Source organism: Rhagoletis pomonella, unplaced genomic scaffold (assembly GCF_013731165.1).
Source record: "Rhagoletis pomonella isolate Grant_MI unplaced genomic scaffold, Rhpom_1.0 Rhpom_scaffold_00003, whole genome shotgun sequence".
Taxonomy (NCBI): Eukaryota; Metazoa; Arthropoda; class Insecta; order Diptera; family Tephritidae; genus Rhagoletis; species Rhagoletis pomonella.
The window spans coordinates 66,500,236-66,571,229 of record NW_023458557.1 but is presented as its reverse complement, the minus strand read 5'-3'; the positions used below and the strand labels follow the sequence as shown (position 1 = coordinate 66,571,229).

At 38.8% G+C, this 70,994-nt stretch overlaps 6 protein-coding genes and 1 long non-coding RNA gene across 11 annotated transcripts in view; 3 read left to right on the top strand and 4 right to left on the bottom strand.

The window, feature by feature from the left end:
* The window catches only part of LOC118735374 (pre-mRNA-splicing factor ATP-dependent RNA helicase DHX16), a 3,536-nt gene extending 229 nt beyond the window's left edge, over positions 1-3,307 (bottom strand). The window contains exons 1-8 of one of the 3 annotated variants that reach the window (XM_036465091.1): positions 3,217-3,307; positions 2,779-3,155; positions 2,458-2,594; positions 2,064-2,380; positions 1,784-2,000; positions 1,452-1,720; positions 606-1,369; positions 1-551 (exon numbers count right to left, since the gene is read on the bottom strand). The exon at positions 1-551 is cut by the window's left edge and continues 229 nt beyond it. In XM_036465091.1, coding sequence (XP_036320984.1) covers positions 1-551; positions 606-1,369; positions 1,452-1,720; positions 1,784-2,000; positions 2,064-2,380; positions 2,458-2,594; positions 2,779-3,119 — 2,596 coding nt within the window. In that variant the 5' untranslated portion in view covers positions 3,120-3,155; positions 3,217-3,307. The other 2 variants (XM_036465092.1, XM_036465090.1) reach the window with 2 other exon arrangements.
* Positions 3,308-19,735: 16,428 nt separating this feature from the next.
* LOC118735378 (asparagine--tRNA ligase, cytoplasmic) lies at positions 19,736-23,027 on the top strand. Its single transcript, XM_036465098.1, has 7 exons — positions 19,736-20,029; positions 20,101-20,136; positions 20,247-20,385; positions 20,441-21,015; positions 21,067-21,359; positions 21,875-22,253; positions 22,321-23,027. Exons 3-7 carry the CDS (start codon positions 20,352-20,354, stop codon positions 22,714-22,716), a joined length of 1,677 nt encoding a protein of 558 aa, XP_036320991.1. The 5' UTR covers positions 19,736-20,029; positions 20,101-20,136; positions 20,247-20,351; the 3' UTR covers positions 22,717-23,027.
* Positions 22,816-24,901, bottom strand: LOC118735382 (general transcription factor 3C polypeptide 5). Its single transcript, XM_036465102.1, is given in 9 exon segments — positions 22,816-22,915; positions 23,006-23,218; positions 23,292-23,423; positions 23,480-23,707; positions 23,769-24,027; positions 24,087-24,198; positions 24,258-24,414; positions 24,416-24,460; positions 24,599-24,901. Coding segments are annotated over 9 exon segments (1,347 nt in total). The 5' UTR covers positions 24,722-24,901; the 3' UTR covers positions 22,816-22,837.
* A 14,350-nt stretch (positions 24,902-39,251) lies between these two features.
* LOC118735377 lies at positions 39,252-41,924 on the top strand. Its single transcript, XM_036465097.1, has 2 exons — positions 39,252-41,621; positions 41,674-41,924. Exon 1 carries the CDS (start codon positions 39,495-39,497, stop codon positions 41,310-41,312), a length of 1,818 nt encoding a protein of 605 aa, XP_036320990.1. The 5' UTR covers positions 39,252-39,494; the 3' UTR covers positions 41,313-41,621; positions 41,674-41,924.
* Positions 41,925-51,803: 9,879 nt separating this feature from the next.
* Positions 51,804-52,446, top strand: LOC118735372 (probable DNA-directed RNA polymerases I and III subunit RPAC2). Its single transcript, XM_036465088.1, has 2 exons — positions 51,804-51,927; positions 51,983-52,446. Exons 1-2 carry the CDS (start codon positions 51,910-51,912, stop codon positions 52,289-52,291), a joined length of 327 nt encoding a protein of 108 aa, XP_036320981.1. The 5' UTR covers positions 51,804-51,909; the 3' UTR covers positions 52,292-52,446.
* Positions 52,241-53,103, bottom strand: LOC118735371 (dynactin subunit 6). 2 transcript variants are annotated; one of them, XM_036465086.1, is made up of 3 exons: positions 52,977-53,103; positions 52,476-52,923; positions 52,241-52,419 (listed from the first exon to the last, which is right to left on the bottom strand). In XM_036465086.1, exons 1-3 carry the CDS (start codon positions 53,069-53,071, stop codon positions 52,318-52,320), a joined length of 645 nt encoding a protein of 214 aa, XP_036320979.1. In that variant the 5' UTR covers positions 53,072-53,103; the 3' UTR covers positions 52,241-52,317. The 2 variants fall into 2 exon arrangements, with proteins under 2 accessions (XP_036320979.1, XP_036320980.1); XM_036465087.1 differs by having other exon boundaries at positions 52,476-52,903; positions 52,977-53,099.
* A 15,518-nt stretch (positions 53,104-68,621) lies between these two features.
* LOC118736635 lies at positions 68,622-69,377 on the bottom strand. Of its 2 annotated transcripts, none has more exons than XR_004992748.1 (2): positions 69,005-69,377; positions 68,622-68,951 (listed from the first exon to the last, which is right to left on the bottom strand). It is a non-coding gene; the product is annotated as an uncharacterized LOC118736635 (long non-coding RNA). The 2 variants fall into 2 exon arrangements; XR_004992749.1 differs by having other exon boundaries at positions 69,018-69,377.
* Positions 69,378-70,994: the final 1,617 nt, after the last annotated feature.

Sequence of the window (70,994 nt, the reverse complement as noted above, 5' to 3'; positions counted from 1 at the left end):
AGTAATGCGGCGCCACTTCCAACAGCCACTTACTATCGATTTCGATCACCTGACGCATATACTCTTTCGTTGTAAACACTAATTCATGGTACAGCACCCATCTTGGCAGTTCTTCAAAAAGCGACGAATTTGGATGAATCATTACAGTTTGATTGTGTTTTACGGTTTTATAATTGCCATTTTTAGACAATTTTGCAACATGATAGAAGTATCCAGCTGTTATGGCTTTTCTTACATTTACTGTCTCAGGCAAGCAGGAAACTATATCGATTTCAACACGTTGCATCAAACCCACCAATTGTTCACGAACATCGCGAGCTCGTTTCATGGAGCGATACTGAATGAAATTCTCGTAACACCATTGTGTGCTATAATCGGTATCAACCCATTGATTGTAGACCTGCAGCAGACTTAGATGATCACCATGCATGTGGTCGAAATTCTTTCGAGCAGTATCTGCATGAATAATTTTGTCTTTTGGTCGGTAGAAAATCGCGCTGTTTACAGATAACATTGCAGCTATGGACACCAATTCTTCCGAGCACTTATACCTAAAAATACAGTATTTTAAAAATATTTGTAAAGCCTTTACGTTTACTAATTACTTCTCGCTCGCCAATAGCATTTTCCCCATCATGGGATCCACTGGAAACTCTGCCATTCGTCTACCCAATTTCGTCAGTTCGCCATGATGATTTAAAGCACCCAGTGCGTAGAGCTGTTCCAAGGCTAAAACCAGCGTTTCATGTGGAGGAGGGTCTAAGAAGTCAAAGTGTATCAGATCATTTATACCGAGTGCCTTTAGCATTAGCACCGCATTTCCAAGATTTATGCGCTGAATTTCAGGCACAGTGTTATCTTCCAATTCATGCTTATAAGCCCAAGCTGTATAAAGACGAAAGCATTTGCCAGGAGCGGTGCGCCCAGCACGTCCAGCTCGCTGATTCGCCGACGCTTTAGAAATTGGTACGACCATCAATGATTCCATGCCAGTGCGGGAATTAAAATTATTTTGCTTTGCAAATCCCGGATCGATCACATAGATAATGTTGTCAATTGTTAGTGAAGTTTCCGCTATATTAGTTGCCAATACTACTTTCCTGGCATTTGGCGGCGTTGGTTCAAAAATTTTCGCCTGCATGTCACTGGGTAGATTTGCGTATACAGGTATTATAACTAGTTCACGTATCTTTGAGCCAAGCCGTTTTACGCGATCTTGCAAAACTTCTTGACAGGTTTCTATCTCATCTTGACCTGTTAGAAAGACTAATACATCTCCAAGAGGTTGTGTGGCATGTATTTGTAAAACCGAAACGCAACACGCATCGATATAATCTGCTTCAGGAGCTTTCGTATAGAATATGTTGACCTTTAAAATAATTTGTAGTACAAAAAATATTGTTTATATGGATACAGAAACTAATCTGCAATTAGGATTTTTTATTACTTACCGGATATCTACGGCCAGGTATGCGAAATATCGGCGCATCGTCGAAAAACTTTGAAAACTTTTCAGCATCTAATGTTGCACTGGATATAAGAAGTTTTAGTTCTGGTCGAAAACGCGCTATGTCTTTTACTAAACCAAACAATATGTCTGTATGCAAAGTACGCTCATGAGCTTCGTCAATGATCATAACGCTATAGGATGCAAGATCAGGTTCCGAAAGAAACTCTCTGTGTAATGTACCATCAGTCATGTACTTTAGTACTGTACGTTCTGAAAGGATAATTATAAGCTTTAGCAAGCAAGCCACAAATCAGCAGTGTTATAAATTTATACCTGAAGAACAATCTTCGAAACGAATACTGTATCCAACTTCATTTCCGAGCTTTACGCCCATTTCTTCAGCGACACGTGCAGCTACGGACATAGCAGCAACACGTCTAGGCTGAGTGCACCCAATTTTCTTTTTATCTTTTGTAAAGCCAGCTTCCACCAAGTATTGAGGGATTTGCGTTGTTTTCCCAGACCCAGTTTCTCCCTCAATTATTAAAATCTAAATATAAAAAGTAAATTAAAACGATTGCTTTTCTTAAGTTTGATAAAAATTATTTTATACCTGATGCTTTCTCACAGCCTCTATTAAGTCCTCTTTAAAAGGGTATACAGGAAGAGATTTTTGCGTTTCTTCTATTGTCATTCGTTTCCGTTCAGCTTCAGATATATCATCTTTCTTTGAAGAACTATCTTTAGAACCGTCCATAGTAAGCGCTTGTATGAACTCAATTTGATCTTCCAGCAAGAGTTCATACTCTTCTTTTATTTTTGCATCCTTGGACCCAAATTGAAATCTCGCGGATGCTAGCTGCTCAACTTCCCATTTTTTTTGCTCTGAGTGTGGCTGTTTTTCCAATTCATCCACTTCGACATATTCCTCTTAAAATATTATGTACAGATTTAGTGAAAATCAGTAGTTTTAAGTAATAAAAAACACAAAATCTGTTGATATTTACCTTTTTCACCCTTTTTTAAGTTTTGCGGAATATGGTACCTCTGAATTCGCTCCAGCTCCCGCGCCTTTTCATGCTCTTTCGCAATTTGTAGCAATTGTTTTTTGTACTCCCGTTCCTCTCTTTCCCGAGTGGTTAAACTAAATCGATATGTTTAATTATATGTGGGTGTTTATGTACATCTGCATGGTTATCTAGTTATGTGATTACATTTTTTATTCAGTACACTACAGAATCACATTTTTTTTAACCAGATAACCAGACAAGTGTGAGTATCCGTTATGTAAATAAGAATATTGATTCAAATTCACTTTGAATACTTACATTTTCTCATCGAATAAGTATTCATCATCCACAATATCTGCCTCTAGTTCAGCTACTTTATCCTCCTTCCGTTTCTCAAGATACTTTCGACGAGACTGCACTCGAAGCTGTGGTAGAATTTTGTCCCGATCTTCATGTTCGAGCTTTAACCGCTTGGTTGCCTCCTCAATGGCTTTTCGGCTAGCGCTGGATTCAAGTACCTTGCGCACGTTTCCTTCATCCCGCTGCTTCAGGCGCTTTGCAAATTCATCACGTTCTTTTAGATCCTTTAATCTGTCCTCCTCTTCGCTGTCCAATTCCTCAGAGCTGGAGCTTGCTGCCCTTTTATTATTCTTCGACATGACTGATTTTTATGAATTTATATTGCTTATCAGAGGCTAGAAGTATTATCAAGAAAAAAAAAACTAAATTGAATTTGGTAAAACCTTGACGACCTACCGTTTGTTTACCACAATTAATGTAAATATTGGAAGTAGGTATGCAGAAAAAATATCGAAAACATGGATTTTTGCCAAGAACGATAGAATACAGTTCATTAAGCTGAAATTAGTCAAGAACGTAAACCTACCGGTACGTAAAACCGAGTCAGCTGACACGATCTGTCTAACCAAAGCGCCATGTAAATGAAAACTCAACACCGCAGAATTTTTCTCTAGTTGTAGCCCGTAGCGCAGAAATCTGCGGAATTTAGATTTTTCCGTGTCAGCTGATTTCTCCTTCTTTAGATGGTTGCCACTTCGTCAGTTTTACAGATGGTAAAAAGGTTATAAGTTCCTATTCAAAATTTTTTTTTAATATTTATTATTATTATTTATTTATTTAATCAAATGGATTAAATCCTTACTGACTATAAAACAAGAGAGCTTATATACTACCTAAAATAATTAAGTAGGACAAAACGAACTGTTCCAAATGAGAGAGACGGGTCATATTCAGAGAGCTCATTTAGCTCAGAAAGGGTTCTGAACAAAGGCGAGAATTTTACATAGTTAGATTTAGGAAATCCCAGGTAGAATAAAGAAACACGACGCAAATTATGAGACGGGACGTTTAATGCTAACTTATCCAAAAGATTAGGACAATCGACTGTGCCCTCCAATATTTTGGCCACAAAAGAGGCTGCTAGGAAAGAACGCCTAGTATTTAACGAACTTAAGTTAATAAGTTGACAACGGGAAGTATACGGAGGTATAGGCTCAGAAAATTTTAGAGAACGCAAGGCAAATTTAATAAAAACTTTTTGAATCTTCTCAATCCGGTTTATATAGACAGCCTGATAGGGACGCCAAATGAAAGACGCATACTCAAGCCTAGATCTCACTAACGTGACATAAAGAAGCTTCAGAGTATAGGGATCCTTAAACAACTGACCATTACGACGTACGAATGCTAGCATTGCATAAGCTTTGGAAACTACGTAGTTAATATGGGTTGCGAAGGTTAATTTTGAGTCGAAGTAAATCCCTAAGTCTTTAACCTCTGCGACATAACTAAGTTCATGGCCCCCAATATTGTAATTAGTTTGAACGGTAAGAAGCTTTCTGGTGAAAGTGGAGTAGGAACATTTACTAACATTTAAAGATAAGGAATTAAGAGAGCACCAAGAATGCAGGTTATTAAGCTCAGCTTGCAGCAAAAGAGAGTCTTGTGAGGTTCTGATTACTGAGTAAACCTTTAGATCGTCAGCATATAATAAATACTTAGAAGACTGGAAGCATGATCCAATATCATTTATGAATAAGACAAATAAAAGAGGGCCCAAGATACTGCCTTGGGGAACACCCGACGTAGCTACAAAGGGAGTGGAGAGTATGTTATCAAAAGCAACTGTACAACACCTATCGGACAGATAGGAATTAATCCATTCCAGAAAAGTTGAGTGAAAACCCAATCGCGATAACTTGTTAATTAAGACTTTATGCGAAACTCTATCGAACGCCTTCGAAAAGTCTGTGTACACAGCGTCCACTTGTAGACCTGACTGCATCGCAGCGACACAGTCCTCCATGAATGTAGCAAGGTTGGAGACAGTTGACCTCCCACTAACAAACCCGTGCTGGTAAGGGCAAATTAAACTTTTCACTGCGAAGTTGAGCTTCTGTTTGACAACTGATTCCAAAACTTTTGGGACAGTGCCCAGTTTGGAAATAGGCCTATAATTCGAAACGTCGTTTTTGTTCCCACTTTTGTAGATTGGTGTAATGAAAGCTTTTTTCCAGTCGTCAATAAAGTAGCCAGACGAAAGAGATTTATTGAACAATATTGTTAATGGCTGAACAAGCGATGGGCACCGTTTGAGCATAGCACCTGAGAGGCCATCAGAATCCAATTTAAAAGAGTGCTTTATGGAGCAGATGGCTACTTCTACATCACTTTCGGAAATATGCAGTGCGCCTAAGTTAAGGGCAGAATCTGAAAGAGGGTACCGTTCAGAAGCAACATTAGAATCCGAGACATAATTGGAGGAGAAAAATTCTGCGAATAGATTGGCTACGTCAGCAGGTGTGTTGGCCTCCTTGTCATTCAAAAAGACTGAGGACGGCACACTCGACTTAGCGTTCTTAGATTTTACAAACCTCCAAAATGCTTTAGGGTTGTTTTTAATGTCTGCTTCACTTTTACTAATGAACTTATTATAGAGAATCTTGTCCAAGGCATTAAAGCTCCTAAGGCAGTACTGATAACTGACGAACACAGATTGGGACCTAGTTGCCCTAAATCTTTTAAAAAGCCTATTTTTACGATTTTTGAGTCGTTTTAGATCCTTATTGTACCATGGTAACTTATACAACTTCCTCGTAATTAAAGGCACTATTTCTACACACGCCTCATATATACTACTTTTAAAAACATTGTATGCAGCGTTAGCATTTGAAATTTACTATTGAATAAGGATTTTGTTGAAAACTAAGTAGTTTATATTTAGCTAAAATCTATTATAGCACGAAAAATTATAGTTGAAAGGGTAAGTTTATAAAAAGGCATTGATGAGTGGCAACAGTGGTGTAAGCAACACTGAGGGCTCCAGTAATCGACAAAATTCTGCGTATACAGACTGCGTTTAAGTATACGTTCTGCGTTCTCGACTAATTTCAGCTTTACACCATGGATTTTTGCTATAGTTGCGTTCCAGATGCTTCACGATATTCACGCTCAGTGTTGCCGCGCCGTCCCAAGAAAATGTATCACCGACCAAGCCAAAAATGTATCCAAATGTATCCATTTTTCTTTTTTACGTATCCATCTCATAATTTGTAAGAAAACCAAACATTTTCAAGAAAAATTTAACCCATCCTAAGGACCTGGAAAACGTGTATATATATTTTTATTTTTCATAAAATCAAACACTTGTTATTTCAATTTATCAATAATATTTTGTATGCATAAGTATTTTGTAAAGTAAGTGTAATAAATAGTAATTAATATGTTACATTTGTACCTGTACACTCTAAGAATTGTGTGTAAAACTGCTAGTGAGAAGTATCTATTTTTCAACAGGAATCTGTATAAATATACATACGTATAAGATGTTCAGAATTTGATTTTGAACTTGAGATCTTTAAAATATACACATGAAATGTTTAAAGTTGCCAAAAAATTTTAAACTAAAAATACATTTCCTACAAATAATAAACATTAGGGGCTTACATTTACTCTATTTTAAACATTTTATGTGTTGTTTTGCTCTCTGAGACAAATTTGGTATGTTAAAGTAAACAGGCAGTGTTTAATTTTATTACGCGGTGTGCCAATTTGCACACATTAAAAGAGGAAAATAGTTACCTCTCTTAGGTCCGGTTTTTCAGTGCCAGTTTAAACTTAGATTAAGTAAACTGAGTTTAAATTGAACAGCTGACTGGCATTTGATTGGCTGATCTTAGTTTAAACCAGCCAGATCGGGCGTTTAAACTTAGTGTAAACCACGGCCGTGCACTGAAAAACTGGCTCTTAATACCAGAGTGTATTTAAAGTATTTTCAGTAAAATTCATAAAAATTTCCCTAAATAAATCAAATTTTGTTTTTTAAACAGTGTATTTAAACTACATTGAGATCTTCTTTCTTTTTAAATTAACAAATGAAAATATGTGATATGAAAGAGATATATTTACTTTATATATGTATATATTAAGATCTTGCTTAAAGCAAGATCTCTTCATATGTTCATTGCTTCGTTCACAAAAAATAAAATGCTCTAATTTCACGCTTAACTAGCGATTTTTAAAACATTTAAAAAACGTCATTAATGAAAATCGAGTTTTTAATGAAAAAAAGTATAGAAAATATAAAATTTTAGCCTATTTAAAAAAGTATCCACATTTATACTGATCGGAAAAAATAAGTATCCCGCAAAAATTCGTCTAAAAATGTATCCAATTGGATCTATTTAGATCCAAACGGCATCCCTGTTCACGATTTGTAGGAACAGCTGTTTTCTCCATTAATAAACCTTATGGGAGGTGGTCACCTGGAACGACTTCCGGTAAAAACCTGCAAATCGTGAAGCATCTGGAACGCAACTTATTCGATCCATCGAACAAAACCGATGTTTTGGACCTTCCGATATATATCGATGTATTTTTTCGATACATCGACTTTTGTGTGCAATGTACACTGAACGTTTACAATTTTTTTGGGGTACTCTTTATGAATTTGTACAACGATTTTGGGTTGCTGTGCCCAAATGCGCAAATCGAATCCAAAACCTTTTACACACACTTGTAGACAACAGTTCACGCTTTATTACAAAAATAAAATTTACTATATCTGTGCACTAATTTATTAATAATGTCGGTTGGAAATATGGTATTTCTTGCAAGGTTCCGAAGTGAGCTGTCAAAAAAAAAATGTCCACGAATTATCTCTGCAAAAGGTGTTCAGCCCCTCTGGGAAATGTTTAGTTATTGGCTATCGTTTTTGGGGTGGGAGGCGGAGGGGGAGTAGCGTGGCCCCCCAAACCCCCCTCATTCGAAAGGGGACAGTCGCCACTTTATGTTGTAACAAGTCGAATAAAGTTTAAAGTGAAGGGGAATATAAAAATGCATTGGTGAAGTGGCTGCTTTAAGGAAAATAGAAGTGATAAATATACGCTAATTTCCGAATTTTACAAAAAGCATATTTCAAACCCAATTTGTAAATAAATTAGTTACCAAAAATTACAACAGTGGATGTTAAAATAATGGGTAGACCCTTGGCTACAAGTGTGTGCAATTTTTTTTTGGATCGGGTCACCCCTTTGGACGCAATAGCCCGAATAGAAAGGAGAATTGTACTTAGTTATTATCCCTAAGCGCGGCCGAAGGCCGCCTACGCAGAAAGGTATTCTCTGCAAAAGGTGTTTAGCCCCCCTTCTTTGGCAACACAGAAAGGAGGATTCTACTGCCTGAGGGTAGTCTAAGGTGAGTCTAAGTGCGGCCGAAGGCCGCCCATGAACCAATTAGAACAGATCTGACTGGTTGAGAAGCGACCATTTGTAATAGCAATTGAGAAAAAAATGTGTGACGTTCGTAATTTTGAGGTTTGCTATTTTTGTTTTGCTTCTTTCTTTATGTTTATTTCAGTGATTTTTGGGCGATTTTCAATAAATTTTTAGTGCAAATGAAATTAAAATATTCTTTGTTTACTTTTCAGAGAAAATAACGTGGCGCCGAAATTACAAACGTCAACCAGAAAAAAACTTTTTTCTTTTGCTTCATCTTGTCAGATCTTGTGTAGTTGGATCATGAAGGCCGCCTACGCAGAAAGGTGCTCTCTGCAAAAGGTGTTCAGCCCAGTGTTGCCGCGAACCATTTTTAGCGGTAGCCAAATTCCGTTAAAAAAAGAGCTAAAAAGAGCTAAAAAAAAGTCGTTGTGGCCAAAAATGGTAGCTAAATTTTTTACTTACATATACATATATAAGTATACACGCAAACATTTTCAATAGGCAATGGTATAGAAAAACAATGAAGTCTGGGAAAAAGCTAATATTTTATCCAACCAAAAACCTTTTTGTATAAAAGGGGAAATATACGACACCAACTTGCTGGCTCCATCAAGTGATTGTACCATCAGGCTCGAAACATATAACTTATGAGCGTGCTGGTACAATATTTATTTCTTTACAAATGAGGTCGAGAAAAGATCGAAATGATTAGAGCCGAAATTTCATAATTTTTCTACCATTTTGTTAAACATTGTTTTTTTTTAAATTCACAACTGCAATATCGTGAACTTAATCTTCCACAAACACGGCTTTGACCCATATAGGGCAAGAAATTTCCGCCAAAATACTTTTTACTTAGAAAATTTAGCTAATTTCATCACTCACGACACCAGCATCATAAAATTTTCAAATAGTTTTTGAAATCGCACCAGCAGCTGGTACAATCACACCACAAGAACATACACATACTAAGGGCCGTAAAGTTATCTAATTTAAACTATAGTAGTATAAAAACGTAAGGAACATACAATACATATATGTATATATATCAGTCTTTCTTAGTTTAAAAATTCATCTTTTACATAGATGAACAAACAATTTTAGATCAAACTTAGCATAACTATACAAGTTTTTCATGCCAAATATGAATAAATTCTAAAATGTGCTAAAAAGAGCGCTAGGGGCAATTTTAAATTTATGTAGCCAAAAAAAGTGTGTGGTAGCTAAATCTCGCCACCAAAGGTCTATAACGGCAACACTGGTTCAGCCCCTCTTCTTGGACAACAGAGAAAGGAGTAGTGAGGGCTATAATCGTTTTGGAAAAAAATCAAATTTCCGCTGTTTTCAAACAGCTCCCAAGGGGTCTTTAGGGGGTGCAGGGGGATGAGGGGTTACTTTTCATAAAGCGGCGTCCATCCTCTTTCGTTTAGGGGTGGTTTGACGAGCCACGCCCCCTCCCCTCCGCCCCTACTCCTAAATCATTTTACCAATAGCTAAAGATTTCACTTTTTTTGTATGCCTCCAAACTCTTTGCTATAGTAAATTTTCTAAATGTGGAAATTTCACTATTTATGCACCTTTAGAATATACATTCTATTAATATTATGCAAAAGGTATGAGTTATTTGGGTAATTCTCTAGTATAGGGCAACAACCCCTAAAAAAGGTACGGAAGAGTCGGGACGGGTACCAAACGACGCGTTTCGGTCCCACTATTAACAATCTGGAGGGAGAGGGCTAATATTATCAACCATTTAAAAGTTATAAACAAAAAACTTTTGTTAAATTTCGTTGTTTTCTATGAGCAATTACTACGTCAAAAATGCACTAAATCACCAGTTTCCACTTTTAAAACACTATTAAAACGTCTCCGGTTGTTGTTTTATGCAAAAAAAAATCATTTATTCACTTTTATTATAACCTCAAATCGCTGGTGTTGCCACTTTATTTCACATTTCGTTTGTGCTATTACACCCAGCTTACACTATACACTTCTTCTTTTTTTACTTTCACCTAAATAAAATATTCTAACCAAAATATAATAGCAAATTTCGCTATACCATGGCAGCGCTACTTTTATGGTTTACAGTTATTTATCGAAGTATTGATTTTTATGGAAAAAGCGCCGCAGATGAAAATTTTTAATAAAAAAATCGCGCGATTTTTAATTAATTAATTTTCGTTATTTATCGAAGTATTGATTGTTATGTAAAATTTTCCTTATTTATCGAAGTATTGATTTTTATGGAAAAAGCGCCGCAGGAAAGAAGATACCGAAAGCATTGAACACTGCACACACCATGTAAGGAAAAGTGAATTATTACGAAATACTAATACAGTGGCAGCACATTGATTTTTTTGGAATCTCGCGTTTCAGTACGCAAAGATTGTCAACTTCTTTTTAGTAACAAGATAATCTATCTTAGGTTGATAAAACTATGCGTTTGTTTAATAATTAAGTTAGATTATATATTTTAAGTGTTTAAAAAGTGAGAACATGTGATTAAGAGAATTTTTGTCGGGGTAATTGCCCATACAAAACAACGAAATTTAACAAAAGTTTTTTGTTCATAACTTTTAAATGGTTAATAATATTAGCCCTCCCCATCGGATTGTTAATAGGGGGATCGAAACGCGTCGTTTGGTACCCCTCCCGACTTTTCCGGACCTTTTTTTAGGGGTTGTTACCCTATACTAGAGAATTACCGTTATTTGCACAAATAAATTGCTAATTTATTAGTAGGAACGTTTAGTGCCAAACAACCTTCTACAAAATGATATTAATTGATATGATATTGACACTGTAAAACCCTTTGGAAATTTGGGCAGATTTTAAACAGCAATTTCCACAACGGTTTCACATAGCTTATAAACATAGTAAGGGTACTCATTTAAAAGTGCCGAACTCTCGCAAACTGGGCAAACTGTGCAATTTAAAACCCTCGCAAATGAAATGTCAAAATTTGTATGGAAAGCTATTTGCACGAACAGGGCAAGTTAGCGCGGAAATTTTTGTCGCGCAAATTTGCGCAGTGTGATGTGCAACCCTCAATCAACTATTTTGTTTACTTTCATTTTGATTTGTGCTCAACGCTTTTTCGTAAGACTTGAAAATTTTCTTAAATTCGAGTTTCAATTGTTCAACTTTTTAACTTAAGCATTGTCAAATAATTAAATGTCTGAAATTGCACAGAATATAAAATTGTCCTCATGAAACACACTGCGCAAAGTTGCCCAATTGCCCAAATATGAAACTTGCGCGAATAGATGAGTACCCTTAGTGAAGTAATATAAAGTGATGTACGCTTATTTCAAAGAAAATTTGAATTTGTCATTTTCGTTTTTTCAATTCTGGCATTGACCTTGGGTCTTGTTGCGCACCTCTGCCCGATTTCGGCTTAGGTCTTATCCGGAGGGACTGAAAACATCAGTACCGCAACTTTTTGTGTGCTTTTGCACAAGCGGCAAGCATTTCTTGACATGTTTTTTTTTTTATTTTTTTCTCAAATCAAAAAAACTTCACAAGTTCTCACCCAAAAGGGTTGACATAAAAGTCAAATGAAAGAAAAAATTATGATAATAAATTACCAAATAAGTGTACCGAAATAGAATCTCATTGCTAGCTGGCACACTTTATATTATTTTACTATGCTTATGGTCGCCACTTCAGTACCTTCCGAAATTATTTTTCTAAAGCTTCTCAAAAGACAAAAATTGGGATTTGCAGGTATTTAAATCAATGAATACAGGTAAAAATTTTAGAATGGTAACCCCTGAGTACGGGATTGAGGAAAATAGGGGGAAAGAAGGGGTGGTAATGGTTGTCTATGTAAAGTTTAAAAGCGCGGAACCTTATAGTTTTTAAGTAATTTGTTGTTAAAGTTTGTATATTTAACAAACTTATATGGCACTATTTCACAATATTTAATGCACTTTCCACTAAATAAACACGTTATTTACACTCAATATATGTGCAGTTAGAGTGTGCGCGACCAAACAAATAAATACTTTTAGTACATTACAGCTTTTTTATGAAAAATTCATTGTTGTTTAATTATTATGAGAGTACATGCAGAATATTTGCAAATGACAGCAGGACTGTGTTGCCACATCTTAAACCAAGCGTGGAAAGTAAGACCAAAAGAAAATACGATTAAAAGGAAAATACGATAAGGTTATTTTGTTCAGATTAAAATAAATAGCAAATTCCCTAAAAACTATAAGGTTGCGCGCTTTGAAACTTCATACAGGGAACTATTAGACCCCCCTCTACCTCCCATATCATGCTTCAATAATACAAGGTTAGATAATTATTTACAGCCGCGGTTTGACACTCCCTTACAAAAGGCTGCATTTACGATGGACAGATAAAGGGCAAGAAGGCAATCCCTTGTTGCCAAGAACGATAGAATACAAGATTGCGCATTCCCGCAGAATGACATTTATGGCAACGGGTAAACAAAGAATAAGGGGAAGAACAATGAGTTGACAGTTGTGAATTTGCAGTGAGAAAACGTGGTTTCTTCTCGATTCACCAATTTCTCAAGCCATCTTTGAATATAGCAAATTAAGCACTACGTTAAAAAAAAATATACATCCACTCTTGAAATGTGTTCAAAAGAATAGGTCTTATTAATTAACTATTTAGAATTTTTGTGTTTGTATTGCAGGTGCCGAAAAAGTGATAATATCTTGTCGCAGCGCATGCTTTCCTGCAGAAAGTGGTCGATGCTTGCTTACCTCCGATTTTAGTTTGTAATTTGTGGTATTTCAACGTTTTCAACTTAACATGTCTCGTTTAAAAGTGGTCCGTAAAGTGCTTCATGCATATTACGCTGGTGTCTAAATTTTATGGCTTCTCCTGCCGGCAGAACTCGACCCACTTTCTGGCCAAGGCGTCGTCGCGGGGAAACAAAAAAAAAACTGCATTTGGGGGCTTTACCCCTACAGTTGCTGCAATTCAACACACGACACGACATTTTTATAAAGTTTTTATTACAAATAAAACGTTTTTTACTTCAAAACGCACGAATTACTTCGATTTTTCACTTGAAAGTACACAATACGTTTGCACTTGTTTCTAAACAAAAAGTTTGTTTACGTATTGCCATAAATGTCAAAGTCGGCAAAACCAAAGTAGCGGTTTCGAGGATGCGCCACCTTCAGTTCATTTCACCATGCCTTGTTGCGAAAATGGTAGTAGAAAACTACGCAAAGTAGGCAACTAGTAGTGAAATTCCTTGTTTAAATTCTAATGTATTTGCAGGAAATCTGGCATTTTAAACGAAATATTGAACGATATATTAACAACACCTTTTGCAGAGAACACCTTTCTGCGTAGGCGGCCTTCGGCCGCACTTAGGGATTGTAACCTTCACTACGTAGAATTCTCCTTTCTGTGTTGCCAAAGAAGGGGGCTGCACACCTTTTGCAGAGAACACCTTTATGCGTAGGCGGCCTTCGGCCGCACTTAGGGATTATAACCCTCACTACGTACGATTCTCCTTTCTGTGTTGCCGAAAAAAGGGGGCGGAACACCTTTTGCAGAGAACACCTTTCTGCATAGGCGGCCTGCGGCCGCACTTAGGGATTATAACCCTCACTACGTAGAATTCTCCTTTCTGTGTTGCCGAGAAAAGGGGGCGGAACACATTTTGCAGAGTACACCTTTCTGCGTAGGCGGCCTGCAGCCGCACTTAGGGATTATAACCCTCACTACGTACAATTCTTTCTACTGTATTGTTTTGTACGGTATGACAACACATCTTATGTGTCAGTTTGCAACCATGTTATTGTATCATTGTTGTGTCGCCAAATGAACAAAACTATTTTGCGCGAATTTAAGAAAACTGTTTATTTTCCGCAATTAAAGATTAAACATTACAATAAAGCGTTTAAAATAAGGTACAATATATTTGTCGCGCGGCGATGCTGAACTTCTTTTATATGTGTTTGTCTTGTTTCTTGATTGTGTTCTTGGTACGTCTGCTTGACTTGGCGATCCGTTCAGCATTCACCCGAAATTCATCTGTTCGTAGATATATGGCACAAAACAATGTTGCCACCCGATATGTCGCTAAGTTTATTTAGGAACAGGGTGACTAACACCCCGCCCCCCGTGAATCTCCTGGGATTCACCCTCAATCATAAGCCTGGCAAGGCGGGATGCTGGTCTGCGGAAGAGCCCACTAGGCGTCTTTACCTCTGCAACGCGTACTTGACCGTCTTTGGCTGTAAATACTCGCGTAATACGTCCTCGTTGCCATTGCCTGCGGGGTAACGTTGGTTCGCACAACATAACCAAATCATCAACTTGCAGAGGAGGAACCTCTTCCTGCCACTTTGTACGGCACAACAGTTGTGGTAAGTATTCTGTCGTCCAACGCTTCCACAGGCGATCTTTCAGATTCTGGGAAATCCTCCACTGTTTGCGCAAGCATATCTTCTCGTCGACAGGATGGGGCGTCTGCGTTGAGTTGACACAACCTATCAAAAAATGGTTCGGCGTTATTGGTTCGTCTTCCTCGCTTGAGACTGGCACATCGGTTAAAGGGCGTGAGTTGATGATATTCTCTGCTTCAATGAGAACGCTTTGTAGCGTGTCTACCTTTGGCGCAACTTCTCGGAGTGTTCTGTTTAAAAACGTTTTAATGATTCTTATTAGCCGTTCCCAGCAGCCGCCTGCACTAGGATTCGCAGGGCAATTGAAAATCCACTCTATTTTGTATTTCATGGCCTCAGTTTGTATACGATCTGTATCTAGCAGATGTTCAGCAGCTTGTAGCTCCTTTTGTGTGCCGATAAAATTGGTGCCATTATCGCTACGTATTCTCACTGGTGTGCCCCGGCGATTAATAAAGTTTCGCAGGCACAAGATGAACGCGTCAGTTGATAAGTTCCCGGCTAGCTCGATGTGGGCGGCTCGGACGGTCAGGCAGGTGAAAATTACACCCCACCTCTTTTCACGACGTCTACCGATGGAGACGTTGAGTGGGCCGAATAGATCGACGCCAGTATAAGAGAATGGGCGTACAAATGGAGTGACGCGGTCACTAGGTAGTTGACCCATCAATGGCGGATACGGTTTGGCTTTGTCGATCGTACAAGCAAGGCATTTTCTTTGTATGTCTCTGAGAAGTGGCTTCAAATGCGGGATCCAATATTTTTGTCTCACAGCATTGATAGTTATTGCGAAATTTTGGTGATGATTCTTCTCGTGGAAATGGCGTACGATTAGAGCTGTAACAACGTGTCTTCGTGGCAGCAAAATTGGGCGTCGTGCTGCCAGAGGCAAATATTCTGCTTCGTCGATGCGACCGCTTAACCGCAATATACCACTTTGGTCCAGGTACGGTGAGAGCTTATACAATGCACTCTGTTTCGCCAGTTTACGCGAAGCTGCCAAATCCGCAATTTCATCCGCGAAGCATTCTCCTTGCACCAATCTACATATTGTCACGTCTGCCATCTCAAGATCTGCTATCGTAAGATGCGGGGGTCGACGTACTCCCGCCGTAAATCGTTGCGATCGAAACCGACTGGTCGCTCGGATCACCCAAGCTATAGTTCGTTGTAACTTCGAATACGAGCTGAATCTGGTAAACTCAATAAATGGTTCTCTCGGCTGAGCATGTAGTAAGCGATCGGACTTGACCTCTTCTGGCAAGACGGATGGTGGCTTTATTGTCATGGCGGGCCACTGCTGTTCGTCGTGTTTTAAAAACTCCGGACCCTTTATCCATCGGCTGTTGTTGTCAAACTTTGAAGGGCTAGATGGGCGCGTCGCGGCATCTGCGGAATTTTGCGAAGTAGGTACCCATCGCCACTGTTCTGGAGATGTTGCACTGAGAATTTCGGCGATTCGGTGACCCACAAATGCCTTGTATTTCCTTTGTGATGAGTATACCCATTGCAGGACGGTTTGCGAGTCGCTCCAGAAAATTACTCTCCCAAATTTGAACTCGTGGCAGTCGCGAATGAGTTTGTATAGCCGAGTGCCTAACACCGCTGCCTGTAGCTCAAGCCTCGGGACTGACATCAGTTTAATGGGTGCAGTGCGCGTTTTGCCCATGACGAAGCTAACATTAGCCGTACCTCTGTAAATTACGCGAACATACCCAACAGCTGCGAATGCAATCTGGCTTGCATCAACAAAAATATGTATCTCAGCGATACCCTCGGAGATGTGCGACGAGTAACATCGTGGCATTTTAAATCGTTTGACGTTAAAAAACTCTTGCCACCAAGGAAGCCATTTGTTGCTAAGTTCCACCGACAATACCTCGTCCCATCCGATTTCACGCCTCCACGTATCTTGAATTAAAAGTTTAGTAAATATGAGAAAATCTGCCAACATACCGAAAGGGTCAAACACGGCCATAGTGATTTTTAACAGCTCCCGCTTCGTTGGCGCTCGCGACCCGTTGAGTACCTCTTCCGGAACACGATGGAATTTCGTGTGAAACTCGAAGGTGTCTTCGTTTGTGTTCCAATATAAGCCGAGTACCTTATCTGCTATCGAATTGCGTTCCATGCTGACTGCTGCACGAATAGATGGTGATAATTTGTTCATTTCTTCTTCTACTTCCGAGCAATTAGAAATAAAATTGCGTAGTTCGAACCCTGCTTCCAGATTGATTTCCATAATTTCGCGACTGGTCTTGATGGCTTGTTCTGTATTGTCAAAGCTGACCACTAGGTCGTCGACATAGTGCTTGTTTACTATGATTGCTGCAGCATCAGGAAAGCGATCTTGAAACTCCTTGGCATTTTTGTTTTTAATGTATTCGGCAATGCAAGGCGAACACACCGCCCCAAAAATCAATGACGTCATTACGTACTTCTCGATGGGTTTGCTAGTATCTGCATTCCGCCACAAATAACGCTGTGCATGTTGATCGATTTGTCGTATTTTAATTTGAGAAAACATTTCGCGTATGTCAGCTGCGACACCGACTTTTCCTTGTCGAAATTGCAGAAGTATTCGTACCAATGGTTGGGCTTGCTCTGGCCCTTTCAAAAGCGCTGTATTGAGTGATACATCATTTACTTGGGCGGCCGCGTCAAAAACAACTCGCAACTTTTCAGGTTTGTGTGGATTGTGGACTGCAAAGTGCGGTAAATACCACACATGCTCGTATGGCGCGTTGACTTCGGTGTCACTCAGTTTTCTGGCATATCCATTGTTTACGTACTTGTCCATTTCCCGCTTCCCGTCGGGCCCGTAAATATTGACGGGCAACATTTTAAATAATTGCTGGTTCGTGCTGTGTGCTAAACAATTTAAAAGTGGTTGAGCGGGGACGTTCGATGGACTGACCTGGCATAGTGCTTGCGATGCTGGCACCTCGCTATGGAGTAACTGACTGTGATAGCGTTGGCAACCATTTACGCTGCATCGTCTCTTCGAGTGGCATTTAAGTGTGCAATGGCCCTTACGCAAACATGAGAAGCATAGTTGCTTCGCTTTTACTAACTCCCACCGTTCTTGAACCCCCTAACGTCTTGAATGCTTCACACTGCGAAATGGCGTGATTTCTGCTGCATTTGTAACATTTCAGCGGCTCTTTTGCGCGGTCTATGTGCATTATGCGACGAGGGTTCGCTGACAGAGCATTGCTTCTGGTTGACTGTGCACTTGTTGTCGGCAATAAACATACTATTCGGGCCAGCTCACTAAGCCACGTCGAAAAATGTTCTACCGTTGGGTATGGCTTAATGGTTGCTGCGTATTTCGCCCAATCAAACTGTTTTTGGTGCGGTAATTTTGATACCATTTGCTCTAGCAATGTGGTATTAGCCAAATGCTGCTGACAATTGGCTGACTTTAAAAAGGCGACTACGTTACGAACTCGAGTTGAAAACTGAATAACTAGGTCGAGCTTGTGCTCCACGATAACTGGAAACTGTTGCACTTTGGCTAATTGAGCTTTCACCAGTACATCTGGCCTGCCAAACCTAAACTCTAATTCATTTATTACGTTGGGCACGTCATTGGGAAATATTAGTAAAGATGCAACGGCTTCCCTTGCCGGACCAACCAAACATTTCTGTAGCCTAATTAAATTCTGTCGATGACTATATTTATAAATTTCAGTCGTATCCTTAAAATTAGCGACAAACAGTGGCCACTCCTCGGGATCCCCAGTGAAGTTTGGCAGGTCATACAGCTTCGCATGTCAGTCACTTACTGACGCGGCAATTTGGTCACTTTCTATAATTTGGCTTGACTCACCTTGCGCTGTCTGCAATACTGCATTATGTTCTTGTAAGCCTTCTGCCGGCTGGATTTCTTCTCGAAGTCGAGCAATTTCTTTCTGACTTTCTGCTGTACTCCGACGAAGCTCCTCCACTGAAGCCTTTAACGCGTTCAACGCCGCCACCATCCCGTTGGCTTGAGCTGCATTCCCTGGCATCTCGTCCTCCATGGCACCTTCAATTTCAGTCCTTGGTCTTTTTCTCAAGTTATAGCGGTTTGGCTCAGACATATAATTTACCGCAACCGAGAAAATATATTCCAATAACGGCGGTCCGCTATTCGTGCCAATACTCGTGTGTATGTGTATCAAGCAGTACGTACCAAAATCAAGAAAACTGTTGTGTCGCCAAATGAACAAAACTATTTTGCGCGAATTTAAGAAAACTGTTTATTTTCCGCAATTAAAGATTAAACATTACAATAAAGCGTTTAAAATAAGGTACAATATATTTGTCGCGCGGCGATGCTGAACTTCTTTTGTATGTGTTTGTCTTGTTTCTTGATTGTGTTCTTAGTACGTCTGCTTGACTTGGCGATCCGTTCAGCATTCACCCGAAATTCATCTGTTCGTAGATATATGGCCCAAAACAATGTTGCCACCCGATATGTCGCTAAGTTTATTTAGGAACAGGGTGACTAACAATCATGATTGTAAATATGGGTGCAATGTTATGTAATTACAAGTTAATAAACGTTGGATTAAAGTGATTTTTATGCAAGATAAAATAAAATAAAGGTGTGTAAACTATTAGGTAGTGTTATGTGCATTTATATATATGAAAGTATGTGACAAATGCACTCTTTGATAAGGAAATCAAGTGGAACGTCTTAAGAAATTTTAACAACAAAGAACTTATAAACAATTATATTGTTTATATTTTTTAGTTATACATGTTTTAGAGGATACCTCCCTTAACATCCTGGCCAAGTTTCAATAGATAATTCCACCTGGTTTTCTTAAAACGCAAGGTGCGGCTGACTACTAAACCCCACACTTTTTACTAGTTATAGAATAATATTAATAAAATATTTTCTATAAAAATTAAAATTGTTGATGATAACTTCAATTTTAGCTCCATCTTCGATATTTGTAGTACACCAAAATAATAATAAATAGCGAAGAACAAGAACTAGAGCTGCCAAACGAATTACTAATGAGTGGTAACAGGGTAATTCACGAATTACTTAGAGAGCGAATTACGAATTGTGGAAACATCGTATAAAGCAAGGTGTATTAAACGAGGTGGTGTTGGGGCGACAGCTGAGTTTTACGCATTGTGGAAGAATTGCGCATTGTACGCAATGGTTTTGCGCCGTGGAAGCCATTACCTCAAAATGATGTGTTTGTTGTAACTCATACCAATGACAGTATGGATATCAGCGTATAATATGCTAGTGTAATTTTGTACTTATATACGGCCAACACCACCTTGTTAAATACGCCTTGGTATAAAGCCCACCCTCTTCGATTATTCGATAACGATATTTTCCTGCAGATATTTAAGAGAATCCAGATAAATTATTTTTGAGAATATGCTTAAAAAAATTGGCTTCTTGCAAAATTAATCATAAAAGTAATTGATTAAAAAACGAAAAACTATTTTCGTAGCACATGTTAATCATACTTTACCTTATTTTTTTTTAGCAAATAACAAAAATTTGCTCCAGCTTTTGCTGAAAGGTAAATAAAAGTCTGTACATTTTTAGCGCATAATTTCAAAAATGCGATATTTTGAGTTGTGACTCTTTTGAAGACGGTGTGCGATATATAAACTTGCGTATTTTCTGCAGGGGAGAATTAAGTGGTAGCACTCTAGCGAAACGTGGCCAACCATCTACATTCACGATTATAGTGCAGCTGATGCAATTAACCTGCGGACGACTATAATTTTCGCAATGGCTTCCGAAAATTCTGCAATTCCCTTCACTGGTAAGCAAAAATAAAGACTATTTTGATTCTAATTCCACTCCTTTCTGGACAATAGGCCCAATATTTACTTCTGAAAAGCGGGGCAGTGACGAAAATGGCAATGGCACGGAAGAAAACCCTTACAAAACAATTTTGCAAGCTATGCGTCATGCAAAGGCTGAGCCCTTTCCCGCAATATATGTAGATAGTAAGGACCCGAAAGCTGAAATCCAGTATGAGGTTGCTGCAAAATCGCAACTGAAGAAAGTACTCAAAATTTTTACACGCGAGAGCTATAAAAGTGCAGAAAAGCAGCAACGGGAGGCTGACGATGCCGGAAAGCGGGAGCAAAACATAGAGGAGGCTCGTAAGATTCGAATTGTTGAGGATGAAAACTTACCTAAAGCGCGTAAAATTAAAATTTGTCACGGCGGGGAATATCGCGGTGAACGCATTAAGGTTTACGGTTGGGTTCATCGCTTACGTCGTCAAGGCAAAGGCTTAATTTTTATAACATTACGAGATGGTACGGGATTTCTGCAGTGCGTACTTACTGATCGTTTATGCCAAACGTATGAAGCGCTTGTTTTAACTACAGAGAGTTCTGTTCTTTTATTTGGAGTACTGAAACCAGTGCCCGCTGGCAAATCTGTAAGCAATGAGATATTTTGTTATTAAATTACTAATGTTTTAAAAGTTTAGGCTCCAGGTGGTCATGAGTTACATGTAGATTATTGGGAATTAATTGGCTTGGCACCAGCTGGTGGCGCTGAAAGTATTCTCAATGAGGAGGCACATCCAGATGTGCAACTCGACAATCGCCACATCATGATTCGTGGCGAAAACACATCAAAAGTTTTGAAAATGAGATCAGTAGTAATGCAAGCTTTCCGTGGGCACTTCTTTGATCAAGGCTACAATGAAGTGACCCCGCCAACTTTAGTACAGACACAAGTTGAGGGAGGGTCAACGCTTTTTAAGTTACAATATTTCAGGTGGGATTTACCCAAGTCAATTAATATTAATAGTAAATAATAAAAAAATCAATGCATGACACATTTTCAGTGTCGTGGCATATATGTACATACATATGCGCACGGTTTAGTGGAGATTTAGAAATTAGATTTGAATAAACACTACATACCTACATACAGTTCAGTTTTGAAGTTAATCTACGCTCCCTAAAAATATCCGCCCAACCCGTGTGCATGTGCATATGTACCATGATTGAATATCTGATAATATCAAAAGACTATGCGTCATCGCAAACTAGAAATTTCCGTTTTATACGATACACAAGACGCTTTAAAATTTGTCTCTCTTTTATACAAAAATTTATATTGTAATTTACCTTGACTTAAGACTTTTTATAATAGCAAAAGACTTTATGCGTCATCGCACACTAGAAATTTCCGTTTTATATGATACAAAAGTCGCTTTATAATGTTTCTCTCTTTTTTTACATTTACTTAAGACTTATTTGTTCCAAATCTTCTTTTCATGAATGCAGCGAGGAGGCGTATCTAACTCAAAGTTCCCAGCTATATTTAGAGACTTGTATTCCAGCTCTTGGAGATGTATTCTGCGTTGCACAAAGTTATCGTGCAGAGCAAAGCCGAACAAGACGCCATTTAGCCGAGTACACGCACATTGAAGCCGAATGTCCTTTCATTACATTTGATGACTTATTGAATCGCTTGGAGGATTTAGTATGCGATGTTGTGGATCGTGTTTTAAAGTCCCCATGGGCACACATCGTCCATGAGCTCAACCCTGATTTTAAGCCACCAAAAAAACCTTTCCGGCGAATGAATTATGGTGATGCTATTAAATGGTTAAAGGAAAACAACGTTACTAAAGACGATGGTACATTCTATGAGTTTGGCGAGGTATTTAAAATTGGTAGCTTTATTATTGCCAATAAATATAAACAAAATTGTGCTTTTATTTAAACAGGACATACCGGAAGCTCCAGAGCGAAAAATGACTGATACAATCAATGAACCAATAATGCTATGCCGTTTTCCAGTTGATATTAAATCATTCTATATGTCAAAATGTGAGGAAGACGCTTCCTTAACGGAGAGTGTCGATGTACTGCTGCCCAATGTTGGTGAAATTGTAGGTGGCTCTATGAGGATTCATGACATTGACGAATTGCTTAAAGGGTATGAGCGTGAAGGCATTGACCCTACCCCTTATTATTGGTACACTGATCAAAGAGTTTATGGCACCCAACCACACGGCGGCTATGGCTTAGGACTAGAACGTTTCCTTTGCTGGTTACTCAACCGCTATCACATTCGAGAAGTTTGCTTGTATCCTCGTTTCCTTGACCGGTGCAAACCATAAATCAAATAATGGAATTTCATTCAACAAAGTTTTACACAACTGTGCTTGCATTTAAAAATTGAAATGTCTATAAAATATCACTGCATTTTAAACGACTTATTTATTCGCATTTTAAACAAATTTATTCGTCAAAAATTTCTTGACTTAGATCGCTATTATCTAAATTATCTTCAAATGTAACCTCGCCCTCAGCATCTTCCTGAAAAATAACAAATTTTTTTCAATACATTACAAAAAATACAATCATGATACAAGTAAATTTGTGTATCATGGATACAATAAAATATACCAAATTCTCTACGGAGTCTAATTCTGCGTGGATTTGTCCTTTACGATAATGATTTCGCAATAATTCCTTAATACAATTACTCATTATGTGTCGCACTTGCATGTCGAACCCTGCTGGTAACCATCCAGTCTTCTCATTGCATATTGCTCCCGTCCGCGGTGAGGGTATTTTTTCAATCATCTCTTGAATTTTTGGCATATGAATATCGCAATACTAAATATGTAGTTAAGACAATATATACAATTTTGAATATAAAATATGTTAAATAAATATTCCACCAACTTACTCGCAGTATACATTGACGCGAACGTGGTAGTTTGTTTTCCTCAAAATAAGGATAATTTATATCTTGAACCAATTCGTTCATTTCGTAGGCGCTCTCATTTTGCTTCTTGAGTTGATCTCTTCTGTTCGCCACCTTTGTTATGCTAAAAATTAACAATAAATACTTCACATTTTGTTGAAGATTCTTACAAATTCAGACATTCCTGAACGGAAGCGTAATCGGTAGTCGAATGTTTGGTAATAACGACTTTTGAAGTCTTTGCGCGGGTCATAGCCGTAACGTATGTACAGCGTACGCCAGGGTCCCGTTGAGAAGTAGTATGACAACGATGGTATTATACATTTCAACTTTTCATGGGATACACCAGATTCATAAAGCAACGCTATACGCGTCCAGATGGGACATTCCTCGAACAGCTTTGAATTTAAAATATTGTACTTTAATAGATTATGAGCCGCCGGGTAAGACATTACTTACGGATTTGACTTTCTGTAGTTGCTCATCAGACACATATTTGATTTTCATTCGCTTGACAATTTGCAAATCTGGGCGTTCCGGAAAAACATCGGTCATACTGAAGGGTACTATGTCGCGGCTGTCGTATGACGATTTCTGTATTACACCCAGCACATCGTGCTGGCCGTCATCTTGTTGGTCAGCCCGAAATATAGTCGAATTAACTGTGTCGACCCGAGCAAATGTGTGAGGTAAACTAAGTAATGGTAAACTTGTTCGCCTACAAAAAAAGAAATTTACTCTTCCAGACCGATATTTAGGTAAGAATATTTAGCTTACGAAAAATAATTTGTGTCTGTTACAGACTGAGGAAATAAACTTAATAAGTTAAACGTTAAAGTTTCCGTTTGGGGCTCTTTGCACAAAGGCAGATATTGGAAGTCACATAAAGCTTTTTAAAATACATTAAAGAATATCATATATATCACGATTTTATTATACACTATTTACTGTTAAATGTAAAACTTCTTTTGCAATGTCCAAGGATGCATAGTCGATATTCAGAAGGCTGATTTCGGTGTTTTTTGGAACGCCGCACCTTAACAGATAGTAACAACCCGGCACCTTGCACAACATCGCCGCCAGCTACTTTATTAAAGGGATTTTTTTGGATGAAACCGAAGTTCTAGTCGTTTTTGTTCGCTTCCCAAAGCCTGAAAATGGATGCATGTATGTTCTTTTGCTTTTATTTTGAAATCAGTTTATATCCTGCTTTATCAAACTTAGTAGTTTCCGACAGGCTGGCGGTCAATAATTTATTCCTTCTACCGTATTTCACATTTTTTACCAACCTGCGATATATTGGTGATACCACCTAGTGTTCCTAACATTTTTTCTGCATTAACAACCTTAGCTGGATATTCTATCACCTCTAGCTCCTTGCTCGAAGAAAAATTTACTTGCGTTGTCGACATGTTGATAAAATCAGAATTTGTCTACATGTTAGAGTTGTTAATATAATTTAGTTTAATTTTTTCCCCTATAGATGAGTAGAGATAGCTCATCCCGCTGTCAAACTATCGGCGACACTATCGATAGACTGTGTTAAGGCAGCACTGCGATGTGCCACCCTGTGACGGCAAATGATAACTGCCGTCCCTAAATTGGAGCGCTAAGCGTTGCGTTATCCATTGTCGACAAGTGTCAGCGCGCGCTATCCCCAAATCAACGCGTCGTAATTTTTGACGTTTTCTCAGATCCTCTCGTTTTTATTCTCGTTTCCTCTTTCACTTTTTTGTCCTTTCTCTTTCTTTCCGTCTTCCGCATCCAACTTCAACACGTAACGCCCTGTCAAAAATGAAAATTCCATTTGCTCGGCGTTAGCGCCGCGTTATTGTGGGATGCTTCATACAAATTGTATGGGCATGAGGATTTTTGACAGTTGTTTGGCGCTTGACGCGCCAATTTAGGGATGGCAGTTAGTTTTCTTAAGGATGTTTTTTGACATTACGTTTTCTCTCCTTTCTGCCTTTACTTCTTACAAGGAGCGTGAGAAATTCTGCATTATTAAATAAAATCCAGATAGATCCCTGAAAATACTAAATTATTTCAAACATCTCACTACATAAACGAGTGTTTTGGAAATTTGGGCGTGGGATCGCTGGCTTCAGCAACAGTCTGGTCACTTGAAATAGAAGAATAAGCTTTTGTGCAATATGTTTATTTTTATATGAATATGAAGCACATTTAACTGATGAAAAAATAAATTGTTTTTAAATTGGATGTTTACATAAATCTTATAGTTGTTTTATTTTAATTTTGAATCCTTTTGCAGTTTTATACAGCTAAATGGCACAATAATTACGTAATTCACGTAGATGTATATTTCGTTCAATATTTCGTTTAAAATGCTCGAGTTTCTGCAAATACATGACAATTTACAAAAGGAATTTCACTACTAATTGCCTACTTTGCGTACTTTTCTACTACCATTTTCGCAACAAGGGATTGCATTCTTCCCCTTTCTTTCTGTGGGAAGAATGCAATCCCTTGTTGCGAAAATGGTAGTAAAAAAGTACGCGAAGTAGGAAATTAGTAGTGAAATTCCTTTTGGCAGCATTTCTTTATTCATTTGAACGTTTGGAATAAACTTTTTTGTTTACTTATTCTTTAAAAGGTTCCTGATGATATGTTAACGTATATTTCAAACGCATTCTGTTTATTCCGTCTGTGAAATGAGATTATCCAGAATGTATAAAGAAACGCAGCCTTTGTAAATTGTAATGTATTTGCAGAAAATCTGGCATTTTAAACGAAATATTGAACGAAATATTAATATATCTACGTGAATTACGCAATTCTTGTGCTATTTAGCTGTAAAAAAAAACTGCAAAAGAGCTCAAAATTATGAGATTTATGTAAACATCCAATTTAAAAACAATTTATGTTTTCATAAGTTAAATGTGCTTCATATTCATATAAAAATAAACATATTGCACAAAAGCTTATTCTTCTATTTCACAGCAAAGCTACACTTTTTCCAAGTAAATTTGCAAAGAAGCAACACAGTGACACTGCTAAGGGACCGGTGCGAGAGAGACAACTGCTAGTTTATCGAACCTTGTATTATTGAATCATGGTGATAGCTTTTCTCATGCATAACGGCGCGTTTACATTGGGCAATGCTGTCAACACATTAAAGATATATAGTTGCAAAAAACGCGGATAATTTTGTCCGTGGAGTAGGCGTCCTGACAATAGTTATGACAATTCATTTTGAGCAAAATTTCGGACGTGAACGTTGTATTTAATTTGTTCCAGTACTCTTCAGACTAAAACCTGTGGAAATGTCAAAGTACAATTTTACTCTCTCAAGTGAGAGTAACAGGAGAACAGATGCAGAAGTGTACGGGAACGCAAAAAGCACTTTTTTCCAGCAAAAACGTCATTTGGTTTGTTTACTCGTCATTAGTACAAGACTGATTTGGCTGAAATATCGCTAAATAATGATTAAAATCTATGCAGTTAATAATAATTGCATATATATTCGAATATTTCATTATTTACTTCCATTTTTTAACAAATGTAAGGTTATTTGCTTTCACCGCGTTCTGTTTTTGTACACAAATGTAACTCTACCTATCGTTTGACACTTTTCATGAATTTGCCAGAAGGAAAACTCCGGACTAAATCTTGAAACTTCATTCTGGGAACAGTTGCTCAGTTACTCTCACGAGAGTGTTCCCAGACACAGAATTTTTTGCGTACGGGAACGACTTTGGACTAAATCCTGCAAAACCTGCAAATCGTAGACGTGCTGGAACGCACTAATTATAATGCGCATTTCGCGCGAGCTATTTAAGCTAAAACTAAAAAATAATAAGGAATAGACGAAGTTATATACACACAAGCGTCTCTGGTGTTATTTGAGTTCTTTTGTTATGAATTTCTTTTCTTTCTTGCACAAGACGTCAAAATTATTGTCTGCATACGTGAAATCATTGTCCGATTTACTGTCTTGAAAATAATTAATTGACAATAGCAATACATGCACACTTTTTCACTAAGCCATGCATACTTTTCCAATTTGCGATTTTGTCATGCCTCTTTTTCTCAAAGTAACTAATATGTGACCGAATTGTCCAATTTACTCTCTAAGAGCCTGTGCCAATTGATAGAAAACAGGAAATTTTGACAGAAGAGACTAAAAATTTGACATTTCTCGGGGTGAATACGAACGTCAGAATTTTACCTAGCTCATGGGGCTAGGTCAAATTTTGAAAGCATATATACCTCCTTGAGAGATCCCAGGCGGTAAGTGGGGATAGTTCCATGTCTAACCTATTGCCTGTAACCAAAGGTGTTCCGCAAGGATCTATACTTGGCCCTTTATTGTTCGTGTTATATATCAACGACCTACCCAATGTTCTTAAACACAGCAACGTACATATATATGCAGATGACGTTCAAATCTATCTCAGTAGTCCATTCGCCGCCACTGAAAACTGCATATGTATTCTGAACGCTGATTTGTGTCTCGTAAATGAATGGGCTAATGATAATGGATTAGTCTTGAACCCCTGAAAATCGCAGTGCATTGCTATATACAAGAAAACTTTTGACCTTGACCACTACCCTAAAGTAACTCTAAACAACTCTGTGATTACATTTGTTGACACCGTCAAAAACCTTAGTGTTATATGCAATAGAATACTGACGTGGAACAATCATATTTTTACAACAATAGGCAAAGTATATGGAATGTTAAGAGTACTATGGACAACTCAACACTTCACACCTGTTAAGATAAGATTGTTATTAGCAAAGTCTTATTTGATTCCAACTTTGCTCTATGGTTGCGAACTCTATGCAAATTGTGACAGTGTTTGTAAAAAAAAAACTTAATAGTGGTATTCATCTAAACCGATAACTTTATCAAGCAGATAATCTTATAAGTTTATGCACTCTGTTACATGAACGACCCACACTCTCTTTTCGTTTACACATGCGACAATAGCCATGTTTTCTTTGGTTATAAAGCGCAGTGTCACTAACTTTATACTACTAGCACGGGGATAAAGAAATTATCGAAACTACCTCACTAAATTGGAAAAAATTATATTTACGAGATATCTATTTAAATAAATATACATATAACATAAAGGCTATTTATTTGAAGCAAGTTATAAGAAACAATGGCAGAATGTCTGTTTGTGTATGAATTCATTTGTCACGGCTACCAAACTTTGCGAATTATCAGTGAAACAAAACAAACAGACGGGATAATAATTGAACCAGATCTCTATCAGGATCATATCGTTGTTGAATTTGCGTGCAAAATTTGTATGCGGATCCCGATTATTGCCTAAGAAAACATAGCTAGAGTTGCGACAGAGTTGCATTGTCTTCAGTTTATCAAGTTTATTCAGGGAAAACGCTGGATAAATTTATCAGAAATGTGTAAACGAGTTTCCATACAAATTTTGACAGTTCATTTATAAGGTTTACACAATTATAAGTTTATACGGTTTACAATGCATTTATAAGGTTTGATGAATGCCCTTAATGTTGTGTACAATAATATTGCACGTTATATTTACGACATCAACCGTTTTGAACACATTTCCGAATATGCTTTGAAGGTATGTACTATTTCATTAGATGATTTGTTAAAGTTTAGGTGCTTAACACTCCTACATAGGATCTTGGTAAATAAGGGGGTTCCTTCTCAATGAATGATTAAAACTTACACGATCAGTGCGCTCCACACAAATACTGCACATGAAATTCAGCTCACGCATATCTGAGCGTCAATTTTTTGTTTCCACAGTCCGTCTTTGGAACATCTTACCTGTGGAGATCAGAAGTATCAAGGGCATATTGAATTTCAAAAGAGAACTATTGCGTTACTTTGCTCAATAAATTTCAAAATCTGTCATATTTCTATATCTTATTTCATAAAGTTATCCCCCTTGCGATCTCATCATCCCTTCCTAACTATCTTCATAATATTATCTGTATTTATATTTACTATGCTAATATTTCTTATTCTCCAACACTGTAAATAAAACTAATGGTTGTTGTGTTTGAAATCTTGAATAAATAAATAAATAAAATAATAAATATATAAGCACAGTAATGTTTGGCGGTAATAGAGTGAAAATCAAAATTTAAGCTGAAAAAAGCATAAAAAGCGTACGCTACTTGCAAGTTGCAATATATATATATATATATATATATAAATTTGAACAATTTCAGCAATACACAAAAATAGAGCTTTCGCATGAGTGTTCGTTAAGTTTTTTTGGACTGTAAAAATTTTACTTTGCATTTGGCACACAAAATTCAATTTACGGAAGTGGCCTATTTAAGTAGAGATTGTTGATTAACTTCCACTATTCACTTTCAGATCATACATTTAATCTGCAAAATGGCCAATATTGGCTACTTAAATATAAGATATGCAACCTTGTGTTTGTACCAAACAACCAAGATTGATTGGTAGGTTGTTTAATCAATCCCACCAAAAAACAATCAGCTGTTCAGCACAAAATAGGTTCATTCCTTATCTTTTCGGACTAAAATCTGAAAATGTCAAAATGCAAGAGCGTAAGCAAAACGCGCTCAATAAAAGAGAATAACAGGAAAAAGTAAAGAAACGCAAACAACACAATTTTTAATCCAAAGAATGGCAACAACAAAACTTTTTTTACTTTTTAGATTATTCTCACTTTTTGTTTATTCTTTAATTTCCGTTAATTTAAATTCAGTTGAGTTTGACACTTTTCAAAATTTTGCCAGCAAAAATTCTTCTGACTAAATCCAAGGCATAACAAGGTAGAAGTGATTTCGAAATTTCTCTCTTTTGAACTGCGACTGAAATGTCAACTCTTAACCCTATACAATTAAAAATTCTAATTTTTTAGTTTAAATTTTCAATAGTGAGCTGCGCTATTGATTTTAAATACACAATAAAATGAATAGGATTTACGAGCGGTGTGCTGTGTGTGGCAAGAGCCAGGACAACAAACTTTATTGTCAAGTGAAGCGAAAAAGGTGGGCGAATAGCTGCGGTGTTTCATTGGAATACTCTTCGTGTGTGTGCGAGAACCATTTTAGGGCCGGTGACTTTATATTTGTTGCCCATTGCAACTGAGTATTTCTAAGCGCTCTCGTTTGTTACCAGGCACAGTACCTTGCGATTCCCCCCCAATGCTTCAATTATCCTTAGATTCGGGCGTACCTGAGGTGTCTGTGGGGACGAAGTTAGCTGTTGATGCACATACCCAAACTGAGCAAGTGTGCCATAAACAAGCACGACCGGATCCACGAGTACAGTAACATACTATATAAGCACCCTTTAGGACCTTGAAATAGACTTAGAGCACGCCACAAACTAGACTACAAGTGATTGTAAGCTGTCCAAAGTTTGGTCCAAGCACATGTAAAATTCTATTTACGTTTAAAATTGAATGTCCTAGGCTCGGATCAATTGTCCGCTTCTGCATTACATTGTAACCAATTTTAGATATAAAAGAATAAATAAAATACAACTTTTGCCAGATGCGATTCGAACCGGGGACCTATGATTTTCTAAGCAGATACTCTCTGTGCATGCCAACGACGCACATGAAAATTCGATGACTAAGTGCCTACATATCAGTAAATCGTTAATTGTACCCGTTGTGCGGTACTGCGTGACATTGTAACCAATTTTAGTTCAAAACTCATACCTTATGCTTTACATACATAATGCGCTGTTTTTGCTTACGCGTAAAAGCACATTTAGCGCATTTAGCTCTAAATGCTACTCTAAGGGCCGGTTGTTCAATGTCTGGTTATCACTACTTGCCGGTTAAACATCATTATCGACGATTTCGTCATCATGTGTACAACATATGATCGATAAAGCAGTCGTTGTATCTAACCGGAGCTTCTTCCTCCGATTTGTGCTAATCAGACATTTAACAACCGGCCCTAAGGGCCGGTTACTCAATGTCTGGTTAACACTTATCTCCGATCAAACATAGTTATCGACGTTACCGACTCCCTGTTGTATGCATGGAGCCGAAGACGTCGATAACGATGTTTAACCGCAGATTAGTGTTAACCAGACATTGAGTAACCGGCCCTAAATGTACATTTATCCATACAAAATTCGTCACCTAAATGCAACTAAATGCAACTCCATTTTTGCATTAAGAATCTAAATGCTAAAAGCAACCCTGTGATCTTCCAAAATTTCCACGATTCGAACATGGTTTAATGAGAAAAAGTGGCAACATTGCCTTTTCGAGTATACAGTGGCTTCAGTGCGTTTCAGTGATCGCCGATCGAGATTTCAATTATTATTTTACATTATTTGGATAAAGAAAAGTTAAGAAAATTCAATATCGATTTGATGCTGATAGAAATCTGGATCAATTTGTGATCAATTCTGTTTGTTTTGTTTACTAATTATGTGAGGAAATTTTAATTGACAGCACCGACAAATTAATATATACATAAACAAATGGTCGGTCAGGGTTAAAACAATTCAAACTTTTGAATTGAAGTTTTGGTTTAAAACATATGTTCGAAAGTGCTAAATGTTGCATTTTAAATGCAGCAAAAACGCTGCATAAGATACAAAACCACTATACCTACGACTATATTTTTCGAGCAACTGGACCAATGTTTCCTTCAGGGAAAATGCTCCGCGAACACTAATGATAAAATTTGGTACATGCATAACAAAGGGTTAATTTCTTTGTTTACATTTTTTGACATTACAGTCAGCTATGAGAGAGCTCGACTGAGTTGTCACTTCTACCGTGTTGAATATACCTTGACTAAATCTAACTACTTCGGACTGAAGAGAGTCACTCTCACTGAGTGCTGCTCTCAGTTTTGCTGTAATTTTCGAGTTAAGGAACGCTTTTTGGACTAAATCTGACAACTTCGGACTTTTTCTAACTATTTCTGGGAGATAAGGAATGCTACTCATTTAAACAAACAAGCAAATGCAACAACAATTTCAAGGAACAAACTGCAGTGCTGCCGACTCTTTGGCATATTTAAACAAAGTTGATCTGAAACCCAACGAAAGTTAAATGGCATTTAAACAAAAGTCCACAATTAAACTTAAGTGTCATTTAAATATTCATTTGAAATTGGCCCTCAGTGAAAAAGAGTGAATGTATTGGTTATTGTCTTGGCAAAATTGTCTCATGTAAACGCCGTATTAAACGTCTGCTTCGCTTTGGCGTGACCGATTCGCTTTGACAGATAATAGGAATTGTATGAAAATGCACAACGCATGCCACATAGATCGTTTCAGCTTCAGCGCGAAGCAAAAATATAGCCAAGTCCCACCTTTTTGCGCGCGTTGAAAATCTGCCGGTTTAATATTTCTTTTGTTTCATCCAAATTCGAGATTTCATGCAAAAAATTAAATTTAATTACATTGCTGATATTTTTAAAGCCCAACAAATAAAATCCACAGCAATTTTCACGAGTAAAAAAGTAGTAGAAAATTCTTTTCTTTGCGTTCATTGTGACATACCTTTTGCGTCTGGCGCTTTGCTGGCAAAGTTATAAATGTCACGCAAAGCCACAAAGTTTTATCTGGCATCAGCTTTAAACTATTTATAGTACTAGTTGACTATCGATAGTTTAAAATCTCCAGCGTTTGCAATTTTTTTTATTATAAGTGATTCTTTCGTTGTGATTTTTCCTTTAATGGCCGTTTCCTCAAGCATCCTTTAATTGAAAAGCTCCCTTTATATGGGCACTGTCAAACGGTCAGTATTTATTGAGGTGATCAAGTATCGCGATATTTATTGACGGTGTCCTGTCACATGGTCAGTAATTATCACGATATTTGGATCGCCATCCATATTGATGGATTTATGGATCGCGCACGAATGCTTCATGCTCAATATTTATCGCGTCAGTATTTGAATAATTTTTGTGCTGAACGCTTATTATGATGCAAGAAAATATTTTTATTTTGTATGAATAATTTGCAGATAATGCATTCCAAAATTATTTTAAAATTTCCCATGTTAATTAAAATCGCGTTTTGGAAGTGCTACACGCTCAATATTTATTGACAATATTGCGATCCGCGATCCAGATTTCAAAATTTTTAGAAATTTTGTGATATGGATCAAGATCCATCAATACTGCATGCTACACCATTATAAATATCGCGATAATTGGATCACGTCAATAAATGCTGACCGTGTGACAGTACCCTAAAAGTTTTGAAATCTGGATCGCGGATCGCCATATTGTCAATAAATATTGAGCGTGTAGCACTTTCAAAACGCGATCCATACATTTCGTCAGTACATCTTGTACTCTCATAATGCGAACATCGAAAACGTATTCGCTATGCTTTCGTTCTTGTTGCGAAAACCTTTCAAAACAAATTGTGCCGTTTGCGGCCCTTTCGGAAGTAGCCGGCACCTTAAGCACAATCGATTGTTTTTCGGCACTATTTTTGCTTAACTCAATGCAACTGATATATATTTCTTTCGGATCCGCAATTAAAAATATTTTTTGCACCTTCCGCATATACGCTTAACATTTTTGTTTAAACAAATTTGTCGCAATTTCATCTCTAAAACAAATGTTAAACATCATTTAATAAATATTTTAGATTTAAATAATCACAAACCTATTTTGAATATTCCCTTTGTGGAACTGGAGCCGAAATATTTCTTATTAAAGAAAATTCCGGCAGAAAATTAAATTAAAAATGCTTTGGAGTTTAATGTTAAATTTTGCCAAGAATTAAGAAAGAGAACCTTGATACTGAAATTTTAAAAGCCATTACGGCTTTCGCGCCAAAGCAGTAAGCTTTGACGATACGAATAACATTGATTTTGAAACGAAAAATGTACTGCATTATAATATTACAGAAAATGATCTCAGTGAAATTGAACTAATTGAATAAACTACAATTTTCCCTGAATTCCAAAATGTAAATATACAAAGAATCAGGCCTTCTCATTTCTAGACCACAATGGTAGTCACATGTAAGTTTGCGCAAGCTGGGCATTGTAATCAGCAAATACTTTAGGAATAAATATTTTTACAATTCGTAATTCAGGGTTAATGATTGAGCGATGATTATTGTTCATACGTAAATTCTTTTGAAAACTACATATACTTTCGGGTATGCAGTTTTATAGTCCATTCAATTCGTGTTGATTTTTTAGAACTTTTTCGTTGAAGGTGTTGCACTGTTTCTTTCATACTCAAATTTTTTGTACATCCAATATGTATAAACAAAATGCAAAAAAAAAATAAAAAGAAAATATTAAAAATCAACGCGAATTCTTAGCCACACTTGCACTTTATAATCCTAAAATTGAATGGACTATAAAACTAAATACCCGAAAGTTTTAAACTTCTGACAACAAAGTTTTAAATTTGAATCAACATTTTTCGTTGGAAGTTTCAAACGTTGATTTTTATGGTTTTTGTTGTTGCATTAAAGAAAGGTATTCGTGAGATTTATTTTCCTCTTATACGCAATAAGTCCTGTATATATAAGTTGCGTTCCAGATGCTTCACGATTTGCAGGATTTTACAGGAAGCCGTTCCAGGTGACCACCTTCCATAAGGTTTATTAATGGAGAAAACAGCCTTTCCTGCAAATCGTAAAGCATCTGGAACGCAACTATATTTTATAAGAAAAGTGGTACCTATTTCCTTTCAATTTATTGGCACATTGACCTGAATTTAGGCACATTTTTCCGGAGAAATTCGGCACAATTTTAAATTTTGATTTTCCATCACTGTCGCAGATCGCAATATCGTCAATAAATATTAACGCGATCTGTTGGCGCGGCTTGGCGGTTATATATTTGTAATTTGGTATGTTGGCAACCATAAATGTATTTCTGATTTTTGTAAAAACGTATGTATGTGGCAACGCTTAGCCAAAAAAATGTAACCGAGGTGTCAGCCATTATGTGCTGTGAAAATAGCGGCATTCGTGGCTGACATACCGGGAAGAACACACCAAAGTGTAAGTAATTGTTCATTTTGTTAATTTGTACTAATTTTTATACTTCCTAAAGGAAATAAAACGCATCCAAGCATTATATTTGTGCGTCACAATAAGCAAAATTGGAGAGTTTTATTTATCGCCCGGAGCCACGAATCAAAGGAAACATCGTTTCTTACAAGTTTTTATTTCACTTTGCAAGCGGAAAAGTTTTTTGTTTCACCACCGTCGCAGCGCCCGATTATGTGAAGCGCCATTGGAGGCGCATGAACAGCTTTACCCAAGTTTTGCGAGCTACGCATATATATCCAGCATTTTATAAGTTCCACCATCAGGGAGTGCATACCTAATTTCAAGTGGAGCACCTAACATTCACCGGCTTCACCACCAGCGTTGTGCAAATTCAAGCGCCAGCATTAAAGCGCCGCTTTATTTCGATGTCTACCTTGTTTTAAGCAAAGCAGTTGCAAGGATAAGCACGGGAGCATCCCGCAAGTTCCACAGTTAGCGTTTTGGACATCAGGTGAGTACCTTTGAGATTATGTAAAGGGGTTGGTTTGTCCAGTGTGACTTAGTCAAGGTTATTAGAAAGACATACGGTTAACGGTCGGTGAAAATAACGGAGCATAGAAAGCAGTTAGCCACATCGTGTGAGACAGAAGACATTTTATGAGTTAGGGTGAGCCTAAAATTGCGCCATTAGAAAAAAAGCACATACATATGTATGTGAATGCAAATTGAATGCGAATATGGAACTATTGCTGCAAAATATAAAGACAGATTGAGGAATGATTATTGATCAGCGAATTTGAAGCATTGTCTTTTACGTTATAGATACACATTTTACGATTTTTGCAAATAAGCCAGCGTTTGCTTAGCGATTACTGGTGGGTAGGCTGATATATATATTCATGTTTTATGTAAAATATTTTATGCGATTTCAACTTCACGAGCCAGCGTTTTAATTACTTTATGACCCTTGGGGTGCGGATTTATACATATTTCTTCAAGTTTTAAACAAACATTTTTTACGACTTAAAAATAAAACAGCGTTTTTACTCGACCGTTGGTCTGCGGATTCAAACATCGATCTACGTCTCACAGCATATATACATTTTTACTTGCGATTTAATAAAACATAACAAATTTCTCGTTAATGGTTGTTGGTCTGCCTTGCTAATTGGATTACGTCTCGAGACCATACGTAAATTTTGTTGCCTTTGCGATTTTTTTAAAGAAAATAAAGCTAATCGTTTGTCGAATGGTTGCTGGTCTGCCCTTTTATCCACGTCTCAGCTCATGCACATTTTTTTTTTTTTGCCTCCACGAGTTGGCGACCAGATAAAGCTAGACGTCTGCTTATTAGGTTTCGGACTGCGGTGGAACTAGGCGTACGTCTCAACTCCGGCATTTGTTTTCTCTACTGCGAACTTGATAATTGTATTAGACATCACCGGTGGTAGCCTCAACGAGTCACAACTTCAAGCGTTAAGAGCTTCCAGCCAGAAAATTTTATTTTTTGTAAAAAGAGCCAGTGGTAAACATAGTCATGCCAAACACGCGTTCCGGCAGTAAAGGCAGTGCGACAGGCGGCGACGTCGAATGGTTGGACGAGCTAAACACAACGATACAGCAACAACCAGTGGAAGTGGTTGACAGTCAGCAGACGACAATGGAGGCGAAACTAAACATGATGATGCAGCAGATGCAGGAGCTACAGGCGGAGATAAGGCGGAGCCAAGAAAGACAGCAAGAAATATTAGCGGGAGCCTCTAGAGCACCTAGCAACGTGGGAGTTGAAAGCGTTAACGGCTCGCTTGCGGACGTATTGAGCGATCTTAATAGAACATTGGCAGATACGCGATCTGGTCAAGGGCGTAAGCTGTACGATCTTCCAGAATTTGATGGGCGTCCTGAAGGCTGGCCCATGTTCAAAGAGGCATTTACTATGACAACGAATGAATATCGCTACAGTGAGCGACAAAACATGATGCGCTTGCAAAAGGCTGTTAAAGGCAAGGCAAGAGAGGTAGTAGAGCGTCTTTTAATTCATAGTAGTAACGTACCGCGCGTTATTAGTACCCTGGAAGATCGCTTCGGTAGACCAGAGCAGCTGGTAAAAAGTCAAATCGCGAAAATACAAGGTGTAGCGCCAATACATGAAAACCGCATCGAGCAAATAGTGCCATTCGCCACTAAGGTGCAAAACTTAGCATCGTTTTTGGAGTCGGCTAATTGTGACCATCACCTAGCTAACCCGACACTCATGGATGAACTGTTGGCGAAGTTGCCAGTGCAGAAGAGGATCGACAGGGCCCGGCATGCCTTGACGATAGTACCGAGGCCGAACATACGCCATTTCAGCGACTGGTTGCAAGAGCTTTCGAGGTTGGTGGCAAGTGCTTGTGTTAATACAAACACAGATCACAGGCAGAGCGGAAGAGTGGATGGTCGAACGCGCTTCTTTCACACCCAGGACCTCAACGGTGGCAATCGCGGTAGGAGAATATGTGTGGTGTGTGAAGGTGAGCACGTAATAAGCAGGTGCAAGAGGTTTCTGGATATGCAGTGGGGTCAACGATGGCGGTTGGTTCGGCAAAAACGATTGTGCTTTAATTGTCTGAGGAGTGGGCACAGTAGCAACAACTGCACCGAGCAACATAATTGTAACATAAACGGGTGCACGAAGAAGCAGCACGAACCACTACATGCTAGGCGGCAGGAAATGGCGAACAGGCAGCGTTCATCGGAAGCAGCAAAAAGACAACAAGTTCTCACCAGTGCCATTATACCAAATCCATGTTCGAAATTGCTATATAAAATATTGCCAGCTCGGTTGTACGGCAACGGTCGAGTTATAAACAGCTTTGCTCTCTTCGATGATGGTTCGGCCATATCGATGACGAACAGTGACTTGGCTGGTCGCCTCGGTCTTAAAGGGCAGCAGGAAAATTTGACGCTGCAATGGTTTGGGGACACTACGGTAACCGAGCAGTCCAGCAGGGTCGATGTACATATATCTGGAGTCGGTAGGTTCAATAAAAAGTTTTTGTTGCGGAATGTCAGAACGGTGAACAACCTTCAACTGCCGGCACAGACACTCCAGCTGTCAGAGGTGCCGTATAAATATCGTAACTTGCCGATCAAGAGATACGATGGAGCGGTTCCTGAACTGTTGGTCGGGTTAGACAACGCACACTTGAGCATCTCAAGGAAGACTGTTGATGATGGAGTGAATGGCTACTCGGTGACACTTACTAAGCTCGGATGGATTGTATACGGAGGCAGGAATCGAGGCGTTGGCGAACGGTGTAACTACGTGCACTTTGCTAAAGTGGACGATAATGGTTTGGAGAGGCTAGAGCGCATGGTGAGCGATTATTTAATCAACGAAGGTCTTAGTGTACGCGAAGGGGTGCAGGACTGTGAAGCTGCAGAAATAGTCAGAGCTAAAGAGTTGCTTGAGAGCACGACCGTGAGAAAGGGTTTCTAACTTCGAGACAGGTTTACTTTGGAAGCAGGATAATGTAGAACTACCAGATAGTTGGCCAATGGCAGAAAACAGGTTGTTAGCTCTGGAAAGGAGATTTAAACGCAATAATGACCTCAAGACAGCATATGTTCGGGTAATGAAAGAATACGAAGAAAAAGGGTACTCAAGAAGACTGACAGCGGATGAAATTGCGGCCGGAGGGAAGCACACCTGGTATCTACCCCACTTCGGAGTTTGGAATGCGAATAAGCCAGGAAAGATGCGACTAGTTTTCGACGCGGCGGCCGAAGTCGACAACGTCTCGCTAAACTCGGTGCTGCTTAGTGGACCGGAGCTTAATCAATCTCTAGCAACCATTTTAATGAAATTCAGACAGAAGCCGGTGGGCGTATGTGCGGACATAGTGGAAATGTTCCACCAAGTAAAGATACGCGCTGAGGATCAAGCAGCACAACGTTTTCTATGGAGAACCGAGGGGTGTTTAGCCCCATCGAGGTATACGTTATGAACGTGATGACGTTTGGAGTCACATGCTCGCCAAGCTCGGCACAGTTCGTAAAGAACAAAAACGCGGAGGAGTTTAGAGAACGGTTTCCCGAAGCGGTCGAGGCCATAGTCGGCAACCATTACGTCGACGACTTTGTCCACTGTAGAGAAAGCCATCCGAGTAACTGAGCAGGTAGCGTATGTACACAAAAAAGGGGGTTTTGAACTAAGGCGATTTGTATTCAATTCTGAACGGCTCACTAAGAAGATGAATGAAGAGGAAACGCACTCGTCTTGTGTAAATCTGGATAGAGACAACGCAGGCCTTTTTCAGAAAGTGCTTGGCTTACACTGGGATACTAATAATGACGTTCTGAGATTTGTGCTGTCGTTTACGAAGGTGGATCCAGTTGTGCTCGCCGGCAAGAGGAAACCAACAAAGCGCGAAGTACTGAGTGTTACAATGTCCGTGTTTGATCCATTCGGAATGGCTGGCGAATACACCAGGGAAGCGAAGCTTCTCATCCAGTCTACTTGGCGTGCCAGTATCGGTTGGGACGAGTATATTCCGGAGGAATCATATGACGAATGGCTAAAGTGGGTAAGAGGTATCAAGCGTCCGGAAGAAATGAGCGTGCCGCGATGCTACGGGACACTGTTTGAACAGGAACCAGTCGAATTGCACATTTTTGCGGACGCGAGCGAAGTAGCCTACGCTGCAGTAGCGTATTGGAGGACGTTAGCTGGAGCAGGTATCATTAAACCTATATTTATTGCAGGAAAAACTAAATGCGCACCGTTGAAACTTACATCCATTCCCCGTCTCGAGCTGCAGGCAGCAGTATTGGCTACACGACTTCGGCAGAGCATCCTTCACTGCCATGACAAGATCCCAAAGAGAGTGGTAATGTGGAGTGATTCCAAAACAGGGAAATCGACCTGGATTGACGGGCCAAGGTTCCTAGAAGAAGACGAGTTCATGTGGCCGCAGGACGAGGTTCCCTTAGATACGAACGAAGAAATTCGCGCAAAATATGCGGTGCTGACGATAAAGGTCGACGTTTCCATGTTCGCAAGATTTTCAACGCTTATACGCATGACCAGGGTGGTAGGCTGGATATTGCGGTTTCGAAACAACTGCTGGAAGAACGCGAGCGCAAGAATCTACAAAGGACTAAGCGCTACGGAAATAAGGCGAGCGGAAATAGCGATAATCCGTGCGGTTCAAATCGACATTTTTGCTGAGGAGTACCATTCCCTGATTGCCGGAAGGAAGATAGAACGGAGCAGCTCGCTGAAAACACTCACACCAGTAGTAGATGAGGTAGGTGTGATGAGATTAGGCGGACGAATAGATGCTGCCACCGCTATCCCTCCGCATTCACGTCGGCCGATAATCCTGCCTAAACGTCACCACGTCACTGAGCTGATAGTAGACTACTACCATAACATCTGGAAACACCAAAACGTAGCCACCATAATCGCGGAGATACGACGGCGATACTGGATACCGCAAATCAGAGCTGAGGTGCGTCGTGCTACCAAAAGATGTAACTATTGTAAAAAGGCAAATCCTCCTCAAATGGGGCAGCTTCCAGTGGATAGACTCACACCGTGCGTAAGGCCATTCACATATGTCGGTTTAGACTACATGGGACCGTTCACCGTGGCGATTGGTAGGCGAAGCGAGAAGCGTTGGATCGCGTTGTTTACCTGCCTCACGATCCGGGCAGTGCATTTAGAACTTGCTAAAGACCTTTCGACTGATACCTGTCTTATGTGCATACGCAATTTCATGAATCGGCGAGGAGCACCTGTACGCATCCGGTCAGACAACGGCACCAACTTCGTTGGAGCGGACAAAGAGCTGAGACGGCAGAGAATAGACTTCGAAAATGGAAAAATATTTAACGCATTGGCGAATAGAAACATTGAATGGGTATTTAATTGCCCCCTGAATCCCCATGCTGGAGGCTGCTGGGAGCGACTCGTCCGTAGCGTGAAAAGAGCCATGGGACATGCGCTAAACAACGACAACCTTCAGGAGCACTGCTTATATAGTCTCATATGCGAAGCAAAAATATAGTAAACTCACGACCGTTGACGCATATACCATTGGACGAACACACTGACGAACCGCTAACCCCTAACCATTTTCTCTTAGGTACTCCAAACTCGGAACAAACGCCACACCTTCACGAAGAGTTATATGGCGGTTATATATAAAGACTTTGTAATTTGGTATGTTGGCAACCATAAATGTATTTCTGATTTTTGTAAAAACGTATGTATGTGGCAACGCTTAGCCAAAAAAATGTAACCGAGGTGTTAGCCATTATGTGCTGTGAAAATAGCGGCATTCGTGGCTAACATACCGGGAAGAACACACCAAAGTGTAAGTAATTGTTCATTTTGTTAATTTGTACTAATTTTTATACTTCCTAAAGGAAATAAAACGCATCAAGCATTATATTTGTGCGTCACAATAAGCAAAATTGGAGAGTTTTATTTATCGCCCGGAGCCACGAATCAAAGGAGACATCGTTTCTTACACGATCCATACATTTCGTCAGTGTATCTTGTACTCTCATAATGCGAGCCCCGAAAACGTATTCGCTATGCTTTCGTTCTCGTTGCTTAAAACCTTTCAATACAAATTGAACAAATTTTAATTAACATGGGAAATTTTAAAATAATTGTGGAATGCATAATCTGCAAATTATTCTTACAAAATAAAAATATTTTCTTGCATCATAATAAGCGTTCAGCACAAAAACTATGCAAATACTGACGCGATAAATATTGGACATGTAGCATTCGTGCGCGATCCATCAATTCATCAATGCCCTTGTTGAGCAAGATCCGGCAACATCTGATATCGATAAAAACTAAACTGTCAACTCGCTGTCTACGTGCCGCTGATTGGCTTTCGTAAATCGACTGTCAAAAGGGGAGAAGTCCATGGCGAAGAAGAGGTGAAAAGGCAGGAGATTTTTCTTTTTTCTACGGCGAACACGAGGCAAGAGAGGCCAAGTTTTTTAACGCAGCGAAAAATTTAATAAATTTGTGTAGTTATATCGAGCCCTGACCGCCAAAATAACGTAACCGACATTTTTTTCAATATGTTATTTTTGATTCAGAAAAGCATCTAGATGCTCTAGGAATATTTCTGCATCAAAAAGAAAATTTTGAAAAAAATGTCGCTTACGTTATTTTGGCGGCTAGGGCTCGATATATTGTAACTTAAAATATTGTTATTAATAAAGGCGCGTTTAAAAAGGTCTTAACATCTTAAAAAACTTGTCTGGAGCAAATATGTCAGATGAAAAAAGGATAACCGGGGCTGATATGAAAAGCTGCAATTGCAGTCTCTGTACTAGAGTCGATAATCCGCACATGATTCGATGCACGAAATGCAGTCGTAAATTTCATAGAAAATGTGCGGACGTAAGCAACACCGTGAATAGACGACAGTGGGTCTGCCGGTCCTGTTCTGCTGCCGAAGTTTCAGCGGAGCCAGACACTGGCGCATCTGCCCCTCGCACGACAGATGCTACAACCGGGACTGTGGGTACATCTGATATAGCCCAAATATCAACCGTGGTAGCTAATATTCACAACAAATTTATAGACAATCTAGAACTAGAGAAATCGTTATTTGCTAAAAATAACGCTGATCCTATCCCCTTGTTGCCAACAGCAGGTCCGCAACTTGGCAAAAGTAGCTTCGATACTGACACAACACCATGCGATCCGGGTAAAGACGAGGATGCTCAACCACCGCCACATTGGCCCAGCGAGTTGAGGCATCCTGATGCACGGGTATCTCGGCCTCCGAGTCCGGCACAACCATCACGCGCATCAGTAGCTAGTAAAAGTCGTTGGATAGTCGAAGAACAGATCTTAATGGAAGAAGCACATATTCTTAAACAACGGCAGGAGCTCCTGAATAGACGAAAATAACTCCTGCGACGTATGGAGCTAATGAGTTCTGATAGCCGCTCCGATGAGGCAGAATGCTATACTCAAACTGTGCCATTGAAGCAGCATGCAGAAATGCGTCATAATGGTAAAACTATTGAAACAAATAATCTAAAAGACGTGCAGAAGCACCATAATCCGCCGCCAATAAACTTGCAGTGGTTACCCAACATAGGTCCAACAAACGCCGCTTCCAGCCATACAGCAAGCAACAGTCTAGTCGAGCAAAATGTTATGGATTGCGTATCGCAAACAGCAAATCATCGTCACTTGACGCGTAATCAACTTGCTGCGCGCACTAGTGTAGGCAAAGAGCTACCAAAGTTTAGCGGTAGACCGGAAGAGTGGCCTTTATTCTTGGCGACCTACAACCAAACCACCGAAATATGTGGATTCTCACAGGACGAGAGTGTGATCAGACTCCGAAAGGATTTAGAAGGAGCAGCTCGGCAATCAGTGAAAAATCTATTGCTGTATTCAGAGTGCGGTCCACAAATAATTTCAACATTAAAAATGAAATTTGGCCGGCCTGAACTTATAATAAACGTTTTGCTTGACCAAATCCGTAACATGCCACCCCAAACGACGGATAATTTGGAGAGCTTAGTAAACTTTGCGCTTGAAGTGCAAAATGTTTGCGCATCTAACCCAGAGCTGGAACAGAAATTAGTATCTAAGCTGCCCGCCATATTTCAAGCGTTCTGGGGAATGCACAAATTGTCACTGACCGAAAGCAATCTGGAAAATTTCAGTAAATGGTTGACCAGCTGGCCCAAGGTGCCAACAGCGTTATTATACCCAATTCGCAGAAGGAACGCAAGCGTGGTGTGTTACATATTCATTCCGAGGGAAAGAAGGACCACAAATTGGTAAGCTGTATCGTTTGCAAATCTAGTTCACATACGATATTTCATTGCGATTCCTTCAAGGGCATGTCACGAGCAGATAAGTGGGAAATAGTGCGGGCTCACAAAATATGTCGCCGATGCCTACATCAACACAGTCCGTTTAATTTCAGAGCGAAAATCGTTTGCAATATGGATGGGTGCCAATTGAAACATCATCCACTGTTGCATAAGTTTCCAGCTCATGTTACGACCAATGTAGTAAACACTCATATAATCAAAAACAACGAAATACTCTTTCGTATTGTGCCTGTTGTGTTGACGTACGCGTTCCTTGACGATGGTTCTTCGGTTATATAGATGAAGAATTACAAGACGAGCTGGAAATAGAAGGCACAAAGCGATCGCTATGTTTACGATGGACTGGTGACACGCATCGCTACGAGGATGATTCGGTAGTGGCCGATATTTTGTTATCGTCACCAGGTGGGAAGCGATTCACCCTTAAATATGTGCATACCATCCGAGAGCTGAAACTACCATCCCAGTCGCTCGACGTCGCTACACTCAAGGCAAATTATAAGCCTCTACAAAATCTTCCACTGCAGTCGTACTATAATATGCGACCAAAACTTCTTATTGGCCTAAACAACAGTGCTTTAACATCGCCAACCAAAATCCGCATTGGAAACTTGACGGAGCCAATCGCTGTAAAAACCCGCATCGGCTGGACCGTGAAATGGCTATTGTCAAATGGAGCTGTTTCTCGCGAGCAGCATGTTTTTCATGTATGCGACTGCGAAGAGTCTGCCTGCGTTAACCTTCTGAAAACCCTCAAAGCTTATATTTGTTTGGACAATTTGTTGGAGTTGCCGCTAAATCCGCAGCTAGTTTGTCCAAACACGACCAACTAGCATTGAAACAGCTTGATGAGTCTACCAAACGTATATGAAACCAGCCTACTCTGGAAGTACTCTGAATTATCACTTCCCGATAGTTTACCTATGGCTAAACGAAGAGCACTATGTTTGCGCTCTAAAATGTATCGAGATCCTCAGCTATTTGAAACTTTAAAAGCGAAAATCGAGGACTATTGCAGAAAGGGATACGTGCGTAAATTACTACCCGAAGAAGAAAATGCTAAAAAATACTGGTACTTGCCTGTGTTTCCCGTTGTGAATCCCAACAAACCCAATAAAGTACGCCTAGTTTGGGACGCAGCCGCTAAGGTCAACGGCGTATCATTAAATGCAGTACTTTTAAAAGGCCCTGATCAGCTAACATCACTTTTATCAATATTGTTCAAATTCCGCCAGCGAAAGATTGCAATTGGTGGTGACATAGCGGAAATGTTCCACCAAGTGCTTATTAGGTCGGAAGATCAAAACTACCAGAGTTTTCTTTGGTATGATCCAGGGGCTCAACAACCTACAACGTATATTATGACGGTCATGAAAAGGTGCTTAGCATGTGGTGGGCGACTATGGATGACAGTCTTACATTTAGGATGTCCGAACACAAGCGGGGCAGTGACCTAATACGCACAAGTCGGTGGCCTACTAAAAGGGAGGTATTAAGCCTTGTTATGACCATATTCGATCCCCTGGGCCTCATTGGGTACTTCGTTATGTACGCAAAAGTACTCTTGCGAGATATTTGGTGAAGCGGATTTCCCTGGGACGAACAAATCCCTGATGCGTTATATTCGAATTGGCTTCGGTGGATACAAATTCTTCCGAATATGGAGAGAATCAGAATCCCCAGATATTACATTCACCCAAATTTAACCAAATATCCTAACTTATAGTTGCACACGTTTATGGATGCAAGCGAAAAAGGGTATGCAGCTGTGAGTTATTTTAGATACTGCGAGGATGACTTCGTTAATTGTACACTCGTTGCCTCAAAAACAAGGGTATCACCAATCAGAATGCTAACGATTCCTCGGCTGGAGTTGCAAGCAGCGATTTTGGGTGCTCGCTTGGCGAAGAGTATCATAGAGGCACACTCGGTTTCAATCAAGCAATGTTATTTTTGGACGGACTCACGCACAGTTCTCTCCTGGATCAACAGTGACCATCGTCGCTACCAACAATTCGTCTCATACAGAATTAGTGAAATTCTTGAGACTACCGAACCAATTAAACGGCATTGCATATCAACAAACGATAACTTAGCTGATGAGGCTACTAAGTGGAAGAAAGCTCCTGAGGTCAGTTTGAAACTCGCTGGTTTAATGGTACACCGTTTTTGAAGCTGGAGGAAAAAAATTGGCCAGTAGAGTCCTTCTCACCGGGAGCCGCAACTACAGTAGAGCTTCGTGCCCAGTACGTTGGGACACATCATGAAGGACGGTTGAATGCATTTATTGCATTGGACCCAAATCGTTACTCATACTGGCGTCGACTTTTAACCATGACTGCAGCAGTCGTATGCAGTGCCAAAATTTTGTTAAGCCGCGTCAGACCACATCCTGAGGGCATTGATGGTGTAAGCAGCTATCGTACACCGCGAACTGAAGACTTCAAGTTGGCCAAAATAATGCTGAGGAGGCAGGCGCAGTTCGATACTTACAAAGACGAAATATATTCCCTTAAACATGTGAAGTACGTTGAACGATCCAGCTCACTTTACAAGTTATCCCCATATCTGGATAGAAACAACATTAAGCGACTTGGCTCGCGCTTAACTTCAAAAGATAGAAACGGTTTGTTAATCCTCGCCAAGAGTCATCGAATGACGCGCTTGATTGGGGCTGACTTCCACACGAAATATCGCCATCGGAATTTAGAGATAGTAGTGAACGATGTACGACAACGATACTGGGTGCCGCGGCTAAGAGTAGTCGTTAATGAAGTTCAAAAGCAATGTCAGCGCTGTAAGTTGAACAAGGCGAAACCAAAACCTCCGATAATGGGACAACTACCCTCGGCTAGAGTTTCTGCATTCTGTCGACTATTTACGTACGTGGGCGTTGACTATTTCGGACCTTTTATGGTATCGATAAGGAGAAGTAGTGAAAAGCGGTACGGGGTATTATTTATGTGCCTCACGACGAGAGCGATTCATATTGAAATCGCGCATACTCTTTCAACAGACTCCTGCATCCTTGCAATTCGTAATTTCATAGCCCGACGAGGCAATCCCATTGAAATCTGGAGCGACAATGGTACAAATTTTAAAGGGTCCGACCGAGAAAGAATTGCGGACGGTATTCGCGCTAATGGATAAGAATGAAATAGTCAAAGCCTTCACTAGTCCTAACATGCTCTGGAGGTTCATTCCACCATCAGCACCGCACATGGGCGGTGTTAGGGAAAGGTTGGTACGTTCAGTGAAAGACGTGTTGTATTACACCTTGGGAAGTCGACAAACCAATGACGAGCTACTACGCGCAGAATTAATGGAAGCCGAAATGACGGTGAACTCGCGTCCACTCACCTATATGCCTATATCTCATTATGCGGATGAAGCATTGACTCCGAACCATTTTCTCCTTGGCAATTTCATCAGCTCTAAGCCTTTGTCAGAACTCAGCAATGATGGACCACTCCTACGTAGAGGCTGGCTCGCTTCTCAACAACTGGCCAACACCTTTTGGAAATGATGGCTTAGGGAGTACCTTCCAATCATCACCCGACGTTCTAAATGGTTTGAAAAAGTTAAGCCCATCGAAACCGGAGATGTGCTTATCGTCGATCCTAATCATCCTCGCAATTTCTGGCCCAAGGGTAGAGTTGTCAGTGTACGTAAAAGCGCTGACGGACAGGTAAGAAGCGCGACAGTTAAGACCATAACTGGCTTACATGAGAGTCCGGCGACGAAACTGGCCGTTCTTGATGTAGAATCGTTGGTGGAACCTAGCCAGGTTACACCAGGGGGGAGTGTTGAGCAAGATCCGGCAACATCTGATATCGATAAAAACTAAACTGTCAACTCCCTGTCTACGTGCCGGTCGCTGATTGGCTTTCGTAAATCGACTGTCAAAAGGGGAGAAGTCCATTGCGAAGAAGAGGTGAAAAGGCAGGAGACTTTTCTTTTTTCTACGGCGAACACGAGGCAAGAGAGGCCAAGTTTTTTAACGCAGCGAAGAATTTGATAAATTTGTGTAGTAATATATTGTAACTTAAAATATTGTTATTAATAAAGGCGCGTTTAAAAAAGGTCTTAACAGCCCTTTTTTGCAAAATTCGGAAATTGGCGTACATTTATCACTCCTATTCTTCTTAAAACAGCCACTTCACCAATACATTTATATATTCCCCTTCCCTTTACACTTTATTCGATTAGTTATAGCTTTCTTTATTACTTTAATTTTAACCAATTAATTACAATTTATTAAATAAAAACACCTTCGTAATCCCGAGTATGCCTTTGGTTGCATATGCAAATTAAATGGCGGCGTTCAGCTGCCCAACTCCAAAGTATACAAGAAGGATGAGAGACAAAAGAAAATAAGATATAACCCAGATGCATTAAAAATATAAACCTTTCCATGGGAAATATGTATTCGAAGGCCGAAGGCCACCTACGCAAATGTGTTCAGCCCCCCTTCTTTGGCAACACAAAAAGGAGAATTCGACTCAGTGAAGGTTATATTTCGGAAGTGCGGGCGAAGGCCACCTACGCAGAAAGAAGTTCTGCGCTAAAATACTATCATGTCACTAATACTATAACATTTTTACCTGTCGCGTTTTTTTTGTATAACAACATTTTTAGAGACATTTCTTTTTATAACTTTTTCTTAGTTTACTTTTTTTATACAAAATCGCCTGATAACCAACTTGGAATAATTTTTTCATTTCCAAATTCCACGGTTAGTTGGCTTATATTTCACTTCAAACTGCTCAGTTTGCCTCGGTAAATGCCGTTTTTCCCCCCATTTTCAAACGGTTCGCCAGGGGTCTGCGGGAGGTCCCGAAGAGGGGCGGGGCTTTCGTAAAGTGTGGACTGTTCCCTTTCGAATGGGGGTGGTTTAGGGAGCCACGCCTCCTTCCCCTCCGCCCTTCACCCCCAAAACGTTGGACCAATAACTAAACATTTCCCAGAATTAATAAGGAAAATGTGAAAAAATGTTTACTTTTGGGCAAGTGTTAGTAAATTTAGGTAAATTTAAAGTTTCTGAGGCGTCTTTTACCAGACCAGACCAGAATTGTCAAAATCGGCAAGACCAAATTAGCGGTATGTCGGACGGCGCCACCTTTGTTCGCTTCATCGTGAATTCGAACAGGATTTAATGATAAAAAGCGGCAGCGTTGCTTTTTCGAGTACACAGTCACAGTTGCTAGCTGCGTTTCAGTGATCGCCGATCGAGATTTCATTTGTTATTTTGATAAAGTCATGCAAATTCAACATCGATGTAAAGCTGATAGAAATCTGGATCCCTTTGTTGTTGTTGTTGTTGTTGTAGCGGCTACAACAACCCCGCCCAGATCGGTTGGTATCTCAGTCGTTGTCGTCAAGTTCCACTAACGGCAACCCTAGGAAGCGTGCAGCTTCTGTGGGATTTGTCCACAGGGACAGGGCCGTTAGGGTTGTCGGGTTTTCCGGGCATGCGAAGAGATGGTTCGAGTCATGTGGGGTCTCTCCGCATGCCGGACATTCGTTCGGCACATCCTCATTCAGCCTACTCAAGTAGGAGTTTAACCTGCTGCAGTAGCAGCCGGAGCGAAGTTGAGCAAGTGTAGTGCGTGTCTCCCGAGGCAGATGAAGCTCTGTCTCGTCAATGTCCGGGGGTGGTATGCCCAGAACGGCATTCACAGGTCTAGAGTCTACATAACTCGAGACTGAGTCCCTGTGAATGCCGTTCAGGGCCTGTCTGTACGCTGTCGGGTCCAGAGGTTGCTTAATGAACCTCTGGACTTCGTCCGTCAGTTCATATAGATGCCTCCTGACGTGCCTAGGCGAGGGCTCCTCTTCAAGCAGCTGTCTGTTTGGGTGGCCACTTCTGTGGCTCCCGATCAGGAACTGCTTGCAGAGCATTATGTATCCCTTTGTGGTCAACACTGTTGGTTTTGTTTCATATTTAGGCAGTTTTAATTGACAGCACTAATAAATTTTCGATTATGGTTTAAACAATTCAAGTTTTTGTATTGAATGTTTTGCTTACAATTTATTTTTCCTTTTCGGTAGGGTTTTTATCATTTTATCTTCTCCCTTGCAAATTGATCATCATATATTACGTTTATACGTAAGCTATTTCCAAATAAAAATAATTTGCAAACACCTAACTCACTGTTTATTCGATGGTGAAAAATTCTTTTTTTGTTGTTATTTGCAAATAATACGTGCGTATAAACGTAGTAATAGATACGGATCTGAGTAAGCGTCTGGAACACTGCTGTTTGTCAAAAGCATACGATTCGTGTAAATGTACATTTGTTAAATGCGATAGGGGTGGGGTTTAGTATCGCTCACAACTATTTCGGGCTATTCCGTCCAAAGGGGTGGCCCGATCCAAAAAAAAAACCACACACTTGTAGTCAAGGGTCTACACATTATTTTAACACTCACTTTTGTAAATTTTGGTCACTAATTTATTTACGAATTGGTTTTGAAATATGCCCTTTTTTGTAAAATTCGGAAATTATCGTAAATTGATCATTCCTATTCTCCTTAAAGCAGCCACTTCACTAATACATTTTTGTATTCGCCTTCACTTTACACTTTACTCGATTATTATAACTTGCTTTTCGACTTTAATATTAACCAATTAATAAAAACACCTTCAAAATCACGCGTCTGACTTTGGTTGCATATGCAAATTAAATGGCGGAGTTCAGCTAACAAACTCCAAAATATGCAAAAGAATGAGAGACAAAAGAAGATAGGATATAACCAGTAAGCATTAAAAATATACAAAGGTGTTCTCTGCAAAAGGTGTTCAGCTCCTTTTCTTCGCAAAACAGAAAGGAGAATCCTACTGCCTGAGGGTTATAATCCCTAAAAGCGGCCGAAGGCCGCCTACGCAGAAAGGGGTTCTCTGCAAAAGGTGTTCAGCCCCCCTTCTTTGGCAACACAGAAAGGAGAATTCCACTGCCTGAGGGTTATAATCCCTAAGTGCGGCCGAAGGCCACCTACGCAGAAAGGTGTTCTCTGCAAGAGGTGTTCAGCCCCTTTCTTTGGCAACACAGAAAGGAGAATTCTACTGCCTGAGGGTTATAATCCCTAAGTGCGGCCGAAGGCCGCCTACGCAGAAAGGAATTCTACCCAAAAATACATTTGTTAAAAAGAACATTATTTTTATAAAAACTTGTTTTTTCTATTTTTAATTAACTTTTTTATTCTTTATTCAAAATCACCCGATATCTAATTTGGCATTTCTTTTATTAAAAAATCCCACGGTTTCTGTTAGTTGGGTCATATTCCACTTCAAACTGCTCAGTTTGCCTAAGAAAATTCCGTTTTTCCCCTTTTTCAAACGGTTCCCTAGGGGGACTGTGGGAGGAGCCCAAGGAGGGAGTACGCCTTTTTAGACAGCGGGGACTGTCCCCTTTCCAGTGGGGGGCGTTTGGGGGCACCGCCTTCTCCCCTTCCGCCCACCACCCCAAAAAAGATGTGAGCGCAACTAAACATTTCCCTGCCATAGCACGAACGCTCTTCGAAAACACATGTTCGAAAGTGCTAAATGTTGCATTTTAAATGCAACAGAAACGCTGCATAATAAACGTACTGATGAAGATCATAGATTCCTGTTTTGATTGAATGATATATGGTGAATGTGAACATGGCGTAAAAACGGTATTTTACATCGGCAATATTTGTGTAAACCGATAACTTATTATTATTACTAATATCCGATTTGTTGAATTTTCGTGGATCGGGATTTTGCAAAAGTTTCAAAATATTTGTACAAGAATGGGTGCGTTAGCAGAGGTATTTCAGCGTTTCATATATTTGGCAAAATAATGTATTAATTATTTTTGAACAGGTTGCAGGTGATGAAAACAATGGTGAAGGTTCGCGCACGTTTGTATTCCAGAACGAGGGCCACACCTTGGGGAATGCATTGAAAACAATTATAAGCAGATATTCAGACGTAGATTTCTGCGGCTACACGATTCCACATCCGACCGAGAACAAAATGCACTTTCGTATACAATCGGATCAAAACAGAGCAATAGACATATTAAAGCGGGGTTTAGAAGATTTGGAATCACTTTGTGATCACACCATAAACACGTTCGACTCGGAAGTTAAATCGTTTAATGAAATAAATAATAAGTCTGTTACAACATAATTAGTTTGCACAATATTTTTTTTACTTTAGGCGGCTATGCGCATCTTTTTGGGATCGTAATTTGGTTTCCGCAAGTGGTGATAATTTGGCAAGACCTTTCTGAGAAAGTCGATTTGTAATGTTTGAGACTGAAAATAATAACAAATGGAAAATAACTTGCTACCTTTTTGTGTGAATTTCATACCCCATGCTTATCGATGGCTTCTCTTTGTAGGCAATTCCTTCCGTATAAAACAATATTTTCCTGAAGTTTCTGTTCTGCTATTAGTTTAACTCCAGCGCCAATAATACAGCCACTAGAAACAAAAACGCATGGCCCTACGTAACATTTGCTCTCAAATACGTTCTTCTCCCCAATATGACAAGCTTCAACGGTACTGCCTACTTCAAATACATTATTTGCACCAACATTCAAAGTTCGCACTTCCGTGGAAGGGTAAAATTTTTGGCCTACTGGAAGACGGAAAGCAATAGTTGAGTATTCTTCTACAATACAATTTTCTCCTAGCACAATGGGTCCAGCCTCAGCGATAATGGTGGCGCTAGGGTGTATAACACATCCAGGAGAAATAGTGATGTCACCGCTAAGCGTGCAATCCTCGCACACAATTGCTTTTCCCATTATTTTAATGCTACAATTCAAATAGTTTCATCATTGATTTAATCGTACAAATTTTTTATATACTCATTGTGATCCGTTGTTGACATGACTTTTACTTTTCTTGGTTGTTTTGCCTTGGTTGAGAAAAAATTCGTTGAACCTCCAGTCAACACTACCATTGTTTACAATTTGATATCGTTTACAAAAAGGCGATAATCGATATATTTGTTCTTGCTTAAAACTATTGGGGTGTTCACAGTTCGTTCCAAATTGTGTCTGAAAACCTAGACGTCTACATTTTGAGACATCTTTAGCATCAACTGTGAGCACCCCTTTCCAGCAGTCGTCGCAAAATCGTCTCAAAACTTTGCTGGTGTTGCCAGACATTTCTTCTTTGCGTGCTTTTTTATATGTCGCCTTTCGATTTTGTTTCTGAAAAATTGTAATTATTTAACTTAATTGCCAATTCCTAATATTTGTTATTTCTTTTCCTTGATTTGTTTCTTTTCATCAGAAATTGCGCTCAAATTAAATGCAAATACAGAAAACGTGCCCAATTGCCATAAAGCAACCCTGCTGCGAGGTTGCAAAATGTAGACGCGTAAAAAACACAAAATGTAGACGGCGTCGTTTTCCAATTTTAAATGGGAAACAACAACACCACAGATTTTACGGTTAGAAAACGTCTTAAAATGTAGACGGCTACATTTTGAGACACTATTTGGAACGAACTGTGAACACCCCATATGTTCACATATCAATATAAGGTGCGTTCGACAAGTCAAAAATTTGTAATAGTTTTTAAAATTTTTCTGGATGGCATTCGATAACGACAAAAAATTATCCAACACACAAAAATTGAGAGAGCAAGCGTTCATTTTGATGCAAGAGAAGCGTTCATTTTGTACTGGCAAAATTTTAGTCAGCAAAAATTATCCAACACGAAAACATATGATCACAAAACATAAGGTAGCAATTTTTGTTAACAAACAAAATTTCATTTTCCGAGTTGTGGTATTTATATGCTTTTTGGCTGCCTGCTATGTGACTTTATGATAGCGCCAACTAGTTTTTACTTCTAGAAATGTTCCTGGCGAACATTGAACGTTCACTTTCCTTTTTTCTTCTATGGAGGCAACATGAATTTCAGTTTGTTTACAAACAAAACATAAACGAAGTCAGCTGGTGTGTCTTCTTCTTCCGGTTTTTTGCAAGTAATGGCTAATTTCCTGTTCGTTTACTTTTTTGCTTTTTCATCTCTTCGGCTTTAATATGAAATTCATGGTTTTATGGGAAAAAGTGCAAAAATCCTATGTGTCGTCAACAGTGACTCGATCCACCAGTCATAAAATACTGTCCCACCCATCACAAGCTAATTTTTTTTTCAAATATAATAATCCCATAAAAGCATAAAATGAACCTTATCATTATACTAACTACATTCGAAAAATCCGCTATGCAAGAAATATTTTGATATAAAGTTTGTCTAAATGGCGAACGAATCCATCCCCTCAGAGGGGTGGGTGTCGTTGTTGTCTCAGCCGTCACTCTTGGGGAAATTGAAAAATGTATATAGTTTAAATGTCCCATCCGTCACGTTTCAATTAACAGCAAAAAAAACATTAGAACCATAAAATTGTATACAGCTAAAAATCCCATAATGAGACGCAAAATCCCACGCGTCCTTTTATGGTGCGGAAATCCCAAATTATGGGCGAAATCCGACGAGTTGGCAACACTGAACGCAACTATTATCTCAATCAAAGCTCGTTTTTTAATCACCCCGTTTACACAAGCAAATCTCAGATTATTAACCGTCAAATTTGTTGTGCAAGGAAAAGTTATGTTTCTTCTCCGTGCCACCGTGATCACGTTTTTAGGCTATAATAAGCAATATAAATATATTTTAACTTAACATTTTTTTAAAAATACCTTTACAAACCTCTTTTCCTTGCTGGCGTACATTTTTGTTTACTTTTACATTTGGCATTTATCCTCTTTTTTGCAAAAACAATCGATAAAACTAGGATGGACACTGAAAAGTTATCGGTTTAATCAAAGATTGTTATATAATTACAGATTAACAAGGGACGAATTTTATATGGCTAATCTCTTGTTATAATTACAGATTATACTAGGTTCACATATAAGTAGATTATCCTCATTTTCGAGCTTAACACCCTAATCTGTAATAAGCAAAAGAGATTTGCCATACAAAATTCGTCTCTTGTTAATCTGTAATTATAAAATAATCTCAGATTTAACCGATAACTTTTCGGTGTCCAACCAAGTTTTATCGATTATTTTTGCGCTAGCAAGGAAGAGAGGTTTGTAAAAGAATTTTGAATAAAATACTAAGTTAAAATATATTTAAGGTGCTTAATATAGCAGAAAAAAGTGATCACGGCGGCACAGAGAAGAAACATAACTTTTCCTTGAGATGTTAGAATAACAAGCACAACAAATTTCACGGCTAATAATCTGAGATTTGCCTGTGTAAACGGGGTGATTAAAAAACGAGCTTTGATTGAGATAATATTGTTATGTGAACATAGTTTTAGGGTGATAAGCTCGAAAATGAGGATAATCTACTTATATGTGAACCTAGTATAAGGTTCAATTAGTGGTGATATACCATACTGACATAGCCATAGCCATGGCCATAACCTTTAAGGCCCGTCCACATAGAACTTTGGCGTTGCGTTGGCGTTGGCGTCGCTTCAACAGCTGACTATGAATACATGAATTCAAATGCAGCCGTCCACATAGCCAAAATTCGACAACGCTCACGCCAACACAAAGCAAAAAGATGGCCAACTCTCAACTTTTCGCGTGCGTCGCTCGTCAGCTGTTGCGAATAAATAAAATTATGTGAAATATTTTTCCTTTTTAATCAAGTGCGGGCAAGAAATATCGTTTTTAATGCAATTATTGATATGAAATATTAATTTATCTGTCGTTAATATGTTAATTTAGTGGCCCAAGGATTCGCTGCCAAGCGTTCATTGTAGCAAGCATACTTTTAACGTGCGTTCTGTCAAACCAACGCCAACGCCAAAGCCAACGCGAAAGTTCTATGTGGACCGGCCTTAAGGCCCGTTTACATACAACTTTGGCGTTGCGTTGGCGTTGGCGTCGCTTCGACAGCTGACTATGAATCCATGCATTTATATGAAAGTCTTCACATAAACAAAGTTGGGCAACGCCAACGCCAACACAACGCAAAAAGATGACCAACTCGCAATTTTTCGCGCGCTTCGTTCGTCAGCTGTTCCAAATAATCAAAATTATGTGATTTAATTTTCCTTTTTAATCAAATGCGGACAAGAAATATAGTTTTTAATGCAATTATTGATATAAAATTTTGATTTATCTCCGCTAGTATGTTAATTTAGTGACCAAAGTATTCTCTGCTAAGCGTTCATTGTAGCAAGCACGGGCGGTACTCGCGCTGCTGTCAAAGTGACACCAGCGCCAACGCAACGCCAAAGTTGTATGTGGACGGGCCTTTAATCACATTAACTATCATCGGTTATAGGATTCATAACATTCCCACGACAGGCAAACTTTACTTTAAGGACCCTCGATTTGAGGGGTTAAATTAGTACCGTTGGAAAGCTGAAGATCACCGCTTTAGGTGCGGGAGCCTTCTAGTTTTCAAAATATATAGCATTAAATTTTTTTTTACTTGAGAAATCAACGACACCGTATATTAGCAAAGCAACACAAACAGCTCGGCGAACACTAACATATGTGGAAGCGCCAATCTATTATTACTATTAAGAAAAACATGTACGCCAACAAAGAACGTAAATGTATATGAAGCGACAACTCGCTAAAGTCAGCGAGTGAGGTCTGAAAGGTTGAGATGAGGAGTTCGCGTCCGTTTTAACATCCATTTTCGTAAATGAATTCGCCGCACATTTGATTTCGCGGCGACAAAAAACGTTAAAGAAAGAGTAACCGATGATAGAAATAAAGAAATGAAATAACAAAAAATATGGCCGCGCCTCTTTTTGTTTATTTGCCGTGGACATTTAACAAGCGCATGTGCATAGATTTTCTATATACATATTGTAATTTTAAACCAATGTAAGGAAATTAAATGCATGCGCTATGCAAGAGCTTTACAAACTTCCTCTTTAAAGCTTAGTATCCAGCTCTTAAGAAAAGGGTCAAGAAAAAATTGCCATTATTTCGCGTGTGTGTCCAAGGAATTTTGACATTTTTTATACCTCACAGCCTGTTGCCTCACACTTTCCTCAAGAAATAATGGAACGGGCATATATTTCTGTTTCAAACCTGGGTTGCCTTGTGCTCTTTTTTCACAAAAAACTTTAGAAAACCGTAGTAGAAAGCGTACTAAATTTCTGAAGAAACTGCCTTAAGGAAATTTGATTCAAGAAAATTTCTTAGCCATTTCTTGTACATCATTTTATATGGAGTTTTTGCTTTTCTTAAGAGCTGGATACTAAGCTTAGTATGGAAGATTTAAAGTTGTAATTTATGAATGAAAAATCCCTTTCTCCCCAAATAAAATAAAATAATAAATTGAACATTTAAGATCAATAAATAATTTACACCAATTTGTACAAATGTACTCTTGCGATCTTCCTCCTAACATATGTATGTTTGTACATCCATACAAATATACGTACATATGTACATATACGCATATGCCACTAAAATCCAACAATAACAAATTCATTCATAAACGCATGCGCATATTCTTCAAGGCCAAACTCATTCATTCATAAATTCAATGATCATACATCTCCCCGAAAACTCATCGCCAACAAGCGCAATTCCTGCGCGAGAGCCACAAAATTTCTGAAATGTAAAATTGAAGAAATCACAGCCCGTCAAATGAAAAGTTGCAACTCAGCAGTAAAATCTGAGGACGTTTGCAAAAATAACTTATCTCGAGCTTAGCCATTGTTTCTGCAAACTTCTAAACCGCGGTGCTCCTTCCGACTTTTAAATTATTAGCAAAGAACGTAGACAACAAGAAGGGACAACTCGTTACAATTGTGTCGAAAGTGCGCAACAGGGGCGTGCCTTCTCTTTTCGTCCAATCAAAAAACGCACTAGAGCAAAAAAGAAGGCACGCCCCTGTTGCGCACTTTCCCTACAATTATTACGAGTTGTCCCTTCTTGTTATCTACGTCCTTTGTTATTAGTTAGTGGTTTAAGATTTTATTTTAATAAAATACAAAATAAACATAAATTTTTTGAACAAATTACCCATGATATTTTGATGTAAACTCAAAACTTCTGAAATCACATACATAAGTGGTTTTACAACAAATGTAATTTGGCAACATGGTTGCCTTGACCAGCTTCGGTCATAAATTTTAAAATTTTTGTAAACCGATCGCTTACTATTTGTTTACAGTTGACTCTAGATACTACGAGCAACATGTATACGAATTCAAAAAATTTAATTATTTTGCATTATTGATAATTGCAAAGCGCTGAAGTATGAATAAGTGAGAGTATACATACAGACCTATTCTGCGTTGGTAACACAAATATTGTTTATTATCATGAAAAGATTCAAACACAAAATCGTACATTAACCTATTCTGCGTTGGTAATAAGATTTTTTTAACGAATAATAAAGCTCCTCTCTTTTTTTTAACCTTTTTCGCATTCTCTGCACTTTTGTAACCAGTAAAATTTGTTACCATCTCATAAGCAGGTAACAAAATATTTCCCCATGAAATATGCAACAACAGAATTTCTACAAAACTTCATAGCTAGAATGCTGAATAAATTAAAACGTTACCAAAGTACCTAGAATTACGATTACAAGAAGTGGTAACAATGTTTGGTAACAAAATTTGTTGGTTACAAAATATCCGGTAACAAGCAGAATAGAGCTACAAGATATTCAAGTTAGGAGTAGCCTACTGTAAAAGTACATATGTATGCGCGTAAATATGTCAGGATGCGGCATTTCGCAGGAATTTAAGAATTTGTCAAGATAAAGATGGCGGAGGGCGTGGGAGAGACGGAGACAACTTATGTTTCACATTTACGCGTTAGTTTTGGCGGAGGATGTGAGAAAGACGGAGACAACTTATGTTTCACATTTATGCGTTTAGTTTTTGCATGCATATGAACAAATAATTGGAAAACATTCTTGCAAGATAATAACAAAATGTATGCATACTCATTTATAAATGCTAGATTTAAATTAAACTTATGCCATCTGTGTATAATAAACATTGGTTTTGTAATAAAGCCGCCGTATACCATGAACCAAAAATACAAGATCACGTAAGAACGCGACGTTGTATTTGTAACTGGTTTTGAGAAAAAAGTTTGCGAAAGCGGGTTCGTCAGCTGAGCGTTTGTTTACATCACAAGCACCACTATTTTACACTTTTATTCAAGTAAAGAAGATTTAATTCAACATGACAACACATTTTAGAGCATTTTGTTGCATAATTTTACCTAAATTGTGCGTTAAAAGTGGCTGACAATAATTTTGGCTAATTTGGGTTTTCGTTGTTTTCTTTGCTTTGCTTACTTTTCCCTCGTTTTCCAGTGAAACAAGATGGCGTAGAACCCGGTAAAAAAAATTGACTTTTTTCACTCTCTTGTTCTTACGTGATCTTGTGTCTTTCGTTCATGGCCGTATACCACGATCCAGAAAATATTCTATGATTCTTGGCTGTATACACACTTTATCCATCAAATCTCCCAACACACCATTTTTTGCACACTTTAAATACGTAAATTTCCGGATGAAAACAAAACATAAGTACACTCATTTATAAATGCATAGATTTCTTATTAAACTAATGCATTTTTATACTAGTAATTTTTAGCAAAAAAAAACCGACTTCAATTCCCATATAAAAAAAAAAATATATATATATATATCTCATGATCCGCTGATCGGATCTTAACCAGATTAGTATGAGACACTACCTTTCCGATGCAAAAAGAATTATCGAAATCGGTTGACGTGGTCCAAAGTTATGCGGTAACATACATAAAAAAAAAAAAAAAAAAATATTCCGACGAACTGCTAACCTCCTCCTTTTTTGGAAGTCGGTTAATAAAAGTACACTGGTTTTGTTTAAAATAATGACCACTTTTATCCACAGACGCCAACAATCGGCACTTGCTGACAAACACTTGGCACTTACAAACACTTTTTATTATTAATAAGGACACTTTCTCAAAAAAGTCAAAAAATCTGTCGCGGAGACGAACTCCTCATCCCTACCTTTCAGATACGGCCAAATTTCAAAGTAACGATATGTCGCTTCTTATACATTTACGTTCTTTGACACCAAAAACTCTTGACAACAGTTAAAATTGTTTCAGCTTGCATTAATAGGTATTTTTATTTACTTGAATATCACTTTGATATGAAGTAATATCGTTAAAAAATTTCGTTCGAGAAGCCATTTACAACAATGAAAGAAATGTGTTGCCACATGGGCCAAGCAATATAAAAAAATATAAATATAATGCTGCTGAACACCTTTCTACGTAGGCGGCCTTCGGCCGCGCTTGGGGATTATAACCCTCACTTCGTAGAATTCTCCTTTCTGTGTTGCCAAAGAAAAGGAGCTGAACACCATTTGCATAGAAAACCTTTCTGCGTAGGGAGCCTTCGGCCGCGCTTAGGGATTATAACCCTCACTACATAAAATTCTCCTTTCTGTGTTGCCAAAGAAAAGGGGATGAACACCTTTTGCAGAGAACACCTTTCTTCGTAGGCGGCCTTCGGCCGCGCTTAGGGATAATAACCCTCACTACATAGAATTCTCTTTCTGTGTTGCCAAAGAAAAGGGGATGAAGAGCTTTGGCAGAGAACACCTTTCTGCGTAGGCGGCCTTCGGTCGCGCTTACGGATTATAACCCTCACTACGTAGAAATCTCCTTTCTGTGTTGCCGAAGAAAAGGGGCTGAACACCTTTTGCAGCGAAGACCTTTCTGCGTAGGCGGCCTTCAGCCGCGCTTAGGGGTTATAACCCTCACTATGTAGAATTCTCCTTTCTGTGTTGCCAAAAAAGGGGCTGAACAACGTTTGCATAGAACATCTTTCTGCGTTTGCGGCCTTTGGCCGCGCTTAGGGATTATAACCCTCACTACCTTCTGTGTTATCAGAGAAAAGAGGCGCAATATCTTTCTGCAAGGCCCCTCTCCTCTGTTGAAAAATATATAAAACATTTATTGTGGAAATAAATATTCAAGGAGGAGGATGATAACCAATAATCAGCAGAGTTCTCCTTTTTGAATATCAAATATATATATGCAAAGCATTTGCTTTGAGGAGGCCTAAAATATCAACCCCTCATAAGTGTAAAGCTCACGGCGAATAGAGCAAAAGAAGTAAAAGCAAACTTCACAAACGTTCTTCTCTTTTATTTATTTTATATTTCATTTTGACAATCTGGGAGCACATTCGTTTTATGTAAATACGCAAGCCGCCATTTACGCAAGATGTGAAATCAAGAAACAAAATATTTAATAAATATAATATAACTGTTTTTCTAAGGGAAACAGTAAAAATATTAATAATAACTAAACAATTTAAATTGATTTGAAGTGTACTTAAGGTACGTGTTGATTTGTCTAATACATAGTGTTCTTTACGAAGCAAGTAAACAATTTTAATACTAAATATCTCAAAAACTAGAAGGCTCCCGAAAAGTGCGTATGTCTGAAAAGTGGAGAACTCCAGCTTTCCAATGGTACCACTTTTAATCCCTGAATCGGGGGTCTCCATTTCGAAGTGCACCCCCACGGCAGCCGGTTCTGCATACCGGAATGACTCGGGTTTTACCCGAAATATCTCAGACGTTGTTCGTCCATAGAGCTACATTTGCTACGTATTCTTCTGCTCAGAGCTGGCATCGAGTCAAACCCTGTGCCAGAAACTTAAACCTGCTGTGTATGCCAGAAGACTACACCACATCTCTACTTCAGTCAAGTCAGCTTAAATAATGCTGAGCGCTCTCTGATCGTTTGTGTGTTTCACATACGAAGAGCACCAGCTGAGCAATGCACCCAGTCCCCCTTTTTGAATCGTTTGAATGCGCTAGTATGCCGACCATTGCATAAAAACGATTCAATGAATGAGACTGTGTGCGTGGAAATCATTGCTCCGCTACCGCTGTTCGTATTTAGATGAAACACGCGTGTGGTCACAGAGCGCTCAGTAAGCTAAGGTATGTCGATCACTGCGCATAGGTAGAGAAAGAAAAGTGTGTGCTATGACATGCCCAGACTTGTTTGTCTCAGTTTCAGTTTAGCCATCGCCGCGAGTTGTTTCGGTGTGCGCATAGTTATTTAAAAATATAAAGTTCGCACGCATCGTTTCTTTTTAGGAAATTCTTATGTAAATATGTATGTAAATTATTTATGTAAATATGTATGTATTTTTTATGCTTAATATATGCAAATAAAAGAAGAAAGGAAACACAACAACCATCGAGTGAATTTTTATTTGTGTCAAACTGAAACTTTTTTTCCAATAATAAAAGGTTAGCTAATTCAAGTCTGCAGCAAGTTCACAAAATTAACTGAAAACTTGTATCAACCAAAGCATTGTTTATATTTGCTCAACAATGATTTTATTCAACTAACAATATTGTCCACCCAAGGTAGTCGTTTTGTAATTATTAACAAATACACATTTGTTCCAACTAGAAGTCTCAAGTAAATTGCAGACTTTCGTGAACTAGATATTTATTTCGCCATATCCAACTATGCCACTTGGTCACTATAACCAAATCTTGGTTATTATTGCTAAACCTTTTTCTGAGTGCAGGGATACCATCCTATAATGTCAGGGCATTGCTATCCGGTTAGCCGATGTCGAGCTCGAAATATTTAACGTTTAAATACCCCCTGTCGGCCGCTGTGGTGTAGTGGTAAGCAGTGCGCGCTTCCACTCCGCTGCGCCTGGGTTCAAGCCCTGGTCAAAGCAACATCGAAAAAAAATATAGAAAAAAGGGTTTTTTTATTAACAGCGGTCGTCCCTCGGCAGGCAATGGAAAATCTCCGAGTGTATTTCTGCCATGAAAAACAGCTTCTCATAAAAATACAATCGCCGTTCGGAGTCGTCGTAAAACTGTAGGTCCCTCCTCTTTGTGGGACAACATCAAGGCGCACGCCACAAATCGGAGGAGAAGCTCGGCCAAACACTAACATATGTGTAAGCACCAATCTATTATTATTTTACCCCCTGTCGCTAGCTGCCCGGCAGTATATCACCCTGAAATAGGTGCGCTCCTCAGGGGTGAAAACGGTATGGTAGGTGGCGACTTTAATGCGCACCACGATCTTTAGCATTCAAGCCTGTCAAATGATCGTAAGGGAACACACTTGGCTTAGCAGATAGACGATTCGACATTCTGCACAATGAACGAGAACGCTCCCACCAGGATTATGGGCAGCTGCTGCAGCTCACCCAAAATAACAATAGTCAGCGCTGGTCTGATGTTTATAACATGGCTACCCATGCTGACCTTGGGATCAGACCACCTCCACGTAGTCACCTCCATCGAAAAACCTGCCGACTTTGCCAACTTTACCAAAGCTGATTCGAAAGGTTTCGTGGAATTTACTGAAAGCACCTTCGCTGCCCTCGCACACCAACCGACGTTCCCTAGGTGAACGTTAGTTCCGCAGGGTTGTCACTGCTGCTGCAGCTCGCTTCGTACCACCATGTTGCATAACGGACCCCCGTCCTAACTTTCTCGCTGAAGCGGCCGTCCTAGTCGATGAGCGTGACAACTTTCGTCAGGCCGATCCCGGAAATCACCGTATCAGGCATCTCAACACGGGACTCGGCAGCTTGTGAACGTACATAAGCGGAAAAAGTGGGAAGAACATCTGAAGACTTGCAACTTCGCCTCTGGTGTGAGTAAGCTTTGGTCAACCGTGAGTTCACGGTCCAATCCTTCCAATTACATTTTAAGTCACTCGCTTTCTTTTCACATCTGCACACACTCGCACTCATTTATTTTCAAACATAACGTGCGATAGCATTGAAAAAATACTGTCGGTTGAGTGAGTAATTCACACTATCAAGTGCTTGATTCAAATAACAATTGCTTGATTTGAAAAACAAGTGCATGGCATAACTGCTGTAATGAAAGTATCAAAGAAAAAACATTTGTAAAGACAATTTTTGTTAATTTTTTTAATTTAATAATTGATTTCCTAACTGCATATTATAATGCAAAAATATCAACTGATTAAGGGCATGATCATTTGACAAAAGGTGGCATCTTTTGTCAGAAATAACATTTCCAGCAGAAGAAAAAACTCTTTCTGACGATACGCTAGTTGAAGGAGTGGCTATTACTCTACGACTGAGTTTATGCAGCAGCGGCATTTCGCATTCGCGTACCTCCCACCAATTAATTATATCGAAGTCCGTATGAAAATATACCTCAATATTTTCATATCGCCGCAGCTCTGCAGTAGCTTTATCAGTTCTGCTCACAAAGGTAGGTTTTTAAGAAGACCTGAAAACAGCTCAAAATCTCAGTTAACCGGAGAGAGAGTCTCGATTGTCTCTAGCGCTGACGATTGTTCGATAATGGCGTCTGGGAATGGAATTGATGACTTGTGCTCCAAAGTAAACGGGTATCTCTACGAGCTTTCTCGCTTCTTCACTGCTAGGTGTCTAACCCTCTGCCCTGCAAAATACTCTGCGACCTTATTTACCACCTGTACGAAGGAGGTCAGACTACCGCTAGGTATTCACGTTGATGACACACCAATTCCGGTTTTAAATTACGCAGCACCAGTGGGTTCGCGACCAGTAAGACGCAGTGGATGAAGGTACAGAATGCACAAAACACTGCACTACGGACAGCGACCGGAAGCCTTCTGATATCGCCAGAACACCACCTACACGACGAGGCGAAAATGCTCCCCATAAAGGAGCACAACAAGAAATTCTTAGTAGGGAGCCACAGACGTGGACACGCGAACAGACACCTGATTGCAGAGGAGCCCTCGCCAAGGCATGTCAGAAGGCATCTCTACGAACTGACGGAAGAAGTCCAGAGCTTCATAAAGCAACCTCTGGACTCATGAGCTTATCGACAGGCCCTGAGTGGAATTCACAGGGAGTCAGTCTCAAGTTACGTAGACTCCAGACCTGTGAATGCCGTTCTGGGCACACAATCACCTGACATAGACGAGACGGGGATTCGTCTGCCTCAGGAAACACGGACCACAATAGCCCAACGTCGCTGTGGCTACTGCAGCAGGTTGAACTCATACCTGAGCAGATTAGATGCAGATGTGCCAATCGAGAGTCCGGCATGCGGAGAGACTCGAAACATCTCTTCGTATGCCCGGAAAACCCCACACAACTGACGCCTGTTTGCCTGTGAACAGACCTTAGAAAGGCTGCACACTTCCTGGGTCTTCCGTTAGTTGAGCATGACGACAACGACTGAGATAGTAACCGATCTGGGCGGGGTTGTTGTAGCCGTTACAACAACAACAACATAGGTACCATAAGCATAAACAGCAGATTATTCGTAGTTGTTGTTGTTGTAACAGCATACAAATCCCCAAAAAGTTTTCGGGGAGTTTTGCTGAAGTGACTGAAGTCTGGGTCGTTCCGATTACGTAGACCCGACTGTCGTGGGAACGATTTTTGCAGTCAACAATGTCGGTGTTGACAGACGTGGAACGAGACGCGGAAGATGTGTAATACAGTAAGATATTTGAGCAGAACTTCTTTCACTATCACTAAATAAACACCAAATTCTTAAAACTCAACAGCAGATCATAATAAAATATGTACACCAAATTAAAGGTACTAACTAGTACTTTCATAATAATATAAATTGCTTTCGCATTATGTAATTGTAAAATTATGTTAAAAATGTTAATTCATGAAAAACACGATTTTTTCTTTTTTTAGTATTTTTGGATTAAATATATAAAAAGCATATAAATTATATACATCAATTGTAAGATAAATTATATGACTTTATTTTGACATCATTAGTTTTTTAATCGGCTATGTAGTTCATAAGATGTTAATATTTGAAAAAATCAAAAAATTTTGATTTAACCTTATATATCTTCTTTATGTTTTTGCGTCAAATAATTTTGGTACAGTTAAAATCAGCGTGAGAAGTCCTATCGATCCACGTTTTTGGTTTTTGCATAGCTATACGGTTCATATTCTACAGTTATGGCAAAACGTTGGCTGTGAACAATACTTTATTTTAATTTTTTTTTCGGGTCAGTTTTCAAATTATCTTCTTGTTATTTTTGGAGCTCTTCCGGCCGGTAGTTTTAAAAAAGCGAGAACAAGTTTCCTTTTTTCCTCCTTCGGTTCGAATGTTTTCTTATAATGTTTTATTATCCGTTAATCCATGTATATATGTGACTCCTGCGATTTTTTTGTGTTCATGTTTATTTACAGCTGCAATGCCCATGCCTGCTGATTGTTTATAATATTATTTGGGTACCCGTTTTTGTGTAATATGTTCTTTATCTTTCTGTTGTTTGCATTGCTGAACTCCTGGTCACTCAACGCGTGGAGTTTTTTTATGAGATTGATAGCAGTGTTCCTCTTTTGCGTCCAGGAGTGATTCGAGTAGTAATTAATAATTCTGGAGGAAGCTTTATCTTTAGTATACCAGTTTGTTGAAAATTTATTTGTTTATGTTGTATATTTCCATGTCTAGGAAGTCTAATTTTTGTTTCTCTTCAACTTCAGTCGTGAACTGGATTTTCCTATGTTGGTCATTTAAAGTTTTAACTATTTCATCCACGTAATTTTTATTTACAATAGAAAATATATCATTTACATACTTATTAATGTATTTAATACAGTATATGTCCTTGGTATTCAATTCAGCGATGCTGTCGTCTAGTATTTTGTCCAAAACAATATCTGCTACAGTAGTTGATAGAAGGCTTCCCATTGGCATTCCATGTACTTAAACTTAAAAATTGTTTCCTTGTGAGGCTTGTATGATTTTCCAAGGACGGCCATTGATTCATAATTATATTCAATGCTAATTGTATTGGAATATTAGTAAATAGGGACACTACATCAAAAGATATAAGGATTTCGTTTTCCTCGATTTTTATGTCTTTTAATCTTTCCTTGAGTTCACGGTATTAAATGCAAAGGAAAGGTTGGCGAAACCTGCAATAAGGTATACGTAGACACGACAAAGCGAGCCCTGGGCGTTAGAATCAACGAACGCCGAAACGCGTAGTAAGAAAAAAGGAAACTTGTTTTTGCTTTTTTAAAACTACCGACCGGAAGAGCTCCTAAAATAACAAAAACTTTTTTTTTTGTTTGAACGTCTGGCAACACGTTCTTACTCGCACTTCCGATTAGGGATGTTCGATATCGTATCGATTATTCTGTTTATCGATATTTCATGGCACGATAATCGATTTTTTGAATCCATATTCCAAGATCGATATATCGAAGACATCGATACTTTACCCGCAATATCGATATTTAAGCTTAAAGTGTGTTTGCATTGTTCAACTTTGCGTTCAACATTTGCGTTCAACTCAGCGCAGGGTTGCACGAAAAAAAAGTTGAATGGCTAAAAATTTCAAAATATGAAAAAATATCAAAATATTCGCCATAAAAAGGTGTTTGCATTGTTCAACTTTGCATTCAACTTTTGGTTGAATGGCCTTTCAACAAATCGCTTTCAACAAAGTCGGTCGCCAGCCAACATTTAGCCATTCAACTTTTTTTTCATGCAACCCTGCGTTGAGTTGAACGCAAAGTTGAATAATGCAAACACTGCTTTAAATTTATTTTTCATCTACAAAAAAGTGTATGGGAAACCGCTTGAGTCGACCGGCATGCCGTTTTAATCCTCAGTAAATATACAAGATGGAAATAACACAATTAGGTGAGTTGATAGGCAGGTATAATATTCTATTCAATTGGGAGTAGGATTTTCAACATCGATTTTTTCGATATCGATATTGTTCAGCCCGGTATATCACCATGTCGATTTTACATGCAAAGAATTAAATCAATTCATGATATCGATACTTTCTTAAATATCGAACATTCCTACTTCCGATATCAGCTGATTATGGTTATGGCGGAAAACTAAAGTTCAATTGGTCTCTATGGCTATGGTTATGGCGTTGGCCATAAGGTTGGTTGGAAAAGGTGATTTATATGGTTATGGTTATGTCACCACTAATTTAAGTTTTAAAAACTGATCACAGTGGCACAGAATAGTAGAGTTGCGAAACTATAGATTTTTTAAACTATCGAAAACTATCGATGGTGATATGTACAGCGTTGCCGCGAGCTTGAAAAAGAAAATAGCAGGGCCAGTTTCACAATCTAAACTTAAGTTAAACTTAACTTCTACACCATTTCCAGTTGTAAATGAGAAAGCGTCAAATGAAATTGCGAAAGCGTCATTTGGAAATGAGAATAGTCAATTGTAAATGCGATATCGTCATTTGAAATTGAGAATAGTCAATTGTAAATGAGAAAAGGTCAATAGTAAATGAGAAAGCGTCATTTGTAATTGAGAGTAGTCAATTATAAATGAGAAAGCGTCAAATGAAAATGCGAAATCGTCTTTTGGAATTGAGAATAGTCAATTGTAAATGAGAAAGCGTCATTTGTAATTGAGAATAGTCAATTGTAAATGAGAAAGCGTCAATTGAAAATGAGAATAGTAAATTGTAAATGAGAAAGCGTCAAATGAAAATTCGAAAGCGTCATTTGGAAATGAGAAACTCGTTTTTATTCAGAAATTATTTAGATGTTATTAAAAATGCAAGTTTATTATGTCCCAACTTGCATATCTTGTAAAGATAAAGCATTTCCATGGAAAGATGTTGCGTGCTGAAATACTCTCGCGCAGTCTCCTCCGAGGATTATAGTTTTCGCGTCATCCACCAAATTCTCCAAATATTGCAGCCGTTGTTCAACAATGTTTGGCCCATTTATGACTGGGTTTGAGATATGCCCCTTTACATGCATTTTGATTTTTCCCCAGATTATTTCAATGGGGTTTAGCATGGGGGAATATGGCGCTAAACGCAGCACTTTGTTAATGAAATGTCCAAGTAATTTATATATATGCATATTTTTAACATACTTGATTTATATACTTTTTAATCGTAAAGTAGTTCTTCCGCCAGTGTAAAACAACTGAGACTTCCCGGCGAAAATAAAACCGAAGAGTGTTCTCTATCGAGCTACATACATTGATCCGAGATGAACTACATACATACATTTATATGTATATAAGTAATTCGTGAAGGTTTTTCGGAATTCGACCGGCATCGTTTTCATCCGAATATTGGCCAGCTTTATTTTCCTGTTCTTATCTATGTACATACTCTAATATGACGTAGCTTACAAACAGCAAAGATGAAGATCATAACCTTCTGAAAACTTAAAAATTCCGTTTTCAAACGCGTTTTATAGCGACATAATTGATTAAGTATTATCAGTGATAAGCGAATTTAAATCATCTATTATATATGCAGTACGCAATTAATTTACTTTTATTTCTCATTTCCAAATGACGCTTTCGCATTTTCATTTGATGCTTTGTCATTTACAATTGACTATTCTCAATTACAACTGACGCGTTCGCATTTTCATTTGACGCTTTCTCATTTACAATTGACTAATCTCATTTACAATTGACGCTTTCTCATCTACAATTGACTATTCTCATTTCCAAATGACGCTTTCGCATTTTCATTTGACGCTTTCTCATTTACAATTGACTATTCTCATTTTCAATTGACGCTTTCTCATTTAAAAATGACTATTCTCATTTACAATTGACGCTTTCGCATTTACAACTGGAAATGGTGTAGTTTGGAAAAATCTTAGCTAAGAACAGTTTAAGATTTTGTTCAAGTTTTCGTTTATTTAAAGAGTAATATTTGAGCGAAAAATTATAAAATATTGAACTATATATTAACAAAAATGTCAGAAAAGAAGAGGAGAATAAATTTCGGTCCAAATGAAATTGATTTGCTGGTGTGCCTCTTCGTATTCCGAATCACTGTCATCTTCCCAACTCAAATCAAAATCCATTTTGTGCCTTTATTTTATTTTTCCGACAAATTGTTTTGCTTCTCAATCAAAGTTTATCATAAGTCACCGATGGCCGCGACTTAAGTTTAACTTAAGATTTGGTCAAAAAGTGGTTGGTGAAACGCAAAATCTTGAGTTGGACTTAAGTTCAACTAAAAAACTCGATCCCTGCTGAAGTCTTGAAAAAAGAAGTCTGGTGAGGAGATGTGGTGATCTCCGAAATAGTGCTATAACTTCTACCGCTTAGACTTTGTTGCTTTTTCAATTTTTCCTATTAAACAATCGTGGTACAAAGCTCAATAAAAATATTAAAAATAAAATCTTAACAAGCCACAATAACATTGACAAAAAAATAAAAAATTCATTGCTAAACCGGCCCTCAGTGTCCAAGCAGAAAAAAAACCAAAGTTTATCAAAAGCAAACACAACTGTTATTTTTTAAACTTTTATTTGAAAAACAAATAATAATTAAAATTTTATAATTAAATCCATAGTTAAAAAAAAAATTAATTACTTGCTTTAACGGGTTGGCGGGTGGTCGCAAATGAAAATTATGATATTCGGCCATTTTTCTAAGTGGTCCTAGGGAACCATAGGGGGCCTAGGTGGCTGCGAGTAACATTTCTGACAATGGCGGCTTATGCCCTCTCCAAAAAGGTGGGTTGGAAGTGCCACGCTTTCTTCACCTTTGCCCACCGCCGCTTCAACGACCGCCCTTATAGTAAAGTTTTCCTGCTTTAACAAAAACAGAGAATCTATATGCTTATTTGCATAACGAAGAACAAACTTATAGGGCCCCTAAACCACACAAAAGCATTGCGCAACCTAAGACTTTGTACAAGTCAATATTAGGCTTGTTTTATTTAACGCGAACATAACTATATTGGCTAAGGGCCGGTTACTCAATATCTGGTTAACACTTATCTCCGGTTAAACATAGTTATCGACGTTACCGACTTGTTGTTGTATGCATGGAGTCGAAGACGTCGATAACGATGTTTAACTGCAGATTAGTGTTAACCAGACATTGAGTA

What these genes read in the sequence shown, in the direction of transcription:
- LOC118735378 (XM_036465098.1), top strand. Translation starts at nt 20,352, where the DNA reads ATGGCTTCCGAAAATTCTGCAATTCCCTTCACTG. An exon ending in CAGTGCCCGCTGGCAAATCT is followed by an intron (nt 21,016 to 21,066) that starts GTAAGCAATGAG and finishes TTAAAAGTTTAG; the next exon opens with GCTCCAGGTGGTCATGAGTT. An exon ending in CATTCTATGAGTTTGGCGAG is followed by an intron (nt 22,254 to 22,320) that starts GTATTTAAAATT and finishes TTATTTAAACAG; the next exon opens with GACATACCGGAAGCTCCAGA.
- LOC118735377 (XM_036465097.1), top strand. Translation starts at nt 39,495, where the DNA reads ATGAATGAAGAGGAAACGCACTCGTCTTGTGTAAATCTGGATAGAGAC.
- LOC118735371 (XM_036465086.1), bottom strand. Translation starts at nt 53,071, where the DNA reads ATGGTAGTGTTGACTGGAGGTTCAACGAATTTTTTCTCAACCAAGGCA. An exon ending in TCAACAACGGATCACAATGA is followed by an intron (nt 52,924 to 52,976) that starts GTATATAAAAAA and finishes TTTGAATTGTAG; the next exon opens with CATTAAAATAATGGGAAAAG. An exon ending in AAGCCATCGATAAGCATGGG is followed by an intron (nt 52,420 to 52,475) that starts GTATGAAATTCA and finishes TATTATTTTCAG; the next exon opens with TCTCAAACATTACAAATCGA.